General features: G+C 41.4%; 1 protein-coding gene across 1 annotated transcript; it reads left to right on the forward strand.

Moving 5' to 3' along the window:
- The first annotated feature begins 17,056 nt into the window (after positions 1-17,056).
- LOC142667536 (uncharacterized) lies at positions 17,057-46,727 on the forward strand. The gene is made up of 9 exons (XM_075847078.1): positions 17,057-17,274; positions 17,767-17,940; positions 18,025-18,148; positions 36,768-36,931; positions 37,414-37,587; positions 37,670-37,793; positions 40,902-40,999; positions 41,154-41,268; positions 42,473-46,727. The coding sequence occupies exons 1-9, from the start codon at positions 17,080-17,082 to the stop codon at positions 43,933-43,935; spliced, it is 2,631 nt and encodes an 876-aa protein (XP_075703193.1). The 5' UTR covers positions 17,057-17,079; the 3' UTR covers positions 43,936-46,727.
- Positions 46,728-72,089: the final 25,362 nt, after the last annotated feature.

Genomic DNA, 72,089 nt, shown 5'->3' on the forward strand with positions numbered 1-72,089 from the left:
GGTGGTGAGATGATGTGTTACATGTGGAGTTACTGTAATATATGATGTATAGAATATAATATAATAGTTACAGGCGCAGTAGTCACATGATGGTGGTGGTGAGATGACGTGTTACATGTGGAGTTACTGTAATATATGATGTATAGAATATAATATAATAGTTACAGGCACAGTAGTCACATGATGGCGGTGGTGAGATGACATGTTACATGTGGAGTTACTGTAATATATGATGTATAGAATATAATATAATAGTTACAGGCGCAGTAGTCACATGGTGGTGGTGAGATGACATGTTACATGTGGAGTTACTGTAATATATGATGTATAGAATATAATATAATAGTTACAGGTGCAGTAGTCACATGATGGCGGTGGTGAGATGACGTGTTACATGTGGAGTTACTGTAATATATGATGTATAGAATATAATAGTTACAGGTGCAGTAGTCACATGATGGTGGTGGTGAGATGACATGTTACATGTGGAGTTACTGTAATATATGATGTATAGAATATAATATAATAGTTACAGGCGCAGTAGTCACATGATGGTGGTGGTGAGATGACGTGTTACATGTGGAGTTACTGTAATATATGATGTATATAATATAATAGTTACAGGTGCAGTAGTCACATGATGGCGGTGGTGAGATGACGGGTTACATGTGGAGTTACTGTAATATATGATGTATAGAATATAATATAATAGTTACAGGCGCAGTAGTCACATGATGGCGGTGGTGAGATGACGTGTTACATGTGGAGTTACTGTAATATATGATGTATATAATATAATATAATAGTTACAGGCGCAGTAGTCACATGATGGAGGTGGTGAGATGACGTGTTACATGTGGAGTTACTGTAATATATGATGTATATAATATAATAGTTACAGGCGCAGTAGTCACATGATGGTGGTGGTGAGATGACGTGTTACATGTGGAGTTACTGTAATATATGATGTATAGAATATAATAGTTACAGGTGCAGTAGTCACATGATGGTGGTGGTGAGATGACGTGTTACATGTGGAGTTACTGTAATATATGATGTATAGAATATAATATAATAGTTACAGGCGCAGTAGTCACATGATGGTGGTGGTGAGATGACGTGTTACATGTGGAGTTACTGTAATATATGATGTATATAATATAATAGTTACAGGTGCAGTAGTCACATGATGGCGGTGGTGAGATGACGGGTTACATGTGGAGTTACTGTAATATATGATGTATAGAATATAATATAATAGTTACAGGCGCAGTAGTCACATGATGGCGGTGGTGAGATGACGTGTTACATGTGGAGTTACTGTAATATATGATGTATATAATATAATATAATAGTTACAGGCGCAGTAGTCACATGATGGAGGTGGTGAGATGACGTGTTACATGTGGAGTTACTGTAATATATGATGTATATAATATAATAGTTACAGGCGCAGTAGTCACATGATGGCGGTGGTGAGATGACGTGTTACATGTGGAGTTACTGTAATATATGATGTATAGAATATAATATAATAGTTACAGGCGCAGTAGTCACATGATGGTGGTGGTGAGATGACATGTTACATGTGGAGTTACTGTAATATATGATGTATATATTATAATAGTTACAGGTGCAGTAGTCACATGATGGTGGTGGTGAGATGACGTGTTACATGTGGAGTTACTGTAATATATGATGTATAGAATATAATATAATAGTTACAGGCGCAGTAGTCACATGATGGTGGTGAGATGACGTGTTACATGTGGAGTTACTGTAATATATGATGTATAGAATATAATATAATCGTTACAGATGCAGTAGTCACATGATGACGGTGGTGAGATGACGTGTTACATGTGGAGTTACTGTAATATATGATGTATATAATATAATAGTTACAGGTGCAGTAGTCACATGATGGCGGTGGTGAGATGACGTGTTACATGTGGAGTTACTGTAATATATGATGTATATAATATAATAGTTACAGGCGCAGTAGTCACATGATGGTGGTGGTGTGATGACGTGTTACATGTGGAGTTACTGTAATATATGATGTATAGAATATAATAGTTACAAGCGCAGTAGTCACATGATGGTGGTGGTGAGATGACGTGTTACATGTGGAGTTACTGTAATATATGATGTATAGAATATAATATAATAGTTACAGGTGCAGTAGTCACATGATGGCGGTGGTGAGATGACGTGTTACATGTGGAGTTACTGTAATATATGATGTATAGAATATAATATAATAGTTACAGTCGCAGTAGTCACATGATGGCGGTGGTGAGATGACGTGTTACATGTGGAGTTACTGTAATATATGATGTATAGAATATAATATAATAGTTACAGGCGCAGTAGTCACATGATGGTGGTGGTGAGATGACGTGTTACATGTGGAGTTACTGTAATATATGATGTATAGAATATAATAGTTACAGGTGCAGCAGTCACATGATGGTGGTGGTGAGATGACATGTTACATGTGGAGTTACTGTAATATATGATGTATATAATATAATAGTTACAGGCGCAGTAGTCACATGATGGAGGTGGTGAGATGACGTGTTACATGTGGAGTTACTGTAATATATGATGTATATAATATAATAGTTACAGGCGCAGTAGTCACATGATGGCGGTGGTGAGATGACGTGTTACATGTGGAGTTACTGTAATATATGATGTATAGAATATAATATAATAGTTACAGGCGCAGTAGTCACATGATGGTGGTGGTGAGATGACATGTTACATGTGGAGTTACTGTAATATATGATGTATATAATATAATAGTTACAGGTGCAGTAGTCACATGATGGTGGTGGTGAGATGACGTGTTACATGTGGAGTTACTGTAATATATGATGTATAGAATATAATATAATAGTTACAGGCGCAGTAGTCACATGATGGTGGTGAGATGACGTGTTACATGTGGAGTTACTGTAATATATGATGTATAGAATATAATATAATCGTTACAGGTGCAGTAGTCACATGATGACGGTGGTGAGATGACGTGTTACATGTGGAGTTACTGTAATATATGATGTATATAATATAATAGTTACAGGTGCAGTAGTCACATGATGGCGGTGGTGAGATGACGTGTTACATGTGGAGTTACTGTAATATATGATGTATATAATATAATAGTTACAGGCGCAGTAGTCACATGATGGTGGTGGTGTGATGACGTGTTACATGTGGAGTTACTGTAATATATGATGTATAGAATATAATAGTTACAAGCGCAGTAGTCACATGATGGCGGTGGTGAGATGACGTGTTACATGTGGAGTTACTGTAATATATGATGTATAGAATATAATAGTTACAGGCGCAGTAGTCACATGATGGCGGTGGTGAGATGACGTGTTACATGTGGAGTTACTGTAATATATGATGTATAGAATATAATATAATATAGTTACAGGCGCAGTAGTCACATGATGGCGGTGGTGAGATGACGTGTTACATGTGGAGTTACTGTAATATATGATGTATAGAATATAATATAATAGTTACAGGCGCAGTAGTCACATGATGGGGGTGGTGAGATGACATGTTACATGTGGAGTTACTGTAATATATGATGTATAGAATATAATCTAATAGTTACAGGCGCAGTAGTCACATGATGGCGGTGGTGAGATGACGTGTTACATGTGGAGTTACTGTAATATATGATGTATAGAATATAATATAATAGTTACAGGCGCAGTAGTCACATGATGGCGGTGGTGAGATGACGTGTTACATGTGGAGTTACTGTAATATATGATGTATATAATATAATAGTTACAGGCGCAGTAGTCACATGATGGCGGTGGTGAGATGACGTGTTACATGTGGAGTTACTGTAATATATGATGTATAGAATATAATAGTTACAGGTGCAGTAGTCACATGATGGCGGTGGTGAGATGACGTGTTACATGTGGTGTTACTGTAATATGATGTATAGAATATAATATAATAGTTACAGGCGCAGTAGTCACATGATGGCGGTGGTGAGATGACGTGTTACATGTGGAGTTACTGTAATATATGATGTATAGAATAGAATATAATAGTTACAGGCGCAGTAGTCACATGATGGCGGTGGTGAGATGACGTGTTACATGTGGAGTTACTGTAATATATGATGTATAGAATAGAATATAATAGTTACAGGCGCAGTAGTCACATGATGGAGGTGGTGAGATGACATGTTACATGTGGAGTTACTGTAATATATGATGTATAGAATATAATATAATAGTTACAGGCGCAGTAGTCACATGATTGTGGTGGTGAGATGACGTGTTACATGTGGAGTTACTGTAATATATGATGTATAGAATATAATATAATAGTTACAGGCACAGTAGTCACATGATGGCGGTGGTGAGATGACGTGTTACATGTGGAGTTACTGTAATATATGATGTATAGAATATAATAGTTACAGGCGCAGTAGTCACATGATGGTGGTGGTGAGATGACGTGTTACATGTGGAGTTACTGTAATATATGATGTATAGAATATAATATAATAGTTACAGGTGCAGTAGTCACATGATGGTGGTGGTGAGATGACGTGTTACATGTGGAGTTACTGTAATATATGATGTATATAATATAATAGTTACAGGCACAGTAGTCACATGATGGTGGTGGTGAGATGACGTGTTACATGTGGAGTTACTGTAATATATGATGTATATAATATAATAGTTACAGGCGCAGTAGTCACATGATGGTGGTGGTGAGATGACATGTTACATGTGGAGTTACTGTAATATATGATGTATATAATATAATAGTTACAGGCGCAGTAGTCACATGATGGTGGTGGTGAGATGACGTTACATGTGGAGTTACTGTAATATATGATGTATAGAATATAATAGTTACAGGCGCAGTAGTCACATGATGGCGGTGGTGAGATGACGTGTTACATGTGGAGTTACTGTAATATATGATGTATATAATATAATAGTTACAGGCGCAGTAGTCACATGATGGCGGTGGTGAGATGACATGTTACATGTGGAGTTACTGTAATATATGATGTATAGAATATAATAGTTACAGGTGCAGTAGTCACATGATGGTGGTGGTGAGATGACGTGTTACATGTGGAGTTACTGTAATATATGATGTATAGAATATAATATAATAGTTACAGGCGCAGTAGTCACATGATGGCGGTGGTGAGATGACGTGTTACATGTGGAGTTACTGTAATATATGATGTATAGAATATAATATAATAGTTACAGGCGCAGTAGTCACATGATGGCGGTGGTGAGATGACGTGTTACATGTGGAGTTACTGTAATATATGATGTATATAATATAACAGTTACAGGCACAGTAGTCACATGATGGCGGTGGTGAGATGACGTGTTACATGTGGTGTTACTGTAATATGATGTATAGAATATAATATAATAGTTACAGGTGCAGTAGTCACATGATGGCGGTGGTGAGATGACGTGTTACATGTGGAGTTACTGTAATATATGATGTATAGAATATAATATAATAGTTACAGGCGCAGTAGTCACATGATGGCGGTGGTGAGATGACATGTTACATGTGGGGTTACTGTAATATATAATGTATAGAATATAATAGTTACAGGTGCAGTAGTCACATGATGGTGGTGGTGAGATGACGTGTTACATGTGGAGTTACTGTAATATATGATGTATAGAATATAATAGTTACAGGCGCAGTAGTCACATGATGGCGGTGGTGAGATGACGTGTTACATGTGGAGTTACTGTAATATATGATGTATAGACTATAATAGTTACAGGCGCAGTAGTCACATGATGGAGGTGGTGAGATGACGTGTTACATGTGGAGTTACTGTAATATATGATGTATAGAATATAATATAATAGTTACAGGCGCAGTAGTCACATGATGGTGGTGGTGAGATGACGTGTTACATGTGGAGTTACTGTAATATATGATGTATAGAATATAATATAATAGTTACAGGCGCAGTAGTCACATGATGGCGGTGGTGAGATGACATGTTACATGTGGAGTTACTGTAATATATGATGTATATAATATAATAGTTACAGGTGCAGTAGTCACATGATGGCGGTGGTGAGATGACGTGTTACATGTGGAGTTACTGTAATATATGATGTATAGAATATAATATAATAGTTACAGTCGCAGTAGTCACATGATGGCGGTGGTGAGATGACGTGTTACATGTGGAGTTACTGTAATATATGATGTATAGAATATAATAGTTACAGGCGCAGTAGTCACATGATGGCGGTGGTGAGATGACGTGTTACATGTGGAGTTACTGTAATATATGATGTATAGTATATAATATAATAGTTACAGGTGCAGTAGTCACATGATGGAGGTGGTGAGATGACGTGTTACATGTGGAGTTACTGTAATATATGATGTATAGAATATAATTGTTACAGGCGCAGTAGTCACATGATGGTGGTGGTGAGATGACGTGTTACATGTGGAATTACTGTAATATATGATGTATAGAATATAATTGTTACAGGCGCAGTAGTCACATGATGGAGGTGGTGAGATGACGTGTTACATGTGGAGTTACTGTAATATATGATGTATAGAATATAATTGTTACAGGTGCAGTAGTCACATGATGGAGGTGGTGAGATGACGTGTTACATGTGGAGTTACTGTAATATATGATGTATAGAATATAATATAATAGTTACAGGTGCAGTAGTCACATGATGGTGGTGGTGAGATGACGTGTTACATGTGGAGTTACTGTAATATATGATGTATAGAATATAATATAATAGTTACAGGCGCAGTAGTCACATGATGGTGGTGGTGAGATGACGTGTTACATGTGGAGTTACTGTAATATATGATGTATAGAATATAATATAATAGTTACAGGTGCAGTAGTCACATGATGGTGGTGGTGAGATGACGTGTTACATGTGGAGTTACTGTAATATATGATGTATAGAATATAATATAATAGTTACAGGCGCAGTAGTCACATGATGGTGGTGGTGAGATGACGTGTTACATGTGGAGTTACTGTAATATATGATGTATAGAATATAATATAATCGTTACAGGCGCAGTAGTCACATGATGGTGGTGGTGAGATGACGTGTTACATGTGGAGTTACTGTAATATATGATGTATATAATATAATAGTTACAGGCACAGTAGTCACATGATGGCGGTGGTGAGATGACATGTTACATGTGGAGTTACTGTAATATATGATGTATATAATATAATAGTTACAGGCGCAGTAGTCACATGATGGTGGTGGTGAGATGACGTTACATGTGGAGTTACTGTAATATATGATGTATAGAATATAATAGTTACAGGCGCAGTAGTCACATGATGGTGGTGGTGAGATGACGTGTTACATGTGGAGTTACTGTAATATATGATGTATAGAATATAATAGTTACAGGTGCAGTAGTCACATGATGGTGGTGGTGAGATGACGTGTTACATGTGGCGTTACTGTAATATATGATGTATAGAATATAATATAATAGTTACAGGCGCAGTAGTCACATGATGGCGGTGGTGAGATGACGTGTTACATGTGGAGTTACTGTAATATATGATGTATAGAATATAATATAATAGTTACAGGTGCAGTAGTCACATGATGGTGGTGGTGAGATGACGTGTTACATGTGGAGTTACTGTAATATATGATGTATAGAATATAATATAATAGTTACAGGTGCAGTAGTCACATGATGGCGGTGAGATGACATGTTACATGTGGAGTTACTGTAATATATGATGTATAGAATATAATATAATAGTTACAGGCGCAGTAGTCACATGATGGTGGTGATGAGATGACGTGTTACATGTGGAGTTACTGTAATATATGATGTATAGAATATAATATAATAGTTTCAGGTGCAGTAGTCACATGATGATGGTGGTGAGATGACGTGTTACATGTGGAGTTACTGTAATATATGATGTATATAATATAATAGTTACAGGTGCAGTAGTCACATGATGGTGGTGGTGAGATGACATGTTACATGTGGAGTTACTGTAATATATGATGTATAGAATATAATATAATAGTTACAGGCGCAGTAGTCACATGATGATGGTGGTGAGATGACGTGTTACATGTGGAGTTACTGTAATATATGATGTATATAATATAATATAATAGTTACAGGCGCAGTAGTCACATGATGATGGTGGTGAGATGACGTGTTACATGTGGAGTTACTGTAATATATGATGTATAGAATATAATATAATAGTTACAGGTGCAGTAGTCACATGATGGAGGTGGTGAGATGACGTGTTACATGTGGAGTTACTGTAATATATGATGTATATAATAGTTACAGGCACAGTAGTCACATGATGGCGGTGGTGAGATGACATGTTACATGTGGAGTTACTGTAATATATGATGTATATAATATAATAGTTACAGGCGCAGTAGTCACATGATGGTGGTGGTGAGATGACGTTACATGTGGAGTTACTGTAATATATGATGTATAGAATATAATAGTTACAGGCGCAGTAGTCACATGATGGCGGTGGTGAGATGACATGTTACATGTGGAGTTACTGTAATATATGATGTATATAATATAATAGTTACAGGCGCAGTAGTCACATGATGGTGGTGGTGAGATGACGTGTTACATGTGGAGTTACTGTAATATATGATGTATAGAATATAATAGTTACAGGCGCAGTAGTCACATGATGGCGGTGGTGAGATGATGTGTTACATGTGGAGTTACTGTAATATATGATGTATATAATATAATAGTTACAGGTGCAGTAGTCACATGATGGTGGTGGTGAGATGACGTGTTACATGTGGAGTTACTGTAATATATGATGTATAGAATATAATATAATAGTTACAGGTGCAGTAATCACATGATGGTGGTGGTGAGATGACGTGTTACATGTGGAGTTACTGTAATATATGATGTATATAATATAATAGTTACAGGCGCAGTAGTCGCATGATGGCGGTGGTGAGATGACGTGTTACATGTGGAGTTACTGTAATATATGATGTATATAATATAATAGTTACAGGCGCAGTAGTCACATGATGGTGGTGGTGAGATGACGTGTTACATGTGGAGTTACTGTAATATATGATGTATAGAATATAATAGTTACAGGTGCAGTAGTCACATGATGGTGGTGGTGAGATGACGTGTTACATGTGGAGTTACTGTAATATATGATGTATAGAATATAATATAATAGTTACAGGCGCAGTAGTCACATGATGGAGGTGGTGAGATGACGTGTTACATGTGGAGTTACTGTAATATATGATGTATAGAATATAATATAATAGTTACAGGTGCAGTAGTCACATGATGGCGGTGGTGAGATGACGTGTTACATGTGGAGTTACTGTAATATATGATGTATAGAATATAATATAATAGTTACAGGTGCAGTAGTCACATGATGGTGGTGGTGAGATGACGTGTTACATGTGGAGTTACTGTAATATATGATGTATATAATATAATAGTTACAGGCGCAGTAGTCACATGATGGTGGTGGTGAGATGACGTGTTACATGTGGAGTTACTGTAATATATGATGTATAGAATATAATAGTTACAGGTGCAGTAGTCACATGATGGTGGTGGTGAGATGACGTGTTACATGTGGAGTTACTGTAATATATGATGTATAGAATATAATATAATAGTTACAGGCGCAGTAGTCACATGATGGCGGTGGTGAGATGACGTGTTACATGTGGAGTTACTGTAATATATGATGTATAGAATATAATATAATAGTTACAGGTGCAGTAGTCACATGATGGTGGTGGTGAGATGACGTGTTACATGTGGAGTTACTGTAATATATGATGTATAGAATATAATATAATAGTTACAGGTGCAGTAGTCACATGATGGCGGTGAGATGACATGTTACATGTGGAGTTACTGTAATATATGATGTATAGAATATAATATAATAGTTACAGGCGCAGTAGTCACATGATGGTGGTGATGAGATGACGTGTTACATGTGGAGTTACTGTAATATATGATGTATAGAATATAATATAATAGTTTCAGGTGCAGTAGTCACATGATGATGGTGGTGAGATGACGTGTTACATGTGGAGTTACTGTAATATATGATGTATATAATATAATAGTTACAGGTGCAGTAGTCACATGATGGTGGTGGTGAGATGACGTGTTACATGTGGAGTTACTGTAATATATGATGTATAGAATATAATATAATGGTTACAGGTGCAGCAGTCACATGATGGCGGTGGTGAGATGACGTGTTACATGTGGAGTTACTGTAATATATGATGTATAGAATATAATATAATAGTTACAGGCGCAGTAGTCACATGATGGTGGTGGTGAGATGACATGTTACATGTGGAGTTACTGTAATATATGATGTATAGAATATAATATAATAGTTACAGGCGCAGTAGTCACATGATGATGGTGGTGAGATGACGTGTTACATGTGGAGTTACTGTAATATATGATGTATATAATATAATATAATAGTTACAGGCGCAGTAGTCACATGATGATGGTGGTGAGATGACGTGTTACATGTGGAGTTACTGTAATATATGATGTATAGAATATAATATAATAGTTACAGGTGCAGTAGTCACATGATGGAGGTGGTGAGATGACGTGTTACATGTGGAGTTACTGTAATATATGATGTATATAATAGTTACAGGCACAGTAGTCACATGATGGCGGTGGTGAGATGACATGTTACATGTGGAGTTACTGTAATATATGATGTATATAATATAATAGTTACAGGCGCAGTAGTCACATGATGGTGGTGGTGAGATGACGTGTTACATGTGGAGTTACTGTAATATATGATGTATAGAATATAATAGTTACAGGTGCAGTAGTCACATGATGGTGGTGGTGAGATGACGTGTTACATGTGGAGTTACTGTAATATATGATGTATAGAATATAATAGTTACAGGCGCAGTAGTCACATGATGGCGGTGGTGAGATGATGTGTTACATGTGGAGTTACTGTAATATATGATGTATATAATATAATAGTTACAGGTGCAGTAGTCACATGATGGTGGTGGTGAGATGACGTGTTACATGTGGAGTTACTGTAATATATGATGTATAGAATATAATATAATAGTTACAGGCGCAGTAGTCGCATGATGGCGGTGGTGAGATGACGTGTTACATGTGGAGTTACTGTAATATATGATGTATAGAATATAATATAATAGTTACAGGTGCAGTAGTCACATGATGGTGGTGGTGAGATGACGTGTTACATGTGGAGTTACTGTAATATATGATGTATAGAATATAATATAATAGTTACAGGTGCAGTAGTCACATGATGGTGGTGAGATGACATGTTACATGTGGAGTTACTGTAATATATGATGTATAGAATATAATATAATAGTTACAGGCGCAGTAGTCACATGATGGTGGTGATGAGATGACGTGTTACATGTGGAGTTACTGTAATATATGATGTATAGAATATAATATAATAGTTACAGGTGCAGTAGTCACATGATGATGGTGGTGAGATGACGTGTTACATGTGGAGTTACTGTAATATATGATGTATATAATATAATAGTTACAGGTGCAGTAGTCACATGATGGTGGTGGTGAGATGACATGTTACATGTGGAGTTACTGTAATATATGATGTATAGAATATAATATAATAGTTACAGGCGCAGTAGTCACATGATGATGGTGGTGAGATGACGTGTTACATGTGGAGTTACTGTAATATATGATGTATATAATATAATATAATAGTTACAGGCGCAGTAGTCACATGATGATGGTGGTGAGATGACGTGTTACATGTGGAGTTACTGTAATATATGATGTATAGAATATAATAGTTACAGGTGCAGTAGTTACATGATGGTGGTGGTGAGATGACGTGTTACATGTGGAGTTACTGTAATATATGATGTATATAATATAATAGTTACAGGCGCAGTAGTCACATGATGGTGGTGGTGAGATGACGTGTTACATGTGGAGTTACTGTAATATATGATGTATATAATATAATAGTTACAGGCGCAGTAGTCACATGATGGTTGTGGTGAGATGACGTGTTACATGTGGAGTTACTGTAATATATGATGTATAGAATATAATATAATAGTTACAGGCGCAGTAGTCACATGATGGCGGTGGTGAGATGACATGTTACATGTGGAGTTACTGTAATATATGATGTATATAATATAATATAATAGTTACAGGCGCAGTAGTCACATGATGGTGGTGGTGAGATGACGTGTTACATGTGGAGTTACTGTAATATATGATGTATATAATATAATAGTTACAGGCGCAGTAGTCACATGATGGTGGTGGTGAGATGATGTGTTACATGTGGAGTTACTGTAATATATGATGTATATAATATAATAGTTACAGGTGCAGTAGTCACATGATGGCGGTGGTGAGATGACGTGTTACATGTGGAGTTACTGTAATATATGATGTATATAATATAATAGTTACAGGCGCAGTAGTCACATGATGGCGGTGGTGAGATGACGTGTTACATGTGGAGTTACTGTAATATATGATGTATATAATATAATAGTTACAGGCGCAGTAGTCACATGATGGTGGTGGTGAGATGACGTGTTACATGTGGAGTTACTGTAATATATGATGTATAGAATATAATATAATAGCTACAGGCGCAGTAGTCACATGATGGCGGTGGTGAGATGACGTGTTACATGTGGAGTTACTGTAATATATGATGTATAGAATATAATAGTTACAGGTGCAGTAGTCACATGATGGCGGTGGTGAGATGACGTGTTACATGTGGAGTTACTGTAATATATGATGTATAGAATATAATATAATAGTTACAGGCGCAGTAGTCACATGATGTTGGTGGTGAGATGACGTGTTACATGTGGAGTTACTGTAATATATGATGTATAGAATATAATATAATAGTTACAGGCGCAGTAGTCACATGATGGCGGTGGTGAGATGACGTGTTACATGTGGAGTTACTGTAATATATGATGTATATAATATAATAGTTACAGGTGCAGTAGTCACATGATGGCGGTGGTGAGATGACGTGTTACATGTGGAGTTACTGTAATATATGATGTATATAATATAATAGTTACAGGTGCAGTAGTCACATGATGGCGGTGGTGAGATGACGTGTTACATGTGGAGTTACTGTAATATATGATGTATAGAATATAATATAATAGTTACAGGCGCAGTAGTCACATGATGGCGGTGGTGAGATGACGTGTTATATGTGGAGTTATTGTAATATATGATGTATAGAATATAATATAATAGTTACAGGCGCAGTAGTCACATGATGGTGGTGGTGAGATGACGTGTTACATGTGGAGTTATTGTAATATATGATGTATAGAATATAATATAATAGTTACAGGCGCAGTAGTCACATGATGGTGGTGAGATGACGTGTTACATGTGGAGTTACTGTAATATATGATGTATATAATAGTTACAGGCGCAGTAGTCACATAATGGCGGTGGTGAGATGACGTGTTACATGTGGAGTTACTGTAATATATGATGTATAGAATATAATATAATAGTTACAGGCGCAGTAGTCACATGATGGTGGTGGTGAGATGACGTGTTACATGTGGAGTTACTGTAATATATGATGTATATAATATAATAGTTACAGGCGCAGTAGTCACATGATGGTGGTGGTGAGATGACGTGTTACATGTGGAGTTACTGTAATATATGATGTATATAATATAATAGTTACAGGCGCAGTAGTCACATGATGGTTGTGGTGAGATGACGTGTTACATGTGGAGTTACTGTAATATATGATGTATAGAATATAATATAATAGTTACAGGCGCAGTAGTCACATGATGGCGGTGGTGAGATGACATGTTACATGTGGAGTTACTGTAATATATGATGTATATAATATAATATAATAGTTACAGGCGCAGTAGTCACATGATGGTGGTGGTGAGATGACGTGTTACATGTGGAGTTACTGTAATATATGATGTATATAATATAATAGTTACAGGCGCAGTAGTCACGATGGTGGTGGTGAGATGATGTGTTACATGTGGAGTTACTGTAATATATGATGTATATAATATAATAGTTACAGGCGCAGTAGTCACATGATGGGGGTGGTGAGATGACGTGTTACATGTGGAGTTACTGTAATATATGATATGTAGAATATAATATAATAGTTACAGGCGCAGTAGTCACATGATGGTGGTGGTGAGATGACGTGTTACATGTGGAGTTACTGTAATATATGATGTATAGAATATAATATAATAGTTACAGGTGCAGTAGTCACATGATGGTGGTGGTGAGATGACGTGTTACATGTGGAGTTACTGTAATATATGATGTATAGAATATAATATAATAGTTACAGGCGCAGTAGTCACATGATGGCGGTGGTGAGATGACGTGTTACATGTGGAGTTACTGTAATATATGATGTATATAATATAATAGTTACAGGCGCAGTAGTCACATGATGGCGGTGGTGAGATGACGTGTTACATGTGGAGTTACTGTAATATATGATGTATATAATATAATAGTTACAGGCGCAGTAGTCACATGATGGTGGTGGTGAGATGACGTGTTACATGTGGAGTTACAGTAATATATGATGTATAGAATATAATATAATAGCTACAGGCGCAGTAGTCACATGATGGCGGTGGTGAGATGACGTGTTACATGTGGAGTTACTGTAATATATGATGTATAGAATATAATATAATAGTTACAGGCGCAGTAGTCACATGATGTTGGTGGTGAGATGACGTGTTACATGTGGAGTTACTGTAATATATGATGTATAGAATATAATATAATAGTTACAGGCGCAGTAGTCACATGATGGCGGTGGTGAGATGACGTGTTACATGTGGAGTTACTGTAATATATGATGTATATAATATAATAGTTACAGGTGCAGTAGTCACATGATGGCGGTGGTGAGATGACGTGTTACATGTGGAGTTACTGTAATATATGATGTATAGAATATAATATAATAGTTACAGGCGCAGTAGTCACATGATGGCGGTGGTGAGATGACGTGTTACATGTGGAGTTATTGTAATATATGATGTATAGAATATAATATAATAGTTACAGGCGCAGTAGTCACATGATGGTGGTGGTGAGATGACGTGTTACATGTGGAGTTACTGTAATATATGATGTATAGAATATAATATAATAGTTACAGGCGCAGTAGTCACATGATGGTGGTGAGATGACGTGTTACATGTGGAGTTACTGTAATATATGATGTATATAATAGTTACAGGCGCAGTAGTCACATAATGGCGGTGGTGAGATGACGTGTTACATGTGGAGTTACTGTAATATATGATGTATAGAATATAATATAATAGTTACAGGCGCAGTAGTCACATGATGGTGGTGGTGAGATGACGTGTTACATGTGGAGTTACTGTAATATATGATGTATAGAATATAATATAATAGTTACAGGTGCAGTAGTCACATGATGGCGGTGGTGAGATGACGTGTTACATGTGGAGTTACTGTAATATATGATGTATATAATATAATAGTTACAGGTGCAGTAGTCACATGATGGTGGTGGTGAGATGACGTGTTACATGTGGAGTTACTGTAATATATGATGTATAGAATATAATATAATAGTTACAGGTGCAGTAGTCACATGATGGCGGTGGTGAGATGACGTGTTACATGTGGAGTTACTGTAATATATGATGTATAGAATATAATATAATAGTTACAGGCGCAGTAGTCACATGATGGCGGTGGTGAGATGACGTGTTACATGTGGAGTTACTGTAATATATGATGTATAGAATATAATAGTTACAGGTGCAGTAGTCACATGATGATGGTGGTGGTGAGATGACGTGTTACATGTGGAGTTACTGTAATATATGATGTATAGAATATAATATAATAGTTACAGGCGCAGTAGTCACATGATGGCGGTGGTGAGATGACGTGTTACATGTGGAGTTACTGTAATATATGATGTATAGAATATAATATAATAGTTACAGGTGCAGTAGTCACATGATGGCGGTTGTGAGATGACGTGTTACATGTGGAGTTACTGTAATATATGATGTATAGAATATAATATAATAGTTACAGGTGCAGTAGTCACATGATGGCGGTGGTGAGATGACGTGTTACATGTGGAGTTACTGTAATATATGATGTATAGAATATAATATAATATTTACAGGTGCAGTAGTCACATGATGGCGGTGGTGAGATGACGTGTTACATGTGGAGTTACTGTAATATATGATGTATAGAATATAATATAATAGTTACAGGCGCAGTAGTCACATGATGGTGGTGGTGAGATGACGTGTTACATGTGGAGTTACTGTAATATATGATGTATAGAATATAATAGTTACAGGCGCAGTAGTCACATGATGGCGGTGGTGAGATGACGTGTTACATGTGGAGTTACTGTAATATATGATGTATAGAATATAATAGTTACAGGTGCAGTAGTCACATGATGGCGGTGGTGAGATGACGTGTTACATGTGGAGTTACTGTAATATATGATGTATAGAATATAATAGTTACAGGCGCAGTAGTCACATGATGGCGGTGGTGAGATGACGTGTTACATGTGGAGTTACTGTAATATATGATGTATATAATATAATAGTTACAGGTGCAGTAGTCACATGATGGCGGTGGTGAGATGACGTGTTACATGTGGAGTTACTGTAATATATGATGTATAGAATATAATATAATAGTTACAGGCGCAGTAGTCACATGATGGCGGTGGTGAGATGACGTGTTACATGTGGAGTTACTGTAATATATGATGTATAGAATATAATAGTTACAGGTGCAGTAGTCACATGATGGCGGTGGTGAGATGACATGTCTCAATGATCAATAAGTGAGGTTCTGTATGTCACACATGATGTTGTCCCCTGTATGATTTCCAGCTTCTCCTTTCTTCATAAAGACGTCTGCAGTACTAGATCCTCCAGTTCCTCCAGTTTTCTCATATTCTCCTCCACAACGTTCCTTCTCCTGAATGACCCAGCAAGGATGGACAAGGACAGGGATGAGATGAGCAGAAGAATATTAAACTTCACCTTGGAGATCATCTACCTGTTGAGCGGAGAGGTAAACTTTTCTACATTATAGAACAAGTCACACATGGGGAAGGGACAATACATAATAGGAAGTAATAGGAAAAATCCAGTGTCCTGTATAACAGCGTCCAGACCATCCAAGTGCCGTCAAGAAGCCAACAGCAGAAAAGCTGAAGATCAGCCACCAATATGGTCAGTTATGTGTCATGTCACCAATGCAGCAATAGTAATGTTGTAGAGTAATGAGAATGACCAGGAACCAGGAGGATCAGGGTGACATCTATATAGAAACATAGAAGATGACGGCAGGAGAAGAGCACATGGTCCATCTAGTCGCCCCAAATATTATTTCCTTTTTAGTTTTGGCCTCGTTCTATTTTCTCAATGTCTTTTTGTAGGTGAGGTCTCCAGTATTACAGATGTGGGGTCACTAGAGCTCTATACAGCGGGGTCACAATCTCCCTCTTTCTACTGAGGGGGGAATACTTTGTTCAGTTCTCTAAGTGTCTCTCTCCATACACAGGAGTACACAATAGTGAAGAAGACATCAGGTGAATGTACGACTCCCATCATCCATGAGTCAGCAGGATGGAGCGGTAGTCAGTGCCCCATCACAGAGCCTGCCCCTCACTCCCGGATACATGAGAAGAAGATCTTAGAACTGATCTACAAAATGACTGAGCTGCTGACTGGAGAGGTGACACTGCTGGGAATACTGGGAAATTCTACAGTAACAGCACTGGAGGTGTCTGGGTGATGACAGTATCATTGTGTGTGTCAGGTTCCTATAAGGTGTCAGGATGTCTCTGTCTATTTCTCCATGGAGGAGTGGGAGTATCTAAAAGGAGACAAGGATCTGTACGAGGAGGTCATGATGGAGAACTTCTGTCCACGCACACCACACGGTAAGAAGAGACATATATATATATGTAATGTCGGGGTAGGGAAACGGACAAGTGAGCCCTAATCTACCCGCCACTCAGTCCCTGCCTACTTGCAACGACCCGCCCTAGGCAATGGGGTACAACTGGGCGACGGTCCCTACGCTCAATAAGTGCCCGACAGACAAGTGTACACAGAAGCCAGGGAAAAGGGGCAGTTGCCCATGGCAACACCGCGAGCAACAAGAGTGGTGAACGAGCCGAGTCAAACCAGGAGTGTACGAGGTACCAAACGCAGTGCAGGAGAGTAGTGAACAAGCCGAGTCAAACCAGGAGTGTACGAGGTACCAAACGCAGAGCAGGAGAGTAGTCCGTAAGCCAGGGTCGATATAAAGCAGGGTCAAATGGTTAAAGAAGCTGCAGCAGGGCCAGGAAACAAAACAAGAAGAATCACAAGCAAGGAGGAACAGGAAAGTCAGGTATAAATAGACAGAGGGCGGGAGCTAGCTCCGTCTGGCCAAGCTGTGATAGGCTCTCCCACTCCTAAGCCTGCCATCCTGAGTGGTGGAAGATGGAGTCAGTCTCACAGACATAGAAGCAGGTGCAGGCTGATTACCTATGGGCGTGGATACAGACGCTGTGCCTGGCAGATCCTTAACAATATTTATCTATTTATTTTTTTTGGCCATTACTGCGGGCACAGGCTGGCACTGGTGGCCATGTTAAGAACACCTGCTGCAAGTCTGTGATGTGGGGTTATTACTTTACACTTCTGTGCACATTTGTGGGAAGGGCAATTTATGTGTGGAACAAGAAATTCTTGTAGTATTTGTCCCACCAGAGACCACGTGGCTTGTAGTACACATAATTTCCACTGATCTCAATAGCCTTCTGGCTTTTTCCACATTGGACATACATACACAGTCATGTGAGTCTTCCCCTTTCAGGCTGAGACCGGCCCACAAGCCATGATGTTGTCTCTTTTAGACCACGTCCATATTTTAACCCCTTTCTGCCACAGCCGTTTTTCAGTTTTTAATTTTTTCCTCTCCACCTTCCAAAAGCCATAACTTTTTATTTTTCCGTCGATATAGACCTATGGACTTGATTTTTGTGGGACGATTTGTAGTTTTTCATGGCACCATTTATTGTACCATGTAATGTACTAGGAAACGGCGGAAAAAAATATTTGTGGGATAGGAAATTGAAAAAAAAAACAGCGTTTTCCCCATTGTTTTTTGCGCATTGTCTTTACGGAATTCAACATGCAAATAAAATGACAAGTTAATTTTATTCTTAGATTTAATATTTTTTTTTATATTCTACTACATTTACATGGAAAAACTATTTGTAAAAAATTTATTATTCTGTGGATTGAGCGGTATGAGGGAATATATTTTTTGCGGGACGAGCTATAGTTTTTAATGGTACCATTTTGGGGTACATGCCAGGTTTTGATCATTGGCCCCGATACCCCTGAAGACGCTACATCGTAGCGAAACATGTCGGGGTGGCTTCTACCTATATTTTAATAATTGTCCTATTGACGCTTTAGAATCTAACTAATAACTAACTGTATGTAGGGCTCTGTAGCTGTGGTACTTAACCCTTTGTAGACAGAGCTCCTACGTCTGGCACTACGCTGACAGCTGTCAGAAATGGACGTTAACTTTTAAATTTTATGTAGTCTGTCCTGTTGCAAATCGAATAAAGACTTTTTTTTATTTTTTCTTTACATAATAGTTGGAAAACAGGGCTTATTTCTGCCGGCAGGCAGCCTCTTTTGAATTTAACTGTTCCACGCCCACCAACTATTGAGGTCCTTCCCTTTGTATCTATTGACATGAGGATCCAGGAACGTGCTCAGGAGGTTCGGCGGGAGAGACCTTTCCGCAGACTGGCTCCCTCGTTCCAGAGATCCCTATTGCCTCCTCCTGTTGCTCTACTGAAGAAACTATGCAGGTAGACATAATCAAATTGTCCTAACAGGAGAAACAGCGCAGACGCTTTTCAGGTCTGTGTCGTATTGCGGCCTTAAAGGCCATTTCGTGCGCCTATGTCCAGAAATGCCCAGAAACTCAAGCAACTAGTGTTGGTTGCAGAGACAACCGTAGGTGGGACGACGCCAAACGTCAAAGCCTCTCCCAAGTTATCTATTCATGTAACCATCAACTATGGAGAGACATCACACCCGTCCTCTGCCTATCTGTATTCCAGAGCAGTTTCAAACTTTATCCACCAGGAGCTAGTGAATCTCCTACTTCTACCCACAGTTCTTTTGGGGAGACCCCTGGCTGTTGCCTCTGTAAATGGACTACCAATTCCCGATCTTATTCTGTCCGTCATTAAACCACTGACACTACAAATCGGAGTCCTTCACTCGGAAAAGATCACCTTCCTCGTTCTACCTAAAGCTATCAACCTTGTTCTGCTAGGCCTGCCTTGGCTTTGTCTACACACTCCGGTTCTCGACTAGAGTTCTGGAGAAGTCCTCCAATGGGGGCCCAAATGCCTTAACCCCTGCCTGCCACAGGTTCGTCCTGTTTTTCCTCCACTGTCTCAGTCACTCTCCGATCTACCTTCACGTCATGCTAGTTTTGAGGACGTCTTCAGTAAGAAGGAAGCAGAGAGAATTCCTGGTCATCGCATCTACGACTGCCCGGTTGAGTTACTTCCTGATGCCTCACCACCTCGGGGGCGAGTTTATCCTGTCTAACTGCCAGAGACCCTGGCCATGTCCGCCTTCGTTAAGGAGAACTTCGAGAGGATTCATCCGGAAGTCTTCCTCTCCGGCCAGAGCCTTATTCTTCTTCGTGAAGAAGAAGGACGGATTTCTTCATCCTTGTATCGACTACCGGGGCCTGAACCAAAATACCGTCAAGAATAAGTATCCCATGCCGCTTCTTTCAGAACTTTTCAATAGAACTCGTGGGGCCAAGGTATTCACAAAGCTGGATCTACGCGGAGCTTATAACTTGATGTGTATCCGCAAAGGTGACGAGTGGAAAACCACATTTAACACCCGAGACCTCCACCACGAATAACTTGTGATGCCCTTTGTTTATGTAGCGCTCCAGCTGTGCTCCAGGAGTTTGTAAATTACATTTTCTGGGATCTGCTGTATGTCTGTGTGGTGGTCTATCTGGACGACATTCTGATCTACTCACCTGATTTGATAACACATCGGAAGCATGTTCGCCAAGTTCTGTTGCGGTTAACGGGGAATCGCCCATATGCTAAACTCGAGAACTGTGTTCTCGAGAAGAGCTCTCTGCCCTTCCTGGGCTACATCGTATCTGACAGTGGACTCAAGATGGACCCAGAGGAGGTGAAATCCGTCTTAGAATAGCCACGTCCACAGGGCCTTCGGTCCATACAATGATTTCTAGGAGTCGCAAACTCCTATCGGAAATTTATCTCGAACTTCTCGTCTTTGACTACTGCAATCTCATCCCTCACCAAGAGGGGGGTGATCGCCAAGGATTGGCTTCCGGAGGTAGAATCAGCATTTATTAACCTCAAGAGTGCTTTCACCTCAGCCTCCGTTCTCCATCACCCTGATGCTTCTCGGCAGTTCTTTTTGGAGGTGGGCGCGTCATTTACAGCGTGATCTCGCGAGATCCCGCTTGCTGTCATTAAGTCCCACATAAACATTACCGAAGTGTCGGGATTGTGAATAGCAGACAAGAAATGGACAGAGGCAGCACTTCCAAAAAAGCTTCAGCTGTTTATTCACCCGTGCGACGTTTCAGTCCAACAGGACTTTTTCAAGCATAACGTCATAGGTATATAAAGGCTTGCAAAGCCCAATTGAAATCAAGCAGTGATTAAGACCAAATACAATATAAAATGGATTGCACAAAGACAACGTGCAGTGTTAAAATACAGACATGAATGCCAGTGCACATGTAAATATACTTAATGGTGTTTAAGGGACTGGTACGGAAAAAGGACGGTCCTAGATTCAATAGAGTGTTAAAAGGAATGTGTCGCTAGAAAATATATATATATTTTTTTAGTTAAACAGTTAGTGTATAAATGATTAAACATTGTTCTAATTTTTTTTATTTTTTCACGAGTCAGGAAATATTATAAATTAGATTCTAATTTATAACATTTCCCTGTGCTGGTCACTAGACGGAGCAATTCCCAAAATTGCAGCATTGGCATGTGGTAAAGCAACCACATTGCTTTATGCTGCAAAATTTGAGAAGACACACTCGCTCTAGCGTCCTCAAACAATCCCCCCTCCTTTATCCTGGCTAGTGCCAGGAGAAAGGAGGGGATTGAATGTTCAAACCTCCTACACTGTGTGTCGCCATTTTTTGAGCGAATACACAGCGTTGTAGGCTTACATACAGTGGTAATCACACACAAAAACACGAACATACACAAATATAACTTACCTGCTCCTGCCGCCGCCGCTCCCTCCGGTCCGTCCACTCCGTCTGCTCGCTTCTGAACATATGTCCGGAAGCCGCGACCGGAAGTAGTCATCTTACTGTCCGGCCGCGGCTTCCGGTCCACAAGAAAATGGCGCCGGATGTCGCTCGGCCGAAGACCTTCCATTTGGACTGTGGGAGCATGCGCCGTTCCCACACATACGGCGTACACCATAGTGAATGCGAAGGTCCTAGATTCAATAGAGTGTTAATGACATAATAACTCGCCCAGTTGTGTATAATCAAAATCATTCAAAAATGTCAATTGCAGAAACCGGAAGGGCTCATTCCTCTTGGTCTCAGCTGTCCATGTGTGTATACAACGTGTAACACACATGTGTAATAGAACTGCAATTGCTGCTTGCGATGCATCGCAAAATCCCGTGCGATCGCCAGCGGCTATTCCCGCACATGCGTACTAGATCGCACATAGCGCGGCGGCCATCTTGGCAAAAAGTTACTATCTTAATTTCACGCATGCTCAGTGTGTATTCCATTGTGTAGCGGGCATTTTACTACCTGGAATAGAATCTATCCTATAGGAACGTAATCCAATAGGACAAATAGTCCAAAAAGGGGGGGGGGGGTTTATCCAGGGGAATTTATCAGCTGGGAACACTTGGTGTAGGGTCAATAATGTATCTATATACTGATTATTTTATATGATAAATAGGTATATATCCATCTAAATTTATAGATAACGAAGGCATAACGCCTCCAGTTACCCATTGTTAAGGTTTATGATAGTGTCCTAATAAATGTGAACATACAAATGATTCCCAAAATTAGTGTATACCCACTGATGTAAATGCTAACCTTGAATCAAATTTAATAAATATACCATGCTGTACTGGTAAAACTTTTCGTTTTGTGGGATTGTGAATAGACATCACGTCCTGGCTGGAAGCGATGTCTATTCACTCTCAAGACACTTCAGTAACGTTAATGTGTGGGTAAGTGACAGTACATCATAATCTAGCAAGATCACTATGTGCTGAGTACATGAATGGAGAGAAGAGTATGACGCTGATTGGTCAGTGTCATACACTTCTCTTTACAACGCCCACTTGGTCAAAAGCTAAAAAACACCCAGTTGTCTATTAAGAAAGTCATTAGCATAAATCTAAAAAATGTATTGTTTTTCTAAATAAAAAACACTTGTATAATCTACATTACAGCGCCGATCACATTATGTAGAAGATAGGGCACTTATAATGTGGAGACAGAGCCTCTTTAAGGTACTCATACTCTCTATAGGGGGAAGAACATCAGCAGATTTTTTACACAAAACATTCACAAATTCTCTATACTCAACAAGCAGACCCTGGAGACTGGTGATTGCGACTAGAATCGACGAAGTAAAACATCTCCCTGAACAAAATTTTCCCACTGCACTAATTCTTCTGAAGTCCAATCAAACACTGGATTAAGGAGGAACAACCAAGGATACCCCAAAATAATTGTATAGGAGGGAGAGAGAACTAACAGAAGAGAAACAGGCTCACAGTGGATACTTCCTTCTGAAAACTTCAGACCAGGAGTACGGCATCTTACCGATCCTCCAGACACACGAGTACCATCCAATAAACAAATGTCAATGGGTTTCTCCACAGGTGCAGGGATAACCCCCAACTTCGTGGCCAAATCCAAATCTAGAAATTCTGCTGCAGGACCAGAATAAATAAAGGCCTTCATAGAATTGTACATAGGAAGAGAGCACTACAACTACCAACATCTCCATGCTGCTATTATGGGATATCAGAGGACATTACAGGGAGGAGGTATAAGTGGATAGCACTACATCTCCCAGCATGTCCAGACTGTTATTATAGGATTTTAGAGGATATTACAGGGAGGGGTATAAGAGGATAGGACTACAATACCCAGCATTTCCAGACTGTTATTATTGGCTATTACAGGACCTTACGGGGAGGAATATAAGAGGAGAGGACTACAACTCCTAGCATTACCCTGGCTCCAGTTCTTGCTGACAACCTATCGAAGAAGAAAATACTGAATCCATCACTTCTCCACACAGCACAGGGCCCCAACCCTCACCAAGCCCTCACATTACGTGATCGTTACAGGTCCTTTATCCAATACGTCTCTCCACTAATAAGCTCCGCCCCTCCTGCCCCGGTCACATGGTGGTGAAATCATCACAGGTCTTTTAGCCACAAACTATTATATATTGCACTGCTTAGCTACGACCACTCCTGCATCGGTCACATGTTCCTCATGACCCCCTCATGTCACGTGATCATCATCACAGGTCCTTCATCCATCTTACCACTTCTAAGCTCCGCCCCCCTGATGTAGCGGTCAAGTGATCTTGATATCGTCACAGGTTCTTCATCCAGTACTACTCTATTTCTGAGCTCCGCTCCTCCTGCGCCGGTCACATGGTGGTGACATCAGCACAGGTCCTTCAGCGATTGCAGCATAAGAGGTAGGGAGCAGTTGATCCCTGTATAAATGTGTATATAGATAGCTGTCAATCATTGAGTGACCCAGCCCACTGGACTCCTAATTCCAGACTGATCGGGATTTTAGTCCCTTCGATACCAACCTCTTTGGGGTCAGTAGTGCAGGAACTTCAGAGAGCGTTAAAGTTGTTATTTCTGTTTTTTGTAGTGGTCTGATGTTTTGTGGGACGAGTCGTATTTTGTAATGACATAATATTAGGTACATACAACTTATTCACTAACTTTTATACATTTTACGGGGGTGTGAAAAAAAGCTATTTTGTTTTTGTTAATGGCGTTTACCGTGCGGTTTAACTGAATGTTCACATGTAGCATCTATGACCCACAACACGCAAGGAAATTCGGCCGAATATTCACCCCAAATGGTGTGCGTATAGTCCTCCGGAATTTCTGATGTGAAAATACAAAAAGGCCTATACTCCCCTCTCCGAGCGTTGCCATAGCAACACGTCCCTGCTCTTCTGGCTGCTCTTTGTCCTGGTGAACCCTGTGATAGCGTTTTTTTCACATGTGACCTTTCCAGTATGTGATTGGCTGCAGGGGTCACATGACATTCTTTATATATATATATATATATATATATATATATATATATATATATATATATGTAACCTGCAGCATTGCTGTGAACACGCGGAGTAGCTGGTTCTTGGAACAATGGCGTATGAATAGACGTATGCCTCCAGTCATATGTCATTCACAGAGTGATCTCACGAGATCCCGCTGTGCTGTAAATCCCACAGAAAATTTACTGAAGTGTCGGGAGTGTGAATAGACATCGCATCCTGGCTGGAGGCGATGTCTATTCACCCTCAAGACACTTCGGTAAAGTTAATGTGTGAGTAAGTGACAGCACAGCTAAACATGAATGAAGAGAAGTGTATGACGCTGATTAGTCAGCGTCATACACTTCTCTTTACAACGCCCACTTGGTAAAAAGTTATAAAATGCACGGTTGGTCATTAAGAAATGAATTAGCATAAACCTAAAATTGTTCATTGCTCTAAAATGATCGTGTTTCAAAATAAAAACCACTGTTGTTCTCTAAATTACAGCGCCTATCAGATTAGGTAAGAGATAGGGCACTTATAAACTGGTGACAGAGCCTCTTTGATGCTCATTTAACCAGAGATGTTTCTACCTCCTGGGCTGAGAGTGCTTCTGCCTCAATCGAGCAGATCTATAGAGCTGCGACATGGTCTAGTCCAAATACTTTTTTTAAACACTATAGATTGGATATAATGTCCAACCAAGACCTTAGCTTTGGCCGTACAGTTTTACAGGCCATTGTCCCCCCTAGAAATAAATCTATGTTAATCCTCCTGGTAGTGCTGTCGTGGAGGAAGAGAGGGAAAAATTATTAGAACTTACCGGTAATTTGATTTTCCTTTAACCTACATGACAGCACCGTGGTTTTTTCCACCCTTTTCCATAAATTTATTTAAAATTCTTAGCCGGTATATTATCAAGTCTCTGGTATTAACTGGAGAGGGTAAGGAGGAGGGGGAATTTAAACTGCTTCCTGTTGTGTCCTGTCCTTTTATAGGCTGGGAATCCCTCCTGGTGGTGCTGTCGTGGAGGTTAAAGGAAAATGAAATTACTGGTAGGTAATAATAATATTTTTTTTTTAGCCTGCTTAGGCCTCGTTCACATCTGAGTCAGGGCTCCGTTCATGGGCTCCGTCAGAGCTTGCAGTCAGGGGAACCCATGAACGGGACCCTGACTGAAACAAAAAAGGAAACCATAGGTTTCTGTTTGCATCACCATTGAATTCAATGTTGACAGATCCGGTGCAAATGGTTTCCGTTTGTCACCGTTGTGCAAGGGTTCTGTCATTTTAACGGAAACAATACCGTAGTCGACTGCCAAGACATACAAAAATACCACGACACAATTATTTTACAATTCTTTTATAAGAGAATTACAGGCAAAATAATTCCTTAAATACTCCTAAAAAAAAAGAAAAACGAGATTCAAATTGAAAATCGTCTATAGGGTCGAAGGGTTAAATGACCGTAAGAGTAGTTCTTTCAGGTCTCTAGCCTTTGCGGCAGGTTTCAGGTCTGCCCTATGGCATGACAACTCCCCCTATGGTGAACAACTCCTAAGTGGTAAATGTCATGTGCAGGAAGGGGTTAAATTAGTAAAATACAGGTTTATACTGAATCGTATTCCACAAAATAAAGTATCACTCTCGTCCACTCCACCTGCGCTATGACATGATGATAAGAGATCACACTGCATGGTTCCATTATACTGATGTAACCATCTTTAACTTGATTCTGATAAATTGCTGCAGCGTGATATCACACAACAAAAGTCATTGAAAAAGTCAAGATAAGAGATCTAGCCATTGTTTATTTAATGCGTTAAAAGTCAAGGTAAATATGTCTACATCTGTATATAATGTCACCTCAGCTGCCGCAGAACCTCAGAGTTCATGTCAAACATTGACTGTATAGTGTGCACCATGTCTTTTGAGATGTCAGCAATGTCTCCCCAGTATCCGCCATGTGTCAGGATGTCAGGAGTCAGGTCTTCCTTGTCTAGGGGGGACTTGTCTTAATTTTACTCTCTTCATCTGAGAGATATGCCAGAAATGTCTGATATATGGGGGTCCCACCTCTATGTGGAGAACGGGGGTCACCCAACCTACCTGGTGAGGTGATGACTGCATCCAGGTGGAGAATGAATGGAGGGGCGACCACACATTCCACATTAATTAGTACCAGAGGACAATATAGTGGTGTACCCTGGGGACATATACATTATCATATTGTTTGCCCCTCTGTGCACTCCACTCTAGCTATCTGATACTGATGCATGCATCGTTTTCCCTTCACCCCCATTCTACCATCTCATCATATATAGGTTGAATGGGTTTATCTATTATATGGGGTGTACTTTAATGAGGGACCATTCACCCCATTCCCTTTTTTGTATATTATACCTAAGCCGGTAATTTTACTGAATTTTAATAATTCAATATAATAGATCAGGTGATCTTCTTGCCCTTCTTTTTCCCATTTCTTTCCCTTCCCTTTCCATTTGTTTAATTAAATTTGGTGGTGTACATCAGGGCTAAATTGGAAGCAATAAAGGGTCCTCAAGAGGAATTTTTGCTATCGCGACCACACATGTGCACAACTCACTCCATTCACTTGTATAGGAGTTCCATAAACAACCGAGCACGGGCAGGGCCGGTTTTAGACAAAATTTGGCCCTGGGCAAAATTAAAAGTGGGGCCCCAAATCTGGAAATATTGTGCCGACAAGTATTAGTTTTGTTTTTTACCGCTTCATCAGCGGCACACAAGACAAATTTCACTATGCAGGCGCGGAACACGTGTTTATGTGGTATTTCCACATTTGTGGCATATCCACAGGACAGCCCACTGGACTCTGGCCACTGTCTGCGGTAGATCTATGTACCAGAAACAGAGTAGCTCTATTTCTGGTACATAGGTGGCTGGGCGCCAGCCATTATCATCAGATAATGGCTGCAGCCCAGCAACAGAAGGTAGGAGGGGGGTCAGGGGTCCTCTTTCTAGAGAAATGTGCAGGACCCGTATCTTTTGGACATTTATGGCATGTCCTGTGGATATGCCATAAATGTCTGAGATGGGAAAACCCTTTTAACCCCTTAAGGACGCAGCCTAGTTTTGGCCTTAAGGCTCAGAGCCCATTTTTCAAATCTGACATATTTCACTTTATGTGGTAATAACGTGGGAATGCTTAAACCTACCCAAGCGATTCTGAGATTGTTTTCTCGTGACACATTGGGCTTCATGTTCGTGGTAAAATTTGGTCGATATATTCAGTGTTTATTGGTGAAAAATTGCAAAATTTAGAGAAAATTTTGAAAAAATTGCATTTTTCAGAATTTAAATGCATCTGCTTGTAAAACAGATGGTTATACCACCCACAATAGTCACTAGTTCACATTTCCCATATGTCTACTTTAGATTGGCATCGTTTTTTGAACATTCTTTTATTTTTCTTGGACGTTACAAGGCTTAGAACATAAACAGCAATTTCTCATATTTTTAAGAAAATGTCAAATGCCTTTTATTTAAGGTACCTGTTCAGTTCTGAAGTGGCTTTGAGGGGCCTATGTATTAGAAACCCTGATAAAACACCCCATTTTAAAAACTAGACCCCTCAAAGTATTCAAAACAGCATTTAGAAAGTTTTTTAACCCTTCAGGCATTTCACAGGAATTAAAGCAAAGTGGAGGTGAACTTTGCAAATTTCATTTTTCTTGCAGAATTTCAATTTTATTCATTTTTTTTTCTGTAACACAGAAGGTTTTACCAGAGAAACACTACTAAATATGTATTGTCCAGATTCTGCAGTTTTTAGAAATGTCCCACATGTGGCCCTACTGCGCTCGTGGACTAAAACACAAGCCCTAGAAGCAAAGAAGCACCTAGTGCATTTTGAGGCCTCTTTTTTATTAGAATATATTTTAGGCAGCATGCCAGGTTTGAAGAGGTGTTGAGGTGCCAAAACAGTAGGAATCCCCCAATAGTGACCCCATTTTGGAAACTACACCCCTCAAGGAATTCATTTATGGTTGTTGTTACCATTTTGACCGCACAGTTTTTTCACAGCACCTATTTGAATTGGGCTGTGAAATGAAAAAAATGTCATTTTTTCCAATAAAATGTCATTTGTGATCAAAATTTCTTATTTTCACAGGGAACAAAATACCCCATTTGGTTGCCCAATTTGTCCTTAGTGTGGCAATACCCCATTTGTGGTGATAAACTGCCGTTTGGGCCCATGGGAGGGCTCAGAAGGAAAGGAGCGCTATATGTTTGTTGGAGTCCAGATTTTGCTGGATTGGTTTTCGGGTGCCATGTCGCATTTGCAGAGCCTCAGGGGTATCAAAGCAATGGAAACCCACCAAAAGTGACCCCATTTTGGAAACTACACCCCTCAAGGAATTCATTTATGGTTGTTGTTAGCATTTTGAGCACACAGTTTTTTCACAGCACCTATTTCAATTGGGCTGTGACATTAAAAAAATGACATTTTTTCCAATAAGATGTAATTTTTTAGCAAAATTTCTTATTTTCACAGTGAACAAATTGCTCAATTTTGTTGCCCAATTTCTCCTGAGTGCAGCAATACACCATTTGTGGCAATAAATTGCCGTTTGGGCCCATGGGAGGCCTCCGAAGGGAAGGAGCGCTGTGTGTTCTTTGGAGTCCAGATTTTGCTGGATTGGTTTTCGGCTGCCATGTTGCATTTGCAGAGCCCCAGAGGTATCAAAGCAATGGAAACCCACCAGAAGTGACCCCATTTTGGAAACTACACCCCTCAAGGAATTCATTTATGGGTAATGTGACCATTTAGACCCCCTAGTTTCTTCACAGAACTTATTTGAATTGGGCTGGGAATGAAAACAAAATTATTTTTTTCAAATAATATGTAGTTTTGGCTGAAAATTTCTTATTTTCACAAGAAACAAAATACCCCATTCTGTTGCGCAATTTGTTCTGAGGGCCGCAATACCCCATTTGTTGTGATAAACTGCCGTTTGGGCCCATGGGAGGGCTCAGAAGGAAAGGACCACCATTTGGCCTACTGGGGATTTTCTAGTGCGAAGTCATGTATTCAGAAGCACCTGAGGTACCAGTACAGTTGAAACCCGCAAGAAGTGACCCCGTTTTAAAAACTACACCCTTAAGGCATTCATCTAGAGGTGTAGTGAGCATTTTGACCGGAGACCTACACCCCATAAACTGTAATGTGGGTTCTCCCGGGTATGGCAATACCCTACATGTGGCTGTTATCAGCTGCCTGGGCACACAGCAGGGCTCAGAGGGGAAAGACGAGGGGGGATAAGCTGTGCGGAGTGCATCAGGGTAAGTAAAATTGGGGTAAATTATAAACCAAGGGATGTATGATAAATTTTAAAACACTCTTTCATACAGAGCTCTGGTTATTCGGGACACGTGTCACATTGATATATTGTGTCATCCCTTATCGCCCTCTTATAGCAGACTTTGCACCTCTTTTGACTTTTTCCCTTCTTGCCAGTTTGGGGAACTTCCCCTGGAAAGTGTTGCCGCCCTGGTACGATGCGTGTGGCCCCGCTTCCAGAAGTACTGGGTGCCCCCCCTTCTTGGTCACTAAAGATTAGGTTCTTGATAATCACCTCTTGAAATTCCAGGAAAGTTCCCGTCTGGCCTGCACATCGACGTAGCATGTACGCATTGTACAAAGCCATCTGTATGATGTGCACGGCCAGCTTCTTATACCACACCGCATAGCGCTGTAGGGCTTCAAGGCTTGATCTTACAAGTCCATCCCTCCCATGTACCTATTGTAGTCCAGGATGAAGTCTGGTTTGGGGGTGGCCTTTCCTTCATATATCCTAAACCTGTAGGTATACCCTGATGCACTCTCGCACAGCTTATACATCTTCACGCCATACCTTGCCCTCTTACCCGGCAGGTACTCGCGGAATTGAACCCTCCCTTTAAAATGTACCAGGGACTCATCAATAGAAATACACTTCTCGGGCGTGTATGCTTGGGAAAACCGGGCACTGAAACGGTCTAATAGGGGTCTCCGTTTATACAAACGGTAGAAACAGGGGTCATCTCGGGGTGGGCACGGCTCATTATCAGTATAATGTAAGAAGCAAAGTATTGCCTCATTTATTTATTTTTTTAGGCTCCAGTTCAGTTCTGAAGTTGCTTTGAGGGGCCCATATATTAGAAACCCCTATAAAACACCCCGTTTTAGAAACTAGACCCTTCAAAGAATTCACAACAGCATTTAGAAAGTTTATGAACCCTTTCGGTGTTTCACAGAAATTTAGAGCAAAGTAGAGGTGAAGTTTACATTTTTTTTTTTGTCAGAAAATCATCTTTATACCATTTTTTTTATAACACAAAAGGATTTATCAGAGAAACGCAACCTAATATTTATTGCCCAGATTCTGCAGTTTAGAGAAATATCCCACATGTGGCCCTCGGGCGGTAATGGACTGAAGCACCGGCCTCCGAAGAAAAGGAGCACCTAGTGGATTTTGAGGCCTCTTTTTTTATTAGGCACCATGTCCGGTTTGAAGAGGTCTTGTGGTGCCAAAACATTGGAAACCCCCCAAAAGTGACCCCAATTTGGAAACTAGACCCCTTGAGAAATCCATTGTAGTTTTCTTGGGGTGCATGCGGCTTTTTGATCAGTTTTTATTCTATTTTTAGGTGGCGTGGTGACTAAAAAACAGCAATTCTACTATTGTTTTTTTTATTCTATTTTTTTACAGCGTTCACCGTGCGCTATAAATGACATATTCACTTTATTCTGCGGGGCGATACGATTACGGCGATACCAGATGTTTATAGTTTTTTTTTATGTCTTATGGCGTTTGCACAATAAAATAAGTTTTATAAAAAATCATTCACTTTTTGTGTTACCTTATTCTAAGCGCCAGAACTTTTTTATTTTTCAATCAATAAAGCCATGCGAGGACTTATTTTTTGCGTAACGAACTGTATTTTCGATCAGCACCATTTTTCGGTACATGCGACTTTATGATCTCTTTTTATTCCATTTTTTGGGAGGTGAAGTGACCGAACAATTGTGATTGTGGTACGGTTTATTATTATTTTATTTTACGGCGTTCATCGTGCGGGATAAATAACGAAATAGTTTTGTAGTTCAGGCCGTTACGGACGCGGCGATACCAATTATGTATAGTTTATTTGTTTGTTTATATATTTTTATTAATAATAAAGGACTGATAAGGGAAAAGGGGGGATTTTTACTTTTATTACTTTTAAATCTTTTATTTTCTTATTTTTACACATCTTTTTTTAACTTTTTTTTTACTTTATTACTTTGTCCCACTAGGGGACTTGAGGGCAGGAGGCCCTGATCGCTATTCTAATACACTGCACTACATGCGTAGTGCAGTGTATTAGAACTGTCAGCTACTCACTGACAGCAAGCATAGTGGGTCCTGACGTTGTCAGGACCCACTAGGCTTCCGTCTATGGCATAGCCGGACGCCATTGTTTGGTGTCCGGTTGCCATAGTCACCATCGCCGTAGCAGGCCGGCGATGGCAGCTTAACCTCTAAAAAGCCGCGATCTCTATAGAACGCGGCTTTTAAGGGGTTAATCGGCGGGGACACAGCGATCGGTCCCCGCTGTAGGAGCTGTGACAGCTGCTGAACAAGACAGCAGCGTCACAGCTCCTGTATGTGTCGGGAGGACGGCCGTGACATACTATTACGTCATGGAGCGCGAACGATACAGCTGCCATGACGTAATAGTACGTCAAGGAGCGGGAAGGGGTTAATACAAGAGTATATTGCAGACAATTACCAAAGTGATACTCTGCAGGACCAACAGTCCCCACGGTCACACTACAATAAATTTTCAGAATAATTACCCTTACCAACGGCCACCTTCTTATACAATTACATTAGAAGTTTGCCCCACTAGAGTAAGCAGTTTCCCTGTCTCTATTAGGGACAGTCTTTCTTTATAAGAAGTTTTTTTTGTGTTATTAGAGGTTACGTTTTAATATCCATCACACCACTTTTCCTTACTTTTCTTTGTAGTTATTTCTTTTTCTGGGCATGAGGTTCTGTCTTATGAAAATAAATTACAACTACGCACATAACTTTTTATTTGAGTGACTACGTTTTATTGTGTAATGGCAGTCCACACTTGTGTGAGGCTTTGAGGACATTTATCAAACACTGACTGCTGTGTAGGAAGGAGAGGAAGTCCAAATCTAGTGGCGCTATTGTTTTTCGACTGAGGTCACATGACCATTTCCGCCTGTTACTCTCTACTGCCACTCAGCTCCTCTCATTTCTACTCTGCGATCAGTGTTTGATATAGGTCCTGTATACACCGTAATGTCAGTGTGGACTGCTTTTACACACTAAAATTTCATTAAACTTCAAACTGTTGCTGCTCACTTACCCTCCTATGGCTTCTCTTTAGCTCCAGCCACCACTGTATTGTGTCGTGACGCCATAAAAAATCACAATGTTTTGTGTGACAGTGTGAGGACACATGTTTCAGCTTTGGTGCCGCTGTTCTAAGAACCAGGAGGGTTAGTATTAGAGATGAGTGAACCTATTTGGCATGAATTGAATTCGGTCCGAATTGTATAAACTTTTCTGATTAGCCGTAATCCTAAACCTTTGAAGTTATCGGAGCACGAATCCTCCAAATGGCCGCCATTTTGTAGGTTATAGAAAAAATAAGGGTAGAAGAGGAGATTTAAAAAAACCACGATACTCACCACCCACCCTGGTCTTCCATAGCAACGCGTTCCTGTCGGCAGGTGAGATGACGTAGCTGTCGCATGTGATCGCTGCAGCCTGTGATTGGCTGCAGCACTCATATGGAACAGCTTCGTCATCTCACCTGCCGGCAGGGACACGTCGCTACGAAAGACCAGGGTGGGTGGTGAGTATGGTGACCCGATTGCTTTGTTTGATTCTGACAGGGCTATCGAGGGACTTTCATGGTGAATTTATTCGGACCGAAATGCATCTCCGGGCCGATTCTATAGTATAGGCCCCGAAACTAAATACTCTGGGTTCCCCAGGAATCACTTTTTCACTGTCGCGCGCGTGTGTGTGTGTGTGTGTGTGTGTGTGTGTGTGTGTGTGTGTGTGTGTGTATTATATGTATATGTGTATATATATATATATATGTATGTATATAGATAGATACATACACATATAGGTGCACATTACATACATCTAGTATATTTACACGCTATATACATACAGTATTTACATACACAAGACACACAGATTATATTACACATTTATACATACATATTACGCACATTAAACATATATACATACATATTACACACATTATATTACATACATTTATACAGAACACATATATACAAATATCTACACACATATCTCAGATCTTTCCTTTCCTTTCACATTCAATCACTTTCACGCTCCTGTCATTTTCACCTCAAAAACATCTCCAGAATCCACCCTTTTCTTACGGAGGAAACGGCCAAAACTCTTATTGTTGCTCTGATTCACTCTCATCTTCCCTCTCCTATCTATCCTCAATGCAGCAGCCAGGCTCATATTTATGACCAACCGCTACAACAACGCCTCTAATCTTTGCCAGTCACTGCACTGGTTGCCCATCACCTTCAGAATAAACTTCAAACTTATTACTCTCACCCACAAAGCTCTCCACAGTGCTGCACCTCCTTACATCTCCTCCCTCATCTCTGTCTACCACCCTACTCGGGATCTACGTTCTGCTAATGGCCTTAGATTAAAATCCTCCATAATCCGCACCTCGCACTCCCGTCTCCAAGATTTTTCTCGTGCTGCATCGGTCCTCTGGAATGTGCTACCCCAGACAATCAGAGTAATTCCCAATATCCACAGTTTTAAACGTGCCCTGAAAACACATCTATTTAGACAGGCCTATAACATTCCCTAATCTGACTCCTTTCTATGGCCCCCCTTTTAGATTAGTTATCAGAATAAGCGTCATACACGGATACTGGCTGGTGACCGGCTCATGCAGGTTTATGTGTACCACCCATGTCTATAAAAAATAGCTGAACTATTGTACAGAACAAAAACTGTTACACTTTGTTTCTCCCTTATTTCCTCATAGATTGTAAGCTCTTGCGAGCAGGGTCCCCACTCCTCTGGTTTGAATTGTAAATTAACTGTGTCACTATGTAATGTCTGTTATTGTTTGTTTCATGTTCCCTCTAAATTGTAAAGTGCTGCGTAATATGTTGGCGCTATATAAATATTATTATAACATATCTGCACATTATGCACACACATTACACATAGACTAACCTTTTCTGCACATGAAGTTTGGTGAGTGGAGGAGCATTGACACTACAGTACAGGAAATCTCTTGTGTTTGAGTTTACGCAGTCTCCCTCCCCTTATGTCTGGCCCGACTGCTAAATGCTTGCTGTAAAAAGTTACTACAAGCTAGGCTGAGGTAGCTGATGCAGGACCTGACAGAGACTGAGCAACTAGCCGATTCTGCCGGTGGGTGGGCCCTCCTCTGCTCTGCTATCACACAGTGCTGTCAGCATAGAGAGAGCAGTTTTGTGCTTACAGTCTCTACACTGTTTTTTAGCTGCACGCATCCTCGGACGGGCAGCTGAACAGCGGTGCTGAAGCAGGGGGCCCTTTGAGAATTGGGGCCGTGGGCAGTTTCCCAGTTTGCCCCCCTAATGCCAGCCCTGGGCACGGCCAGAGGTGGAGCTGCATTTAGGACTTGTTCACATCAGCGTTGGCTTTCCGTCGAGGTTTCAGTTGGGTGAACCCCGCAACGGAAAGTCAAACTGAAACCACAGCTTCCGTTTCCGTCACCATTGATATCAATGGTGACGGAAACATTGCTAATGGTTTCCGTTTGTCACCATTCTGGCAGGTTTCCGTTTTAATGACAACCAACGGCACCCCCCCCCCCATTGCGTCGCAAGGGGGGCCATTGGAACATCGCAGTGGGCCACCCTTGTTTCTAGTAATTGAAATGCCGCGGTCGCTATTGACCGTGGCATTTAACGGGTTAAACGAGCGGGATCCCTCTCGATACCTTGAAGTGTCAGCTACAGCACACAGCCGATACGCTTACTCAATGATCAATAAGTGAGGTTCTGTATTTCACGTATGATGATGTTCCCTGTATGATTTCTATCTTCCCCAATCTTTATAAAGACGTCTGCAGTACTAGATCCTCCAGTTCCTCCAGTTTTCTCAACTTCTCCTCCACAACGTTCCTTCTCCTGAATGACCCACCAAGGATGGACAAATACGTGAATGAGATGAGCAGAAAAATATTAAACTTCACCTTGGAGATCATCTACCTGTTGAGCGGAGAGGTAAACTTTTCTACATTATAGAACAAGTCACACATAGGGAAGGGGCAATACATAAAAGGAAGTAATAGGAAGAATCCAATATCCTGTATAACCGCGTCCAGACCTTCCAAGTGACGTCAAGAAGCCAATAGCAGAAAAGCTGAAGATCAGCCACCAATATGGTCAGTTATGTGTCATGTCACCAATGCAGCAATAGTAATGTTGTAGAGCCTTGAGAATGACAAGTTGGAGGATCAGGATGTCTCTAAATAGAAACATAGAAGATGATGGCAGGAGGGGAGCACATGGTCCATCTAGTAGCCCCCAATATTATTTCCTTTTTAGTTTTGGCCTCATTCTATTTTCTCAATGTCTTTTTGAAGGTGAGGCCTCCAGTATTACAGATGCGGGGTTACTAGAGCTCTATACGGTCACAATCTCCCTCTTTCTACTGAGGGGGGAATACTGTGTTCAGTTCTCTAAGTGTCTCTCCCCATACGCAGGAGTACACAATAGTGAAGAAGACATCGGGTGACTGTACGACTCCCATCATCCATGAGTCAGAAGGATGGTGCAGTAGTCAGAGCCCCATCACAGAGCCTCCCCCTCACTCCCGGATACATGAGAAGAAGATCTTAGAACTGATATACAAGATGACTGAGCTGCTGACTGGAGAGGTGACGCTGCTGGGAATGCTGGGAAATTCTACAGTAACCGCACTGGAGGTGTCTGGGTAATGACTATCATTGTGTGTGTCAGGTTCCTATAAGGTGTCAGGATGTCACTGTCTATCTCTCCATGGAGGAGTGGGAGTATCTAGAAGGACACAAGGATCTGTACGAGGAGGTCATGATGGAGAACTACCGGCCGCGCACATCACAAGGTGAGATATAGATATATAATTTATATATTATAATTTTTTTGTTGAAGTGTTAATTCCATCATGTGCAGTATATACAGATATGTGATTCCTGATGTCAGATTACACGTTCCTCGCTTTGCTGCAGTGCTGCACTAGGGAATGTTCACAGATTTGTTGTAGAAGTTTCCTTATAACTGATTGTTGTTGTTTTTGCAGCAGGTACATGAAGTTTTACTAACCACAATTAGATGAGTTGGACAATCACAGAAATTTCTGCAACCATTTTTCTATGTGTGAACATAGTCTTATATAACCAGTGACAGATCTGCGCTGCTATTATAATCTCTACAACATGAGGAGTGTAAAGTTCTACCATGTGGGAACAGAGGATGTGACAATCATATGGAGATATAGCAAAGGGTTAATTAAATATCTTCCCTGTAAGACGCAATATACAGGGTTACTGCTAGTAATGTAGAATGTGGATACAGGGATCTGTCCGATTGTCAGCCGGGGGCATGGAGGTATTTTCCACTTTTGTAGAATTGGGTCTATGTCGTGTAAAGATTGGTTTTCAACTTCCTCTAAATCTACTGGGATTCGTTAGATATATTAAATACTTGCATTTCCCATAATTTAACAATTCTAGATCACCATTTCTTAGAACTTTGCATTGTACTGTTCCTCTGTTATTCCTCCTAGAAATGTATGAATGATTTGACATCTAGATGTTACCAGCCGAGGGTGTGTCCATACAGTCTGACAATGTCCAAACAGTGCTGACAATATCAAAAGGTGTAGGGACACAACTCTTTCACAAGGGGAATGGTAACAGACTTTTTCTCAATTAAATCTTAAATTTACAGTAGGAATAACCGAGGAACTACATAACTTAGAATTCTGAGAAAAGATGCCTCAGTATTGTTGATTCATGGGGAATACAAGTATGTAGTAAAACAGACATGTGAGGTGAGCCGACAAGTCCTCTATAAAGAAGTTTAAACTTGATGGACTTAGACCTTGTTTATCCCACTATCTATGTAACTATGTAAAATGTCTCTCTGTCTATCCTGATCAGCCCTAACATAAAAACCAACTGCCTAATATGGTAAAGGCCGCCCCCGTGCTGCCAAAACAGCTCTGACCCATGGACATGTGGCATCTCCATGGTATCTGGCACAAGACGTTTTCAAATCCTTCAAGTCCTGTAAGTTGTGAGGTGCGGCCTTCATGGATCGGACTTGTTTTTCCAGCACACCTTACAGATAATTGATCGGATTGAGATCTGGGGTATTTGGAGCCAAGTCAACTCCTTTAACCATTCCTGATCAATATTTGCAGTGTGACGGGGGCATTATCCTTCTGAAAGTGGCCACTACCGTGAGGAATAACGCCATAAGGCTGGGTTCATACGACCATGTTACGTCCGTAATGGATGTTCCGTATTTCGGCCGGAAGTCCCGGACCGAACACAGTGCAGGGAGCCGGGCTCCTAGCATCATAGTTATGTACGATGCTAGGAGTCCCTGCCTCGCTGCAGGACAACTGCCCCGTACTGTAATCATTTTTTTAGTATGAGACAGTAGTTCCACAGAGAGGCAGGGACTCCTAGCTTCGTAGATAACTATGATGCTAGGAGCCCGGCTCCCTGCACGGTGTTGGGTCCGGGACTTCCGGCCGAAATACGTTCCGTCCATTACGGACGTAACATGGTCGTGTGAACGCAGCCTAAGGGGGTATTTGTCTGCAGCAATGTTTAGGTAGGTGGTACGTGTCACATTTACATGAATGCCAGGAACAGCAGAACATTGCCCAGATCATCACACTGCTTCCGTCGGCTTGTAGTCTTCATATAATGCATCCTGCTGCCATCTCTTTCCCAGGTAAGCAACGTTCCCAGCGTCCACATGATGTAAAATAAAATACATTTATTGGACCAGGCCTCCTTCTTCCATGGCCCAGTTCTGATACTGCCTATTGTAGGTGCTTTTGGTGGTGGATAGGGGTCAGCATGGGCACTCTGACTGGTCTGTGGCTACACAGCTCCTTGGGCAGTAAGCTGCGATGATATTCGTGTTCTGACACCTTTCTACTATAGCTTTAAGTGACTTATTCATTAATTTGTCGTACAGTAACTCTTCTGTGGGTTGGGACCAGCTGAGCTCCCCACACACATTAATGAGTCTTGACCGCCAATCACGCTGTTGCCGGTACACCGCTTGTCCTTCCTTGGAGCACTTTTGGTAGGTAAGAACCCTTACATACCAGAAACACCCCACAAGACTGGCAGTTTTGGGGATACATGACCAATTTGGCTTTTGTCATTTTACACTTCTCCGTGTTTCAAACACATTAACTTAAAGAGCTGACTGTTCACTTGCTGTCTATTACCCTAATACCCCCCCCCCCCTTTGTCAGGCGCCATTGTCACAAGATCATCAATGTTCTTCAATTCACCTGTCAGTGGTTTTAATGTTATGTCTGATCGGTGTATACTGTATATGGAGGAGGACAGGGTGGGTCATCTCTATCATAGCGCTGTCATGGTCTCACAGAAAATCAATTACCAGTAAATGTAATCATAAATATAATTTTTTTTCTCCATTCGCCATAACAGCACCAGGGCAAGGAAACTTGGGTGTATATAACCGTAGATCTTCCTCCAACATCTCAGCGGTTTCCCATACCTTGTAGAGGGGAAACTTAGAGAAGTTGTTTTCCTTACTACAGGTACTTTGTCTGACCGTGGGTTCCCTCTCATAAAATTTTTGACTTCCCATATAAGCAGAGGTTATTTTTCCAGGGCAATGACCTGGTACTACATTGGTTGGCACGGGGCACTTATAATAGGACCCCTGCGTCCTGCCGATTTCACGTGTATTCACATCCTTAAGAGGGAAATGCAATTGAATACTATGGTGGAGCAGAAAGCCATCGGTTCCCCGCCGTTCACTCTGGTAGTCCACAATAGGCCTGCAGCGTGCAAAGCACTGGGACCATGGTGCAGTTGGTTAGAAGCACAACATTGTCCTTTTGGCTCTGATAATAAACATAGAAGTGTAGAAAGAAGTGTCTGATATATAGACAGATCTACAGTAGTCATGTATTCAGTCACTGTGTCTCCCACAGATGGATCCAGTAGGCGAAATCCACCAGAGAGATGTTCCAGTCCTCGGTATTCCCAGAATTGCCCAGAGGAAAGTCACAATGTCCCAGAGAATCATCAGGTAGATGAAGTTGATCCCTATACCAAATCTATATAGGGGTGTGTGGAGCTTTTTGGTCCTGTGGTCATAGATTTTGGTGGTTTCTTATGTTGATCTGTTAGATTCTTTGCACTCTCTGCTGTATTGTACTAAACTGTTACACATGTGAAATCAGGGGGAAGATCTGACCAATATTAAAGCAGAGGATGAAGCAGAAGAAGAGTGGTTGAGGGGCGCTCAACCATGTAAGAGTGAAGTGGAGGAGGACATTCCTGGAGGTATTACCACAGGTAAGTAATATTGAATTTAGAAAGTGAATTCAGGGGGTTTCTTGAGGTGAGGTTCCTCCTTGGTTTTACATTACATTAAGGGTATGTTCACACGTGCACATCCGTTACGGCCGAAATGACGGGGCTGTTTTCAGGAGAAAACAGCCCCGTCATTTCAGCCGTAACGGCATGTGCAGGCGCTTGAACGCCGCGTCCATTACGGATGTAATTGGCGCTGCTTTTCATTGGAGTCAATGAATAACGGCTCCATTTACGTCCAAAGAAGTGACAGGACACTTCTTTGGCGCGGGCGTCTATTTACGCGCCGTCTTTTGACAGCGACGCGTAAATATACGCCTCGTGTGAACAGACAAACGTCAGCCCATTGCTTTCAGTGGGCAGATGTTTGTCAACGCATTCAAGCCGTAATTTCGGACGTAATTCCAGGCGTAAAACACCCGAATTACTTCCGTAATTTGGCCATGTGAACATACCCTAACACTTCAGACAACATGTTATACATAGTGCTGGACCTGAGTGAGCTGTGACTGCACATAGAAGCTCTCTACAAGGTGTTGATCCGGTCATGCACTAGGCTTAGTATCAGATTTTGAGGGGCATCAGCTGCAATTAACAGCTGCAATAACAGCCAAGATCTGAGAAAACTCAGTTCAACCACTTGAGCACAAAGATCAATTCTGATAATTCTCTCGTTGACATTTCCAGCCTTGCACTGTGTGTGAAACCACCCTCACAGTGTCGTTTTTCGGCCCTTTTTATTTGTTTTTTTTCAGGCAGATGTTACATGACCGTTTATAGCAGGACAACAAATTCTAGAAAAGGAGTCACCTAGTGGCAGTAACTTCATACAGACTTTGCAAGGATAAATTAGACATTTTTTTGAAGAAAGCAAAATTGCTAGAGGTCAGGTATACTATTAGATTAACACAAGTTTTTAATGAAAAGTTATTGTCCATTTAAAGTGTTTTTCAAAGATTTTTAAGGCTGGAATTAGGCATTACATTTTTGTGGCAGTATTTGGTTCTGTTTTTTGAGCCAAAGCCAGTGGTGGTTTTGAAGGGAATGGCTCAAAGCTTTCCTTCCTGCTGGATCCACTTCTGACTGACTATAAAATAAACTGCATACAGCCGAATATGTCATAAATTTGTCTACTTTGTGGTTTGAAAAATCTAAAATTCTCAAAATCTATTTTTAATCCTAACAGAAGATGCCAGTAAGAACTCTGAGGGAAACTTCATGTTTTCGATAAATTATGAAATAGAAGATGAAGATATCAAGCAGCAGTCTTCAGGAGAAACCACCATTGCCCTTAATGTACATCCAGGACTTCACAGTACAGATCTGTCATATAATTCCCCTAAACCTCTTACTTTACATGAGAGAATTCACACAGGGGAGAATCCTTATTCATGTTCAGAATGTGGGAGATGTTTTACAGAAAAATCAAGTCTTGTTACACATAAGAGAAGTCACACAGGGGTAAAGGCATATTCATGTTCAGAATGTGGGAAGTGCTTTAGAGAGAAAAGAGGTCTTACTTTACATGACCGAATTCACGCAGGAAAGCCATATTCATGTTCAGAATGTGGAAAATGTTTTAGAGTTAAATCAAGTCTTGTTATACATGAGAGAATTCACACAGGGGAGAAGCCATATTCATGTTCCGAATGTGGGAAATGTTTTACAGAAAAATCAACTCTTGTTAAACATGAGAGAATTCACACAGGAGAGAAACCATATTCATGTTCAGAATGTGGGAAATGTTTTACAGTTAAATCAAATCTTGTTACACATGAGAGAAGTCACACAGGAGAGAAGCTGTATTCATGTTCAGAATGTGGGAAGTCGTTTAGAGATAAAACACATCTTACTTTACATGAGAGAATTCACACAGGAGTAAAGCCATATTCATGTTCAGAATGTGGGAAATGTTTTACAGAAAAATCAAATCTTGTTAAACATGAGAGAAGTCACACAGGAGAGAAGCCGTATTCATGTTCAGAATGTGGGAAATGCTTTTCACGAAAATCACATCTTGTTACGCATGAGAGAAGTCACACAGGAGAGAACCTGTATTCATGTTCAGAATGTGGGCAATGTTTTATACAAAAATCACATCTTACTAAACATGAGAGGAGACACACAGGAGAGAAGCCATATTCATGTTCAGAATGTGGAAAATGTTTTACAGAAAAATCTAATTTTGTAAGCCATAAGAAAATTCACACGGGAGAAAAGCCATTCTCATGTTCTGAATGTGGGAAATGCTTTAGAGATAAAACAGAACTTGCTAAACATGAGAGAATTCATACAGGAGTGAAGCCTTATTCATGTTCAGAATGTGGGAAATGTTTTACAGTAAAATCAACTCTTGTTAAACATGAGAGAATTCACACAGGAGAGAAGCCGTATTCATGTTCAGAATGTGGGCAATGTTTTATACAAAAATCACATCTTACTAAACATGAGAGGAGACACACAGGAGAGAAGCCATATTCATGTTCAGAATGTGGAAAATGTTTTACAGAAAAATCAAATTTTGTAAGCCATAAGAAAATTCACACGGGAGAAAAGCCATTCTCATGTTCTGAATGTGGGAAATGCTTTAGAGATAAAACAGAACTTGCTAAACATGAGAGAATTCATACAGGAGTGAAGCCTTATTAGGAACGTCCGCACGCATACGCGAGTGTTCTTTTCCCCGCGATCCCCTCGCTTTAATGCTGAACGCCGCAGATGCCGTGCACTACCAGTCTCCAGAGGCCCCCCTGAAGATCCTGGGGTGACCCCTGGAGTGTGTGGTAAACTTGAGTGGGATTGACCGCCCTGACCCTGATTTTGCCCTCTCCTTTCTTTAAATGTATGTGGTGCGGGTCCGCTGTGACACCACAAATATCTTGGCTGGCCTGCTGTGATACCACCACTACCGTGCTATTGTCTCTGTGCTACTGCACTGTACTGCTCCACCTGTATTGCCCCCACCTATTATAGTACACCTGGCCTCCCTGTATCTGGGGGATTAATTCATTTTAGGGGAGCTTGTGCAAATTCTCTTAGGAGCTTTTGCGTGCCCAAGAGTGCCCTGAACTTTTAACATGACCACATTTGAGGAATAGGTTGCTAAACCTAAAAGCAAGCCACTGGATAAGCTATTTATCTATATTTTATATATTCTAGCCTGCTCTCATTAAAAAACAGTTGGCTGAAAACTTGTGATAAAACCTTGGACAAATGTACATTGAATTTTCACGAAGGTTGTTTTTCTGCCTGAAGTCCTTTATGTGCATAGTCTGCAATTGTCCGCAATATGAACCATACCAGAAAAAAATAGAGCATATAGCCAGAATTATATAAGAGTATAACCATTTTATTCCATAAATATAACATACATTTAAAAAAACATGTAATTACAAGACTCTAGTGCAAACAATGTGGTATTGTAGAGCTCAACATGGAAGTTACTGAATGAAATGTAATGAAGTATAGAAAGACTGTACTGACTTTTTATAAATAAGTCATTTTATTGTGCAAACGCTAAAAAAAAGGACCAAACCTATATACATATGGTATCGCCGTAACCGTACCAACTCGCAGAATAAAGTAAAAATTTCATTTATAGCGTACGGTGAGCGCCGCAAAAAGAAAACCTAGAAAACGGTGTCAGAATTCCTGTTTTTTTGCTCAGGATTGCAAAAAAATTGAATAAAAAGTGATAAAAAAAAAAATCGCATGTACCCCAAAATGGTACCAATGAAAACTACAGATTGTCCCGCAACAATTAAGCCCTCACACGGCTCCGGTGGTGAAAAAATAAAAAAGTTCTGGCTTTCAGAATATGTCGATGCAAAATGTGCAGAGTGTTCCAAAAGCGGATAACATCGGGCGCCATTTATCAGTGCGACAATGGCCACACATCTATGAATTATTATTTATTTACCCCATTATTATACCCTCTTATTATGCCCTGATGTACTCCGTACAGATTACACATGCCCCCCACATTATAAACTGAAATACCAGCAAAACCCAAAACAGAAAAACTACCAAGCAAAATCTGCGCTCCAAAAGCAAAATGGCGTTCCCTCCCTTCTGAGCCCTGCAGCGTGCCAAAGCAGCAGTTTGCGCCCACACCTATGGCGTCGCCATACCCGAGAGAACCCGCTTAACGTTTTATGCACTAAAATGGAATATCGGTGGAAAATTGCAATTTTCCCTTTGAACCATCCGTTGCGCATTAACCCCTTTGCGCACTATGACTTAATTGCCCGTCATGGTGCGGCGGTTGATGTATGTAGCCGGCTCACGTGCTCTGCTCGCTCCATACGCTGCGGGTGTCGGCTGTGTATTACAGCAGGCCCCCTCGGTACTAACGGACAGGTACAGCGATCGCTCTGTTACAGAAGCCTGTAAGAATAACAATATACTGCAATACATTAGTATTGCAGTGTATTGTACCAGCGATCCAATGATCGCTGGATCAAGTCCCCTAAGGGGATTGATTAATAAAATGTGTAGAAGAATTATAGTTATTAGTAGTGAGAATTTTTTTTTTTTAAAGACAAAACACCTTTTCGCATTTTTCTTCTAAAGTAATGTAAAAAAAATGAACAAAAATGGTATCGCTACGTCCGTAAAAGTCCGAACTATTACAATATACCATTATTTAATTTGCACAGTGCACACCTTAAAAAAATTTAATAATTGAAACCGCCAAAATCGCTGTTTTTTTTTTTTTGTCACCTTCGCTCTAAAAAAAAAATGTAATACAACTTTTGAATCACTTTTTATGTACCAAAAAATGGTACCAATAAAAACTGCAGCTCCTCCCGCAAGAAATAAGCCCTCACACCACTCTATTAATGGAAAAATAAAAAAGTTATGGCTCTTGGAAAGCGGGGAGTGAAAATCTAAAATATGAAAGCAAAAAATGGATCAGTCCTGAAAGGGTTAATTAATTTCTAATAAAAAAACGTATGACCCCATGTGGGGTATTTCCGTACTCGGGAGACATTGCTTTATAAAAAATGGTTGTTTTTTTCCTTCTTTATCCCTTGTGAAAATGAGAAAATTCAAAATTTTAGTGGAAAAAATTTTGATATTCATTTTCGCGCCCTAATTCTAATACACTCTGCAAAAGACCCGTGGGGTGTAAATGCTCACTATACCCCATGAAAAATTCCTTGAAGGGTTTTCCAAAATGGGGTCACTTTTGGTGGGTTTCCACTGTTTTGGCTCCTCCAGTGCATTGCAAATGCGACATGGCACCAAAAACCATTCCAGCAAAATCAAAAATCCAAATTGCGCTCCTTCCCTTCTGAGCCCTGCTGTGGGTCCAAACAGCAGTTTATTACCACATATGGGGTATTGTCGTAATCGGGAGACATTGCTTTACAAATGTTGGGGTGCATTTTCTTCGTTATTCCTTGTAAATAATAAAAATTTCTATGTTTCAGAAAAAAGTAGATTTTAATTTTTAGACTAATTCCAATATAGTTAGCGAAAAACCTGTGTGGTCAAAATGCTAACTATACCCCTAGATAAATACCTTAAGGGGTCTAGTTTTCGAAATGGGGTCGTTTATGGGGAGTTTCTATCGTTCTGGCAGCTCAAAGCTTCTCCAAATGTACAGTGGGCCTAAAACATTTTCAAGCAAAATATGAGTCCAGAAAGCCTCCGGGTGCGCCCTTCCTTTTGGGCCCTGCCGTGTGTCCAAACAACGCATTAGGGCCACAATGTGGGTATTTTTGAAAACAGGAGAAACAGGGTGATAGATTTTGTGGTGTGTTTCTTCATTCTCATGTTCGCTTTATAAAGAAATCGGTCTTCAAACTGATACTTTTATGAAAAAAGTGAAATAATTTTTTTTTCACCTGATATGCATTACATTTAGCAAAGAACTGTGGCGTCAAAATAATTACTATACACCTAAATAATTACGTTATGGGGTCTAGTTTTCGAAATGGGGTAATTTATGGGGAGTTTCTATCGTTCTGGCAGCTCAAAGCCTCTCCAAATGTACAGTGGGGCCTAAAACATTTTCAAGCAAAATATGAGTCCTGAAAGCCTCCGGGTGCGCCCTTCCTTTTGGGCCCTGCCGTGTGTCCAGGCAGCGCATTAGGGCCACAATGTGGGTATTTTTGAAAACAGGGTGATAGATTTTGTGGTGTGTTTCTTCATTTTCATGGTCGCTTTACAAAGAAATTAATCTTCAAACTGATACTTTTATGAAAAAAAGTGAGTTTTTTTTTTCACCTGCTATGTATTCAATTTAGCAAAAAACTGTGGGGTCAAAATACTTACTATACCCCTAGGTAAATACCTTAAGGGGTCTAGTTTTCTAAATGGGGTCATTTGTGGGGGTTTCCATCACTCTGAGATTTATGAGCCTCTGAAAACCTGGCTTGGTGCAGGAAAACAAAATGTACTTCAAAATTTATAAAATGATTATTCAATTTGTAAGTCCTCTAAATTGCTGAAAATTTATTTTATTTTTTCAAAAGTGCTGCCAAAATAGAGTAAAGAGATAGAAATATATATTTAATTATAAAAATTGTACAGTATGTGTGTACATATGTGACATATTGCAGTTAAACATAGGGGAAAATGGTAATTTTTACAAAATTTCTTCAATTTTTCTATTCTTTAATTAATTTCCGCAAATCGTATCAGTCTACTTTTACCACTAAAATAAAGTACAACATGTGACGAAAAAACAATGTCAGAATTACTTGGATATTCAAAACTTTCACAGAGTTATTCTCTGATAAAGTCATACATACCAGATTTGACAAATCTGGCTTGGTCATAAAGGTATAAACATGCCCGGTCATTAAGGAGTTAAGCAAGTGAAATGCATGCTCGATCGTGTTGAGATCTGGTGATTGACTTGTCCATTGCAGAATATTCTACTTCTTTGCCTTAACCCCTTGCGTACCTTTGACGTAATAGTACGTCGCTGGCCGCTTATTCCAGCGTACCTTCGACGTACTATTACGGCGCAGGAATAAACTGTCACTATGTGAAATCACATAGTGACAGAACAGCGGCGGCAGCTGTCATTGACAGCTAACCGTCTCTGCTACCGGCCTGGGGACCAATTAGCAGTCCCCAATGCCGGCGATTGCTGTGATTGGTCAGTCTCTGAAGACTGACCAATCACAGCCGTCTGTTACATCGTCTGCAGGAGAAAGCTCCTGTCACTTTCTCTGATCTCCTCACTTCTGTGAGATACGTGAGGAGATCAGAGAAAGCGGTGTAAAAAAAAACAAAACACTTTTTGCGTATAGTAACGCCCTGAGGATGAAGCGGGCACAGGAGCTGTGCTCGCTCCATCTTCATCGGATGTCGGCTGTAATATACAGCCGACATCCCACTGCAACTACAGCGATCACTGTCCTCTCCGATCGCTGTAGTTTAACCCCTTAAATGCCGCTGTCAATAGCGACAGCGGCATTTAAGTGATTGCTACAGAGGGAGGGGGCTCCCTCTGCACCCCATTGCCCCCCCCCCCGCGAAAAATCGCGGGGTTCTGATGGTTGCAATGGCAACCAGGAAGCCTAGCAACGGCTTCCTGGTTGCCAGGTACGGGAGCCTATTAGGTCCTGCCCAAGGCAGGACGTAATAGGCTCAACTGTCAGTTGTAAAGTGACAGTTACAATACACTGCACTACATCAGTACATACAGAAGTAGTGCAGGGGATCAGAAGATCAGATCTTCCAGTCCCCTAGTATGTGTAAAATAAAAAGTGAAAAAAAAGTAAAAAAAAAAATTTAGATAAATAAATACAAGTTTTACATAATAAAAACAATAATCGCCTTGTTTCCCTGATCAAGCCCTTTATAATTAGAAAAAAAAGACAAAAACTAGACATAATAGGTATCGCCGCGTTCGTATCGGCCTGACCTAAAAAAATATAGTATTATTTATCCCGCACGGTGAACACCGTAAAAAAAATACCATAAAAAACAATGGCAGAATTTCCTTTTTTGGTCACGTTTCCAAAAAAATTGAATAAAAAGTGATCAAAAAGTCGCGCGTAGCCAAACATGGTACCAATAAAAACGACAGTGTGTCACGCAAAAAATGTATGTACTCCGCACAGATTACATATGCCCCCACATTATAAACTGAAACACCAGTAAAACACTAAACAAAACTACTACCAAGCAAAATCTGCGCTCCAAAAGCCAAATGGCGCTGCTTCTGGGCCTGGCAGTGTGCCCAAACAGCGGTTTATGACCACATATGGGGTATTACCGTACTCTGGAGAACCGCTTAACAATTTATGGGGCGTATGTCTCCAGTGGTACAAGCTGGGCCCAATGCATTGGGCACTGAAATAGCATATCTGTGGAAAATGTCAATTTTCAATCTGCAACATCCACTGTGCACTAATTTCTGCAAAACCTTTGGGGGTCAAAATGCTCACTACACTTCTAGATGAATTCCTTGAGGGGTGTAGTTTCCTAAATGGGGTCACTTCTCTGGAGTTTTCACTGTACTCGTACCTCAGCGCAATGCAACATGGCGTCAAAACCAAATTTTGTAAAATCTCCACTCCAAAAACGAAATTGCACTTTTTCAGTTTAGACCCTTGCCGTGTGTCCAAATAGCCGTTTACAACCACATATGGGGTATTTCCGTAATCAGGAGAAATTGTGTAACACATTTTGGGGTGTCTTTTCTCCTGTATTCCTTGTGGAAATGAAAAATTCTGAGCTAAATCTACAGGTTATTGGAAAAAAAAAATGTTTTCATTTTCACGGACCAATTCTAATAAAATCTATAAAACACCTGAGGGCTCAAAATGCTCACTACACCTCTAATTTAATTCTTTCTGGGGTATAGTCTCCAAATTGGGATCACATCTGGGGAATTTCTACTGTACTGGTACTTCAGGGACTCTGCAAATGCGACATGGCCCCCAGAAACCAATTCAGCAAAATCTGAGCTGCAAAATCCAAATGGTGCTCCGTCCCTTCTGAGCCCTGCCATGGGTCCAAACAGCAGTTTATTACCACATATGGGGTATTTCCGTAATCAGGAGAAATTGCTTTACAAATTTTGAGGTGCTTTTTCTCCTTTATTCCTTATAAAAATTAGAAAATTCTGTGTTTTTTCCCAAAAAAAGTCTCTTTTCATCTTCACAGACTAATTCCAATAAATTCAGCAAAAAACCTGTGGGGTCAAAATGATAACTATACCACTAGAAAAATTCCTTGAGGGGTATAGTTTCCAAAATGGGGTCACTTTTGGGGGGATTCCACTGTTTAGGTCCCTCCAGGGCGTTGCAAACGTGACACGGCACTGAAAACCATTCCAGTAAAATCAGAGCTCCAAAATCCAAATGGTGCTCCGTCCCTTCTGAGCCCTGCTGTGGGTCCAAACAGCAGTTTATTACCACATATGGGGTATTTCCGTAATCGCGAGAAATTGCTTTACAAATGTTGGGGTGCTTTCTCTCCTTTATTTCTTGCAAAAATTAGAAATTTTTACGTTTTTCCAGAAAAAAAGTAGATTTTCATTTTCACAGACTACAGAAAATATAGCAAAATACCTGTGGGGTCAAAATGCTAACTATACCCCTAGATAAATTCCCTGAGGGGTGTAGTTTAAAAAATGGGGGTCACTTTTGGGGGTTTCCACTGTTTTGGCACCACAAGACCTCTTCAAACCTGACATGGTGCCTAAAATATATTCTGAAAAAAGGAGGCCCCAAAATCCTCTAGGTGCTCCTTTGCTTCTGAGGCCTGTGTTTCAGTCCATTATCACACTAGGGCCACATGTGGGATATTTCTAAAAACTGCAGAATCTGGGCAATAAATATTGAGTTGCGTTTCTCAGGTAAAACCTTCTGTGGTACAGAAGAAAATGTATTACATATGAATTTTGTAAAAAAAAATGAAATTTGAAAATTTCAGCTCTACTTTCCTTAAATTCCTGTAAAACGCCTAAAGAGTTGAAACACTTTCTGAATGCTGTTTTGGATACTTTGAGGGGTGCAGTTTTCAAAATGGGGTGTTTTATGGGGGTTTCTAATATATAGGGCAATCAAAACCACTTCAGAACTGAACTCGTCCCTGAAAAAATCGCTTTTTGAAATTTTCTTAAAAATATGAGAAATTGCTGCTAAAGTTCTAAGCCTTGTGAGGTCATAGAAAAATAAAAGGATGTTCAAAAAACGATGCAAACATAAAGTAGACATATGGGGGATGTTAATTGGTAACTATTTTGTGTGGTATTACTATCTGTTTTACAAGCAGATACATTTAAAATGGGAAAAATCATAATTTCTTCATATTTTCGCTAAATGTTGGCGTTTTTCACAAATAAGCAATGAATTTATCGACCAAATTTTTGCACTAAACTAAAGTCCAATGTGTCACGAGAAAACAATCTCAGAATCAATTGGATAGGTAAAAGCATTCCGGAGTTATTACCACATAAAGTGATACATGTCAGATTTGAAAAAATGGGTCTGGTCCTCAAGGCCAAAATGAGCTGGGTACTCAAGGGGTTAAAAAACTCCTGGGTTGCTTTCGCAGTATGTTTTGGGTCATTGTCCATCTGTACTGTGAAGCTATGTCCAATCAACCTTGCTGCATTTGGTTGAATCTGAGCAGAAAGTAGACATTACACTTCAGAATTCATCCGACTGCTTCTGTCTTCAGTCACATCATGAATAAACACTAGTGACGCAGTGCCTTTGGCAGCCATGCATGCCTATGCCATCACACTGCCTCCACCATGTTTTACAGAGGATGTAGTTTCATAGAGGATCATGAGCCATTCCAAGCCTTCTCCATACGTTCTTCCTCCCATCATTCTGGTATAGGTTGATCTTAGTTTCATCTGTCCAAAGAATGATGATCCAGAACTAGGCTGGCTTCTTTACATGTTGTTTGGCAAAGTCTAATCTGGACTTTCTATTTTTGAGGCTGATTTAATGGTTTGCACCTTGTGGTGAACCCTCTATTTTTGCTGTCATGAAGTCTTCTCTTTATGTTAGATTTACATGCTGATACACCTACTTCCAGGAGAGTGGTCTTCACTTGGGTAGATGTTGTGAAGGGGTTTTTCTTCACCATAGAAAGGATTCTGCGATCATCCACCACTGTTGACTTCCGTGGGCATCCAGGCCTTTTGGAGTTCACGAGATCACCAGTGCACTCTTTTTTTTTTTTTTTTTTTTCCAAGAATGTACCAAACTGTTGATTTGGTCACGCCTAACATTTGTGCTATTTCTCTGATGGATTTCTTGATTTTTTTCAGCCTTATGATGGTTTGTTTCACTTGCATTGAGAGCTCCTTTGACCTCATGTAGGTTCACAGCAACAGCTTCCAAATGCAAATGCCACACCTGGCATCAACTCCAGACCTTTTACCTGCTTAATTGACGAAGGATTAACGAGGGAATAGCCCATGCAGCCCTTTAAAATAGCTTTTGAGATAATTGTCCAATTACCTTTTGGACCATTGAAAAAAAGGCAGCTACATATTAACCTCTTCTCGCGCTTCTCCGCAATAGTACGTCCTGCAGAGGGGTTAGTTCCCGCATCAGGACGTACAGTTGCGGAGTGGTTCCCAGCGCACACTGTCCTAACGGACAGTGTCCGGGAACTGGGAGGTCAGCTGTCCCCGACAGCTGACACTCCAGCCTTGCCGGTCAGGGGACCATCGCCGCTGATTTCGGCAATAAACCCCATAAATGCGGCGACGATTGTGTTCGCCACATTTAAGTGGTTTGAAGCACATCGGCAGCCCCCACGAAGTGATTGTGGGGGCTGCCGATGCTTGTCGTGTCAATCGGAGGTCAGACAATGACCTCCGGGTTGCCATGTACGGAAGCCTCGGAGGAGCAGCCTATTTTTTGGTCACCACCCCTCTCAAAATAGAGAATAAAAAGTGATCAAAAAGTCGCATGTACCCGAAAATAGTACCGATAAAAACTACAACCCGTCCCGCAAAAAACAAGCCCTTACACAGCTTTTTTGACTGAAAAATAAAAAAGTTATGCCTCTCAGAATATGGTGACACAGAAAATAAATTTTATAAAAAAGTGTTTTTATTTAGCAAACGCTGCAAAACCTAAAAATATACATATGGTATCGCCGTAATTGTACCGACCTGCAGAATAAAGTAATATTGTCATTTATGGTGCACGGTGAACGCAGCAAAAAATAACCTAAAAAACATTGTCAGAATTGCTTGTTTTTGGTCACCCGGTTTGCAAAAAAATGTAATAAAAAGTGATAAAAAAAATCGCATGTACCCCAAAATGGTACCAATGAAAAGTACAGATTGTCCCGCAAAAAATAAGCCCTCACGCGGTGGTGAAAAAATAAAGAAGTTCTTGCTCTCAGAATATGGCGATGCAAAATGTGCAGTGTTTTCTAAAAGCGGATAACATCCGACACCATTTATCAGTGCGACACCGGCCACACATCTATGAATTATTATTTATTTACCGCATTATTATACCCTCTTATTATGCCCTGATGTTCTCCGCGCAGATTACATATGCCCCCACATTATAAACTGAAATACCAGCAAAACCCAAAACAGAAAAACTACCAAGCAAAATCTGCGCTCCAAAAGCAAAATGGCGTCCCTCCCTTCTGAGCCCTGCAGCGTGCCTAAACAGCAGTTTGCGCGCCACATATATGGTATCGCCATACCCAAGAGAACCTGTTTAATGTTTTATGAGGTATTTGTCTTCAGTGGCACAAACTGAGCACAACATGTTATGCACTAAAATGGCATATCAGTGGAAAATTGCAATATTCACACCATCCGCTGTGCATTAACCCCTTTTCGCACTATGACTTAATAGCACGTCATGGTGCGGGGATTCATGTATGGAGCGGGCTCACGTGCTGAGCCCGCTCCATATGCTGCGGGTGTCGGCAGTGTATTACAGCTGACACCCGGGACTAAAGGACAGGAACAGCGATCGTGCGGTTATAGAAGCCTGTAAAAATAACAATATACTGCAATACATTGCAGTATATTGTACCTGCGATCCAATGATCGCTGGTACAAGTCCCCTAAGGGGACTAATAAAATGTGTACAAGAATTAAAGTTATTAGTAGTGAGAAAGAAAAAAGTTTAAAAAAAACAAAAATCTTTCCCATTTTTCTTCTAAAGTAATGTAAAAAAAGAAACAGAATTGGTATCGCTACGTCCGTAAAAGGCCGAACTATTACAATATACCACTATTTAACTCGCATGGTGAACACCGTAAAAAACTTAATTTAAACCGCCAAAATCGCTGTAGTTTGTTTTTACCGCACGGTGAAAGCTGTAAAAACGAAAACCCCAAAAAGTGGAATCAGATTTTTTTCCTAGATTTTCCTATTTTTTTTCAGTTTCCCAGTACTTTTTATGGCACCTTAAATGGTGTCACTAGAAACTACAACTCCTCGCGCAAGAGATAAGCCCTCACATCACTCTACTGATGGAAAAATAGAAAAGTTATGGCTCTTGGAAGGCAGGGAGTGAAAAACGAAAATATGAAAGCAAAAAATGGATCAGTCCTGAAAGGGTTAATTCAATGAAATAAACGTATGACCACATGTGGGGTATTTCCATACTCGGGAGAATTTGCTTTACAAAAATTGGTTGTTTATTTCTCCTTTATCCCTTGTGAAAATGAGAAAATGCAACATTTTAGTAGAAAAAAATTGTGATATTAATTTTCTCCGCCTAATTCTAATAAAAGACCCATGGAGTCTAAATGCTCACTATACCCCTAGAAAAAGTCCTTGAGGGATGTTTCCAAAATGGGGTAACTTGGGGGGTTTCTACTGTTTTGGTCCCTCCAGGGCGTTGCAAAGGCAGCATGGCACTGAAAAACAATCCAGCAAAATCCGTGCTCCAAAATCCAAATGGCGCTACTTCCCTTCTGAGCGCTGCAATGGGCCCAATCAGCAGTTTATTGCCACATATGGGGTATTGCCGTAATCAGGAGAAAATGCTTTACAAATGTTGTGGTTCTTTTTTTCCTTTATTCCTTGTAAAAATGTAAAATTTCTATGCTTTTTCAGAAAAAAAGTAAATTTTCATTTTCACTGCCTAATTCCACTAAATTCTGCAAAAAAACAGTGTGGTCAAAATGCTAACTATACCCCTAGATAAATTCCTTGAGAGGTGTAGTTTCCAAAATGGGGTCACTTTTGGAGGGTTTCCCCTGTTTTGGTCCCTCCAGGGTGTTGCAAACGCAACATGGAACCGAAAACCAATTCAGCAAAATCCGTGCTCCAAAATCCAAATGGCACTCCTTCCCTTCTGTGCCCTGCTGTGGGTCCAATCAGCAGTTTATTACCAAACATGGGGTATTGCCGTAATCGGGAGACATTGCTTTACAAATGTTGGGGTGCATTTTCTTTATTATTTCTTGTAAATATTAAAAGTTTCTATGTTTGTTCAGAAAAAAAGTAGATTTTCATTTTTACAGACTAATTCTAATAAATTTAGCGAAAAATCTGTGTGGTCAAAATGCAAACTATACCCCTAGATAATTTCCTTGAGGGGTTTAGATTCCAAAATGGGGTAACTTTTGGGGTGTTTCCACTGTTTTGGCACCACAAGACCTCTTCAAACGTGACAAGGTGGCTAAAATATATTCTAAAAAAAAAGGAGGCCCAAAATCCACTGGGTGCTCGATTTGCTTCTGAGGCCGGTGTTTCAGCCCATTATCACACTAGAGCCACATGTGGGATATTTCTACTGCAGAATCTGGGCAATAAATATTGAGTTGCATTTCCCTGGTAAAACCTTCTGTGTTACAAAAAAAAAATGTATTAGAAATGAATTTCGTCAAAAAAAATAAAATTTGTAAATTTCACCTCTATTTTGCTTTAATTCCTGTGAAACGCCTAAAGGGTTAAAACACTTTGTGAATGCTGATTCGAATACCTTGAGTGGTGCAGTTTTCAAAATGGGATGACTTCTGGGGATTTTCTAATATATTCTAATATATAAGGCCCTCAAAGCCACCTCAGAACTGAAATGGTCCCTGAAAAAATGGCCTTTTGAAATTTTCTTTAAAATATGACAAATTGCTGCTAAAGTTCTGAGCCTTGTAACGTCCTAGAAAAATAAAAGGACGTTCAAAAAACGATGTAAACATATGGGAAATGTTAACTAGTAACTATTTTGTGTGGTATTATTATCTGTTTTACAAGCAGATACGTTTACATTTAGAAAAATGCTAATTTTGGCACATTTTTTCTAAATTGTGGTGTTTTTCAGAAATAAATACCAACATTTTCGACAATTTTTTCACTAACAAAGTACAACATGTCATGAGAAAACAATCTCAGAATCGCTTGGATAGGTAAAAGCATTCCAACGTTATTACCACATAAAGTGACACGTCAGATTGGAAAAATCGGCTGGGTCCTGAAGGCCAAAACAGGCAGGGTCCTGAAGGGGTTAAAGATCCGTAATTCCTAAACCCTTCCTCAAATTAGGATGTGAATACCCTCAAATTAAAGCTGAGAGTCTGCACTTTAAGCCCATATTGATTATATAACTGTATATTCAATATGTTTTGGTAAACCGCTAAAATGCCAAAACTTTTGTCACTGTCCAAATTATTCTGGACCTAAGACTATAAGGAAACCCCATAGAAAACCAGCAAACGGCAGATTTTTCCTCTCTAATATTTTCTTAAATAAGATAACCGCTGAAAAGCTTGACATGCTAAATGCAAGTATTACCAAGAAAGCGGTTGAAAGAGTAATTAATCATTCTGCTAATGGAAAATTGCCAAGCCCAGACGGGTTCTGCAATGAAATTTATAAAGTCACAATAACACAACTATTAGACACACTGACTTTGCTTTATGGTTTTCTTATATCTACAGGAATATATATATGTGTGTGTGTGTGTGTGTGTGTGTGTGTGTGTGTGTGTGTGTGTGTGTGAAAACAGGAGAAAAAGCGCATATTAAAGTAATCCTAAAAAAACGTAAAGACCCACTGAGAAGGGGTTCATATCTCTGATGAATCAGGATGCAAAATATTTATCAAAAATATTGGCCGATAGAATGGCAAAAATAATGCTAGACTTAATTCATTCTTCACAGTTGGGGTTTATAAAGGGAAGAACTGGGGCATGTAACATAAGAAGGGCTATTACAATTTTGGATTGGGCAAAGGCTAATCCAGAACAAGCCAGGGGAAAACCATTGATGACTAATGATGCACAAAAAGCCTTTGCTAATGTGATGTGGTCCTGGCTTTTTAAGGTGATGTTTAAGATGGGCTTTAGAGGAAATATTATTAATGTTACAGTGAAGGAAATAAGAATTTGATCCCTTGCTGATTTTGTAAGTTTGCCCACTGTCAAAGACCTGAACAGTCTAGAATTTTTAGGCTAGGTTAATTTTACCAGTGAGAGATAGATTATATTTTAAAAAAAAACTGAAAATCACATAGTCAAAATTATATATATTTATTTGCATTGTGCACAGAGAAATAAGTATTTGATCCCTTTGCCAAACAAGACTTAATACTTGGTGGCAAAACCCTTGTTGGCAAGCACAGCAGTCAGACGGTTTTTGTAGTTGATGATGAGGTTTGCACACATGTTAGATGGAATTTTGGCCCACTCCTCTTTGCAGATCATCTGTAAATCATTAAGATTTCGAGGCTGTCGCTTGGCAACTTGGATCTTCAGCTCCCTCCATAAGTTTTCGATGGGATTAAGGTCTGGAGACTGGCTAGGCCACTCCATGACCTTAATGTGCTTCTTTTTGAGCCACTCCTTTGTTGCCTTGGCTGTATGTTTCGGGTCATTGTCGTGCTGGAAGACCCAGCCACGAGCCATTTTTAATGTCCTGGTGGAGGGAAGGAGGTTGTCACTCAGGATTTGACGGTACATGGCTCCATCCATTCTCCCATTGATGCGGTGAATTAGTCCTGTGCCCTTAGCAGAGAAACACCCCCAAAACATAATGTTTCCACCTCCATGCTTGACAGTAGGGACGGTGTTCTTTGGGTCATAGGCAGCATTTCTCTTCCTCCAAACACGGCGAGTTGAGTTAATGCCAAAGAGCTAAATTTTAGTCTCATTTGACCACAGCACCTTCTCCCAATCACTCTCAGAATCATCCAGATGTTCATTTGCAAATTTCAGACGGGCCTGTACATGTGCCTTCTTGAGCAGGGGGACCTTGCGGGAACTGCAGGATTTTAATCCATTACGGCGTAATGTGTTACCAATGGTTTTCTTGGTGACTGTGGTCCCAGCTGCCTTGAGATCATTAACAAGTTCCCCCCTTGTAGTTTTCGGCTGAGCTCTCACCTTCCTCAGGATCAAGGATACCCCACGAGGTGAGATTTTGCATGGAGCCCCAGATCGATGTCGATTGACAGTCATTTTGTATGTCTTCCATTTTCTTACTGTTGCACCAACAGTTGTTTCCTTCTCACCCAGCGTCTTACTTATGGTTTTGTAGCCCATTCCAGCCTTGTGCAGGTCTATGATCTTGTCCCTGACATCCTTAGAAAGCTCTTTGGTCTTGCCCATGTTGTAGAGGTTCGAGTCAGACTGATTAATTGAGTCTGTGGACAGGAGTCTTTTATACAGGTGACCATTTAAGACAGCTGTCTTTAATGCAGGCACAAAGTTGATTTGGAGCGTGTAACTGGTCTGGAGGAGGCTGAACTCTTAATGGTTGGTAGGGGATCAAATACTGATTTCTCCGTGCACAATGCAAATAAATATATATAATTTTGACTGTGATTTTTTTTTTTTTTTAATATAATCTATCTCTCACTGGTAAAATTAACCTAGCCTAAAAATTCTAGACTGTTCATGTCTTTGACAGTGGGCAAACTTGCAAAATCAGCAAGGGATCAAATACTTATTTCCTTCACTGTATACGATCAATGTATGAAAACCCGAAGGCACAGACATGTACATCTAATGTGATTTTTAAACATATAACCCTCCATAAGGGAACAAAACAGGGATATCCCTTATTATTTAATCTGTCTATAGAGCCTATTGCAGAGGCCATAAGACAGAACCCAGAGATAGATGGGATCGTTATAGGTGAGGAGGAATTAAAGATCAATCTCTTTGCAGATGATATAGTCCGATACTTCAGTGATTGTAATAAATTTATAGGGAAGGCAATGGAGTTGCTCTGGGGTGTGCATCCTATTCGGGGGTTCAGGATCAAAAAGGAGAAATGCAAAGTGTTTTTTCATAGTCCAGAGGAGGATGCATCCTCCCACTATACACCTAAACTGGGAGTTTTAAGAGCTAGGGATAAAATCATGTATCTAGGCATTTGGCTTGCTAGAAATGTGAATAAAATGTATGAATTCAATTATATTAAGGTAATACGAAAAATGAAGCAGGTGCTGGAAAGGTTGGAGGAATTACCATTGTCGATTACAGGAAGAGCTCATCTTATTATTCATTTCACCCGGATCCTGTACCCAATACAGACCCTCCCGTTCATGGTATCTTTCTGAGAATTTAAGGCAATTAATAGTTTTTTGGTTTTTTTTAAAACAACTTTTTTTTGAATTTTTCTAGACAGAGTAAAAGGTTACACGTGCAGTGTGTGATACACTGCTCAATACACAAATATAATAATGACAAAAGATTACTCTGTCTTTTAAGCATTACAAAGAAAGAAGAAAAATACAACAGAAAACAAATTCCTAAAATCCTTGTGCATCATGGGTAATCAATCATAAAAATTTGGTGTAATCCTCAATACAAGTTTGAGCAATGGTAGGTACTGTGGTATGACCCTGAAGGGTCTCCAATAAGAAACCAATTTTTCTGCTCAAATTGTGTTCGAAGTCGTTTGTATTGTGTCAAGTGGAAGGGTGGTAATAAATGGCGACCAAGCCTCAATGAACCTTTGGGTTAACCATCTCCTTGTCTGTGAAAACATTCAACCAATCCATTTAAGACAAGAATTGAATTTTAGCTTGAACCAAATATAAAGTTGGCAGCGTTGGTGTAACGTCTATGGCCAGGGCCCGTCATTCTGACTTACCCCTCGACGGCCGTGGCCACGGACCTGTGTGTTCTCTGCTAAGTTGTCCCCTAGTGAGACGCCGGCACTCACTTCCTGGTATCAAGATTGTCTCCCGGTCTTAAAGGGCCAGTGCACGCATAATTGCAGGAAGTCTGCACTCAAGCCCAGAATGTTACTGGACTATAAAATGGGCTCTGCCCTCTTGTTCTTTGCCTGAGCGTTGTTCGTTACCTAAAGTTTCTCGTGGTAATGTTCTCCTAGCGTCTTCCAGTTTCCAAGTGTTCCCTGTTCCTTTATCCTGTTTCCCGTGCTATCCTGATCTATTACCATGCTGAGCTTTTGTTGTGTTGTGCTGCATTCCACGCCTGTTCCGCTACTCAACGCCCGACGTCTACCTGCCGCTTTGTCCCAGCCTAGCCTGCCTTGCTACTGTCTGAGTTGCCACAAGTACCCTTTCTGGACTATAGACTCTGCACTATACGTTTGGTCAGCTGCCGTCCCGCTACGCGGTACGGTCCAGTGGGTCCACACCTCGCATCGTGACCGTACGCTCAGGCCATGGACCCTGCTGGTTAATTCAAGGGCATGTCACCCTCCCAAGCCATGCAGGCGGACCTGCAGCATCTCCGAGCAAGACAGGATCAACTTCTTGTGGCAGTGGACTCCATGGCACACCAGCTAGGGACACTAGCTGCTTCCCTTCCTGCCTCTATGCAAGCTCCTCAGATTGACCCTCCTGCTACACCTCCTGGCAGTTCCGACTTGGATCCTCGGTTCCCGCTGCCATTACCTTCTCGGTTGTATGGAGACGCAAGTTCGTGCTGGTGTTTCTGAACCAATGCTATATCCATTTTACCCTGCACGTCCGAGCATTTCCGTCGGACGGAACCAAGATCACCTTCATCGTGTCTCTACTTGCCCGCAAGGCCCTGGCATGGGCAAACCCTATCTGGGAGCGTCAGGTACCCAGGACCCAAGACTTCCAGGGGTTCATGCGGTTATTTCAGACTGTTTTTGAGGAGACAGGATGAGTCGTCGGCAGCCACTGCCATCTTTAACCTTCGCCAGGAGGACACCTCCCTGGGCGAATACACCATCCAGTTCTGGACCCTGGCAGGAGAACTATCCTCGAACAATGAGGCCTTGGTGGCATCCTTTTGGCATGGTCTATCGCCCGAGATCAAGGACGAATTTACGCTCAAAATCTGCCACCTGCCTTGGACAACCTGATTCTGCTTGCCACTCGGGTGGACATAAGGCTGAGGGAGAGATCTCATGAGGTTCTTCAGGAGAGATGGCCTCCTAGACTGACTCTTCCTTTCTACTGCTTTGCCTAAGGTTCCGATGCAAGTGGATCGGCCAAAATTGTCCGTCCAGTAGAAACAGTGCAGGCGCACCTCTGGTCTCTGTTTATATTGCGGCCTCGCTGGCCATGTCGTGCGTCTGTGTCCTCAGAAGCCAATAAAAAAACACCGGCGCCTAGGTTTGGTTGGAGAGACAACCCTGGGCGCTACTGCATTTAATAGAGAACTCTCAACCAAACAGTTCATTCCCGTGACCATCATTGCTGGCGAGAGGCCCCATCCGGTCTCTGCCTACCTGGCCTCTGGCTCTGCAGCCAATTTCATCTGCCAAGACCTGTGGATCTTCTGTTGCCCACTGTCCTGCTGGAAAGGCCGTTGATCGTTGCCTCGGTAGATGGACTGCCATTGCCTGACCCAGTTTTGTCTGTGACCAAGCCATTAAGACTTCAAGTGGGAGCTCTTCATTCTGAGCTCATCTCCCTGTTTGTCCTGTCCAAGGCCGTCAAACCCGTGCTGCTGGGTTTGCCTTGGCTCCGTTTGCACGCACCAGTCCTGGATTGGAACTCTGGAGAAGTTCTAGAGTGGGGTCTCGACCACTGTCTGGGTCATATCCAGCCACCGCAGCCTCCTCCACTTCAATCATTGGCGGGGTTACCTTCTTGTTTCTCCAATGTCTTCGATCAGAAGGAAGCTGGGACTTTGCTGCCACATCGAGCATATGATTGTCCGATCGTCTTGGTTCCTGAGTCGTCCCCTCCTCGCGGTAGAGTGTACCCTCTCTCCTTGCCAGAGACCCAGTCTATGTCTGCCTACATTAAAGAGAATCTGGAGAGGGGCTTCATTCGTAAATCCTCATCCCCAGCCGGAGCTGGGTTTTTCTTTGTCAAGAAGAAAGATGGATCCCTCCGACCCTGCATTGACTACTGAGGCCTCAACCAGATCACGGTGAAGAACAGGTACCCACTGCCTTTGATTTCAGAACTGTTTGATCGCATAAGGGGGGCAAAATTTTTTTCTAAACTGGACCTGCAGGGGGCCTACAATCTGATTCGGATTCGTCAAGGTGACGAGTGGAAGACTGCTTTTAATACTCGTTATGGGCACTATGAATACCTAGTTATGCCATTCAGCCTGTGTAACGCCCCCACAGTATTTCTAGAATTTGTCAATGACATTTTTTCCTGATCTCCTTTATGTTTGTGTTGTGGTGTATCTCGATGACATTTAGATTTTTTCCCCAGATCCAGTAACTCATCAGTCATGTCCGCCAGGTGTTGCTTCGTTTAAGAGAGAATCATCTTTATGCCAAGCTAGAGAAGTGTGTGTTTGAAAAAAAAGTCTGTTCCCTTCCTGGGCTATATCATCTCCGATCAGGGTCTGAAGATGGACACTGAGAAAGTAAAGGCTGACCTGAAGGGGCCACGCCCTCAAGGCTTAAGGGCCATACAACGCTTCCTGGGATTTGCCAACTTCTACCGGCTGTTCATTCCCAACTTCTCATCTTTGACCGCTCCCATCTCTACCCTCACTAAAAAGGGCATGAATGCCAAAGTATGGACTCCGGAGGCAGAAGCCGCATTTGAATCCTTAAAAAAAAGCCTTCACATCAGCCTCTATTCTTCATCATCCTGATGCATCCCTACAGTTTTCATTAGAGGTGGGTGCTTCCTCTGCTTGTGCATTGTTGTTCCAGAGAGGTTCGAAGGGCAAGACTGGCATGTGGCTACTATTCCAAGCTGTTTTCTTCCGCAGAGCGCAACTACTCGATTGGGGATCGGGAGTTACTGCCCATCAAGCTGGCTCTGCAGGAGTGCAGACACCTATTGGAAGACGCAGTCCATCCTATCCTGGTCTTCAGGGATCACAAGTACCTGACCTACCGACAGACGGCCCAGAGGTTGAATCCTCGTCAAGCCAGGTGGTCGTTGTTCTTTGCTAGTTTCCGGTTCAAACTCCACTACCGACAAGAATGTGAGGGCCGATGCCTTGTCAAGGTCATTTGAGACAGAGGACACTGTGGAGTCCCCACAGAATATTATTGATCCTTCCTGCATCTTCTCTGTGAACCCTATACAGGTTAGAGACATCCCTCCGGGAAGGACTTTTGTGTGTCTGGCAGACAGAGGAAGAATCATTCGCTGGGGTCACAATTCCAAGCTGGCAGGTCACGCGGGTGCTCATAAGACCCAGGATCTAATCGCGCACCAGTTCTGGTGGCCCACGCTGCCCAAAGACGTCATGGACCTTGTCTCCTCATGTATGGTATGCGCATCAAATAAAGTTGCCCACTCCAGACCAGCTGGTCTGCTCCAACCACTGCCTGTGCCGTTGCTTCTTGGCAGCATTTTGCAATGGACTTTGTCACGGATCTCCCTCCCTCTGCGGGTTGGGGTGTGATCTCGGTGGTGGTGGATCGATTTTCTAAGATGGCTAATTTTTTTCCCTTGACTGGTCTGCCTTCTGCTGAGTGATTGGCCGACCTCTTCATTCAACACATCTTCCATCTGCACGGCTTGCCCCTGCATATTGCCTCAACGTTTTGGAGAGCACTCTGCGGTCTCCTCGGTGTAAAGTTGGACTTCTCTTCGGCCTATCATCCCCAGTCCAATGGGCAAGTCGAGAGGGTTAACCAGATTATGGAGAACTATCTGCGTCACTTTGTTTTCAGACAGCATGATGACTGGGTGCAGCTGCTCCCGTGGGCAGAGTTCTCCTATAATAACCACACTACTGAGTCCACCACCTCCAGTCTGTACTTCATCGTCTACTGCCAACATCCTCGTATACCTCTTCCTGTCTCTACTATGTCCCAGGTGCCTGCAGCTGACTCGATCTTCAGGGACTTTCTGCAAATATGGCAACAGACCCGATCTTCTATCCTGCTGGCGGTGGACCGCATGAAGAGAAAGGCAGATACAAGAAGACGAGCTCCTGTTTCTTCCAGGTGCGAAGTTCTGGTTGTCTTCAAAGAATATCCGGCTGAGGGTGCCGTCCTGCAAATTTGCCCCTAGGTTCCTCGGACCCTTCGAAATCCTGCTACAGATTAACCCGGTGTCTTACAAGCTGCGGCTGCTTCCTACCCTCAAGATTCCTAACTCCTTCCATGTCTCCTTGCTGATGCCCGTGGTCCTGAACCGCTACTCCAGGACTCCTAGTTCCGCAGTGGTCCCTGGTGGCTCGTCCGGGACTTTCGAAGTAAGGGAGATTCTGGCCACCAAGAAGGTGGGAGGAAGGACGTTTTATTTAGTGGATTGGAGGGGGTTCGAGCCCGAAGAGAGGACTTGGGAGCCAGAGGAGAACATCGATGCCCCAGTCCTTGTGAGGAAGTTTCTCTCCCGCTCTGGGGGATACTGTAATGTGTATGGCCATGGACCTGTGTGTTCTCTGCTGCATCATCCCCCAGTAAGGCGCCGGCACTCACTTCCTGGTATCAAGCCTGTCTCCCGGAGAGCGCGCCCGTACGTGCACGGTCTTAATGGGCAGGTGCGCGCATAATTGCAGGAATTCTGCAATCAAGCCCAGAATGTTACCGGACTATAAAAGGGGCTCTGCCCTCTTGTTATTTGCCTGAGCGTTGTTCGTTACCCAAAGTTTGTTGTGCTAATGGTATCCTAGTGTCTTCCAGTTTCCAAGTGTTCCCTGTTCCTGTATCCTGTTTCCCGTGCTATCCTGATCTATTAGGCTGGGTTCACACGACCTATTTTCAGACATAAACGATGCCTCGTTTTACGTCTGAAAATAGGGCTACAATACGTCGGCAAACATCTGCCCATTCATTTGAATGGGTTTGCCGACGTATTGTGCAGACGACCTGTAATTTACGCGTCGTCGTTTGACAGCTGTCAAACGACGACGTGTAAATGGACTGCCTTGGCAAAGAAGTGCAGGACACTTCTTTGCCACGTAATTTGAGCTGTTCTTCATTGAACTCAATGAAGCACAGCTCAAGATTTACGAGTGTCTCAGACGCCTCGCAAAATGCGAGGAGCATTTACGTGTGAAACGAGGCAGCTGTTTTCTCTTGAAAACAGTCTGTCTTTTCACACATAAATGACAGCTAGCGTGTGCACATACCCTTACCGCACTGAGCTGTTGTGCTGCATTCCACACCTGTTCTGCTACTCCACGCGTGACGTCTACCTGCCGCCTGGTCCCAGCCTAGCCTGCCTTGCTACTGTCTGAGTTGCCACACGTACCCTTTCTGGACTATAGACTCTGTACTATACCTGTTTGGTCAGCTGCCGTCTCGCTACGCGGTACAGTCCAGTGGGTCCACACCCCGCATCGTGACAGTAGGATTTAGTCAGTGTTGTAGGATACTCTTCCTAACAGCTGCTGCCTAAAAACACATGAACTGCCTAGATATTTAGTCATTCTCTGAATTCCATACATTAAATAAAACCCAGTCAGGGGTAAAGGGAACAATAAATTGTAAGTGGTATGTATATAAGTTCTTCCTCCCATAATTCCCTAATTTTTGGGCCGTTCAAAAGATTGTGAAAAATGTTAGGATTTGGAAGACCACATTTAGCACACCCATATGAAGAACCTGGAGACATCTTGGATTGGATATATGGGTTGAAGTAAGCTCTGTGGAATATCATCATGGCATGTCCTGGTAACTACTGGGATGGCCTTTTGCAGTTTAAGTGTTGCATTCAAAACATCCTCTAGATTAGGAATATCCTGAGACCATATAGCAGAACCTTTTGTAAGTTTATCCCATTCTATAATTAATATAGCTTTTAATATATTCAAGGGAAAAGGGTAAGAATATACTTAACCCAGTTATATAAATCAATAAATGAAGGACTGGCTATCCCAGATATAAAAATATATATCATGGCATGTTTTTTTAAATATATAAGGGATTGGATAGTAAGAAGTAATATGGGGTTATCCCCCTCACACTCGAAATATCAGGATTTTGAAGACGTAGAAAGAGCTAGAGAGTTAATAGGTCTAAGAATTTTAAGGTATTGGAGGAGTATAGGCCTGAAAAATATAAGGGAGGTGGATGGGATGATAGACTTCAAAGAGATAAGAGAATAGTTTAGTCTACCTGAATATCATATTTATACCTATCTACAGATTAAGTCCTTATATAATACCATATGGGGACAACAGCTACAATCATTCAATGATTCGATAATAGATGAAATTTTTTTTTTTTTGTATTTCAAATTTTTTATTTTCAACAAAGAAAGTAAGGATACAGAAGGAAAAAGGGGGAGACGAGGGTACATCAATAAAATCGGAACACAATGTTAAATGTACACAGTTAACTCTACAAGTCTGCTAGATTTTTCAGAAATGTCAATATTTTGAAATACTTCTCACATCCACCATTGTCGAGATAGACTTGTACCATAAATTAACATCTCTTTGCGACATTTCTCTATACCCTCCTCCCCCCCCCCTATGACCATCTGTGATGATAGTCAAGAGACAGATGACAGAAAAAGAACAATAAGAAGAAAGGAAAAACAAAGAAGATTAAAAGATATGAGGGAAGAGGGGAGTCATCTCTCCCAGCTCTCTCCCCCCCCCCCCCGCAGCACGTCTCTACGAACCAAATATTTCTAAGAGTTCCCAGCATCATTCCCAACTTGTTCACCCATGATTTCCTTGTACCTGTCTGAGCTACAATATTCCAGCCAGTAGAACCATGTTTTCCGGAATCTACCTGCTTGATCAGGAGAGTGATGAAGCAACTCCTCCATTCTCCTAATATCTTGTACCCGCTTCAGCCATTGTCTAATCGATGGAGGCTCAGAGGACTGCCATTTCGCTGGAATACATGCTTTAGCTGCATTTAACAAGTGTCTCACCAGCGATTTCTTATACGTCCCTATGGAGATGTCATGGTGATGCAACAGAATCCACGCCGGATTGTCCCCCAGAGTGAGTCCCGTGATCTCAAATATGACGTCTTGTACTTCTGCTCAATAGGGTCAAAGACTGTCACAGCCCCAGAATATATGTAGTAGCGTACCTTCTTCCTTGCCACATCTCCAGCAGAGATGTGAAACCTCAGGGAACATTTTGTGAAGTGCATGTGTGACTCTGTACCACCGGGATAATATTTTATAATTCGTTTCTTGATAAGCATTACTAATAGACGCTTTATGTGAAAGGAGCATGACCTTCTCTTTTTGTTCTTGTGTTAGGGAGATCTTGAGATCCCGCTCCCATTTCGTGATAAACGGTGGCGTGAAATCTTCTACAGGAGAAATCAGTATACCATAGATTTTAGACAATGCTCGTTTCACATGTCCCGTCTGGGAACACATTGTTTCAAACTGGGTTAGTCTGCGATCATAAGCAGCAGGTGCAAGTATATAAGCCAAGTAGTGAGATAGCTGTAAAGTCTGCCACTGTGACGCTACCAGCATGCCCTCAGGTTCAGTGAGTTCCCTATTCCGTAGCCAAGTCGCCTGTCTTCAAAAGTGACAAATCCTAAAATGACCCTGTTGAAGCCAGTTCTTAAATGTCCCTTCCGATAATCCTGGTTCAAACTCTGGTGTCCCCAGGACCGGCGCGAGCGGCGAAGGTGCCGATGAAACCCCTTCCCTTCCCCTCACTCTCCTGAACACCTGTAGTGTTGAATATATAGTAGGGTGATCTCTCAGGGATTTTAGATGAGTCAAGGGTATCCATGGCAAGCATTTTAGTGGGAGGTCCGTAAAGCCTTGTTCCACATTTATCCAATCCTTAAGATAAAAGCATGGCGGCACCAGTCCACTATCCTAGTCAAGTGTATGGCTTGGTAATATTGCTCTACATCAGGCAGCCCAATCCCTCCATGACGTTTGGCAAGCACTAGGATTCTCCTCTGTAATCTCGGCGGTTTATCAGCCCATACAAAGGAAGTGATGTATTGATATACAGTTTTAAAAAAGGATGTAGGTAATTTAATTGGTAATGCCTGCATCGGGTATAGGAATCTGGGTAACACATTCATCTTAATAATGCTCACTCTCCCAAACCATGAGAACGTCCCCCTTGTCCATCGAGCCAAATCATTTCTCAATGTTTGTAACAGAGGTAAAAAGTTCAGCTGGAATGTCCGATCTATATTGGCCGGCAGCTGGATACCCAGATATTTGATCGATTCCCTCGCCCATCTAAAGGAAAAACTAGCCCGTAGGGAGTTCCCTAGATCATGTGGAGTATGTAGCATCATCGCCTCCGACTTCTGAAAGTTGATTTTCAGGTTGGACATTAGGCCATACTCTCGAAATTCCTTCATGAGATTGGGCATTGAAATGTGAGGAGAGGTCACGAAAAATAGCAGATCATCTGCATAAGCCGCCACCTTGAAAACTTTACCTCTCATGTTTAAGCCACTCACATTAACGTTGCCTCTGATCTTATATAAAAAAGGTTCCAGAGCTAAGGCGAACAGCAGGGGTGAAAGAGGGCATCGCTGTCTTGTCCCATTTATGGATCATAAACGGGGAAGAATAAGTACCATTTACTCTCACAGAAGCCAAAGGCGACGAGTATAGTGCTCCCACCCAGGAGCGCATGTTAGGTCCTACACCCAGATGTTCCAGAGTTCCAAATAAAAAAGGCCACCCGACTTGATCAAAAGCCTTTTCCGCGTCTGTGGATAAAATGACAGCAGGGCTCTTCTGTGAGTTGACCCAATGGACAAGGTTGAGAGCCTTAGTCATATTATCTCTCGCTTCCCTTGATGGGATGAAGCCTGTTTGGTCTCCGTGAATTACGATAGTCATCAATGGGGCTAGCCGATTAGCCAATATTTTAGAAAACAATTTCAGATCTACATTAAGTAACGAAATCGGTCTATAGCTAGCACATGAGGAGGGATCCTTGCCATCCTTCGGGATAACCACTATGGTGGCCTTCAGTGAATCTGAAGGTACCGAGCTGCCTGATGATATCGCATTAAGAGCCCCCAAAAAGCCATCTGCTAACTGATCCAGGAACATTTTATAGTAACCCACCGTCAGTCCGTCCGGGCCTGGGGCCTTACCCTTTTTTGTGTCCTGCAAAGCTTCAGAAAGTTCTTCATGAGTGATTGGATGATCTAAGGTGTCACATGCATCCTCAGGTAGTCGTGGGAAACCTGAGGAGGATATATATTCCTGTATAGCTACCTTCATGGGAGGCGAATGAGGTGTTAATTGGTATAGTGAGGAGTAGAATTCCCGAAAGGATCGGGCTATCTCCCTCGGGGAGGTTATCTTTGCCCCTGTCTGGGAGGTAATATGAGGAACATAAGCCGAGGCTCTCTGGGTTCTCAAGGCATTTGCCAGAATTTTCCCCGGTTTATTTCCATATTCATAAAATATTCCCCGACACTTAACTAATGTGGCTTTAGCCTTAACTTCATAAAGAGCTCTAAGTTCTTCTCGAAGTGACAGCAAAACTCCCCTAGTTTCTGAGGTCTGACAATGTTTATGTTTGACCTCTATTTCGCCAATCTTGGTCAACAGGTCACTTGTTTTTGCCACTCTCTCTCTCTTGAGCCACGCCCCCCACTTGATGAAAAAACCTCTTATGTAGCATTTATGGGCCTCCCATAATATGAGCGGATTTGCCACTGAGCCAGTATTGGTAGCGAAGTAGATCTCCAGCTCACGACGAATTTCAGCTTGAGCCTCAGGATGTTGAAGTAAAAACTCATTGAGTTTCCACCGACCTTGTGCATGTGAGGGCGGGGCGAAAGAGAGAGAGAGCGCAATTGGCGAATGGTCTGACAAAGGTGATGTGTGAATGTCTGCCCCCACTACTCTATCCAGATGGAAATGACTGATGAAAAAATAGTCTATTCTGGAAAACATATCATGAGTTGCTGAGTAATATGAGTAATCCCTAGCTCCCGGGCACAGAGTCCTCCAGACATCCACTAGTTGTTGATCATGAATAGTTTTCCTAATGGAGCTAAGTTGAGAGTAAGGAAGATGGGAGGCGCCCCTTGAGACGTCTAGGTGAGGTTCCATTGCTACATTAAAATCCCGTCCAACTATAATCATACCGTCCCCAAAAGTCTGGAGCTGTTCCAAATATGCCGCTAGAGCCGCTGATTGCCCCGTGTTTGGTAAGTACAGGTTAGCTAGTGTAACTGCCTGTGAGAATAGAGTGCCCTTGACAAACAGAAATCTACCCTGAGGGTCTGCCAATGAATCAGTGAAGATCCAAGGTACATGTTGTGCAATGAGAATACTCACACCCCTAGATCTGGCATCCTCTGAGCAACCATGATAGCAATATGGAAAACGTCTATTGGAGAACCGTGGTACCTTATCTTTCCGGAAATGTGTTTCTTGAAGAAACGCCACCTGAGTTTTAAGTCTCCACAGTTCAGCAAGAATCATGGAGCACTTCTCCGGAGTCCTCAGGCCTCGGACATTGTAGGAGAGCAACTTCGTATCTGTGTTCATAGTTCCCAGGTGCTGCGAGGGAAGAAACCGAAGGGAGGGAAGGAGAAAAAGGGAAGAAAAGAAAAGAAACAACAATAGGAATCGAAAAAACAGATAAGTAAGTAAGGATAATCAGGGAATTCTCTAAGGAAGGTTAAAGAAACCGAGGGTACTCAGCCAGCGAGACACCTCGGAGGGAATACCTATAGGGGAGAGTTGGTAAGGAATCTAAGGAAGTGGAGACCACCTCCCGTGTAATTGTCTGTAACTAGTACACCTTCAGCGAACACAAACATCCACCTCCAACCTCTATTAGTAATTCACCAGGGAGATCAATGGAGTGAAGCTACTTCAAAACTTGTAACAATAAAGGTATAGCCCTACTCCGTAGGAATCTCAAACCCCTTCTCCGCCCTGACTAACTCGTTCCCGCCCATAGGCTCACAAACTCCATAAGGAGCCTAACCCCAGGTACCAGCTCCTGCAGCGACACTCATGACCACATAAGTTTCCTTCACCTTGTGCAATGGAATCCTAGAATTTCTCTCGCCCTCAGAGGGTGCTTATGAAACGTACTCCATTACCCATAACCGACGTCTCCCTACACATTAAGTCCCAACTAATAAAACCTAACTCAACTATGTGGCATAATCCTATGCATATCCCATCAGATGACATACCATGAACCCTGAGGCCCGCATTAACCAGCTGCGTGAGTGACTCTATCTCTTTCCCCCTAACCACGTATAGACCGCTCCGTGATTTGTTCTGAGAGAGATATCTAGCTACTAGATAAACATTTTTAGGTAACTATTCCTTTAAGCATGACTCCATTTATAAGGATACATTATCTGACCCGCTAGGCCCAAAATCAGGAAACCGAACATTTACACCAGGATGAACAAGGAGTCCTGTGTCATGTGTAATCCTGCCTCCACAGTACGGCAAGACAATCCCAGATCTTGGATTCCCTTCTATGGCAGTTGTTGCCTCGCCGGTCTGATGCGCTGCGGTCTGGGTTGAAGAGGGTCGATAGGGCGGTTTCTGCTGCATCTTGTAGGACGATAATTCTAGGATGCCTCAATCCAGTCCGGAATGGCTCTCGGTGGGACTT

The sequence above is a fragment of the Rhinoderma darwinii genome (genome assembly GCF_050947455.1).
Source record: "Rhinoderma darwinii isolate aRhiDar2 chromosome 1 unlocalized genomic scaffold, aRhiDar2.hap1 SUPER_1_unloc_1, whole genome shotgun sequence".
Taxonomy (NCBI): domain Eukaryota; kingdom Metazoa; phylum Chordata; class Amphibia; order Anura; family Rhinodermatidae; genus Rhinoderma; species Rhinoderma darwinii.

Excerpts from the sequence above, each read along its gene's own strand:
- LOC142667536 (XM_075847078.1), top strand. The coding sequence starts at position 17,080 with ATGATTTCCAGCTTCTCCTTTCTTCATAAAGACGTCTGCAGTACTAGA. Across the intron at positions 36,932-37,413 it reads TCTACCTGTTGAGCGGAGAG|GAGTACACAATAGTGAAGAA; the intron begins GTAAACTTTTCT and ends CCCCATACGCAG. Across the intron at positions 41,269-42,472 it reads TCCTGGAGGTATTACCACAG|AAGATGCCAGTAAGAACTCT; the intron begins GTAAGTAATATT and ends TAATCCTAACAG.